Genomic DNA, 72089 nt, shown 5'->3' on the forward strand with positions numbered 1-72089 from the left:
TCAAGAGATTAGGGATTAGCTTCCACTCTCCAACAGTTCATTTTCCACAAGTACTTGGAAAGAAACAGGCTATTGGCTATTTGTATGATGCACATTTCATATGAAAATCAAGTCCATCTACATCAGAGTGGACAATGATTAGATACAAGAGATGCTAATCCAAAAAGACTTTAAACAATGCAGAACAGAAAATATCCTTGTTAGTGTCCTAACAATTTTAGAAGGAGCCACACTCAGAATTCTCAGAATAGGCTTCAGCAGTGTGGAGACATTCGCCCTTCAGGTATGACTCAGGGACAAGCAGCCCTAAAATCTCTTCCCTGGAAATGCATCACCATGTAAGGACACCAGTGGAGTTTTGGGTTGCTATTGCTGATTTTGTTTTGTTCTTTATTTGTTTTCATTGCTGTTGGTGATGGTGGTGGTGGTGTTTGTTTCTTGAAAAGCTGTAAGGAGTGGGAGGGGCAATACGTGTTCATTCTCCTTTTTCACTGCACCCTTTGAGGCAGTTTGATCAGCATGTTTTAAAAAGTGCTTTCCCTGTAAATGGTCCCTTCCTGCTGAGCTTGCCAGAGTGCTTTCCATAAATTATCTCTTATTTGTCCTCACCTAATCCTCAGAGTTTGATAGGTGTCAAGGGATTGTCCTTTTCATTTTTTTTTTTTTTTTTTTTTTATAACTTGAAGGGGAAACTTGGATTACTAGGTTGAAAGCACAAATAAGTTCTATCTTTGGAATAAGTTATATAGAGGTGGAATCCCCTTATAACAAAAAGTGGGTAGGAAAGAAGGAGAGGAAGGGAGGGAGAGAGGAAGGGAGGAAAAGAGGGAGGGAAGGAGGGAGTCAAGGAGAATCAAGGAGAGGGAAAGACTGAGACAGAGACAGAGCCAGAAAGCCAGAAAGATAGCAAGAATCTATAATACCAAAACGTGATTCTTATTTTATGATTTACTTGTTTGGTTGTGAGTTGACTATGTAACTTTTGTGGTTTGTAAAAACAGGGAAGAAGTGATTATTTGAGCACAAAAGCCAGAATTTTTGTATGTGTCACTTTAGCATGCTGTGAACTGAAGGTCCTAGGCAAGAAGTCACTTCTAGCCTGATTGATGAGAACTTCTTGATTGTGGAGAGTTGGGTTGCAGCAGATACAAAGCCAAGTTATCTCTGGCTGCCCTTAGTCCCCTCAATCTTGTGATCCCCCTGTCTCTGCATCTTTAGCATATCCTTCAGGCACATTTCAACACAATTAGCTAGTTGCCTTCATCTCACTCATTGCTCTTCTCAATGCCCGACATAATGGCCTTGCGATTTTCTGGTAAAATCTGTGGAAAATACTAACTTAATAGACTCCTAGCTTCCATTAACCACAGAGATAAAAATGCCATCAGATAGCATCCAAGACCACAAACATTCCCATACTTCGCTGTAAACATCTTACTTGATACTCCCATATTTCATTTGAAAAATGCTCAGTTATATGATTTCAATTTGTTCTGTGAATACAAACCTTGTATAACCCTTTTCTATATTAAAATATTCTAGGTGTTCCAGGGCCATGGACAATCTTATTTGACTCAACAATGAACTCTCTCCTCTCTCCTCACACACACAGTCTCTCCATCTCTGTCTGTCTTACTTTGCATCAACAATGGGAAGTCTTTGGATCTCAATGAAACTGGAGGCCCTCAGAAACAGTCTTCCTGGGTCCTCTTCTCCTTGGCTTGACCTGCATTCCCCACCCAAACTCACAGCCTCTGCTCCTCCAACCCCCCAGCCTGACATGCATCCTCTCTCCTCCAACCCCATCTGTGACCTGTGTTCCCTGCTTGATCTAAGTTATAGAAGGGAAACTAGAATCACCTCTTTCTCCAAGATGTTCCAGATACTAAATCCAAGCTCTCCCCAGACTCAGTTCTAAAAGTAAAAACTTCACCCCTATGTTCTCTGTCTCTGAAGGTATTTGCTAGCATGGCTTATATTTGATCTAATGAAGCCTGAAAATTGTCATTTCAGAAGGGATCCAGCTATGCATTGAGATAAAAAGACTTCCACACAGAGAGTGAGGGCACATGAGCAGGAGGCCTTGTTGGTCTTCCCCACACAGGTCATTATCAGGACATATATGGCCATATTCCCTTCTGCTTGTCGATTTCTTAGTAATCCTAAGCAAACTGAGGGTTTTCCTTCAGTCTTTCAGTCTTCGTGCAGAAGGCTCTAGATAGCATAGATCTTTTACAACATTTTTAATATTTATCGAACATGTTCATGCACACACATGGTGTGAAAGAGGATGTCAGGGGACAATAGTGGAGCAGCTGTCTTTTCTACCAGTCTAACTTGGGCATCAATATGTCTTTACATACCAAGCCAACCATCAGCACTCACATAAAATTGTGATTAAGCAAAAATCTTATGCTTTCTTCTGAACCCCCAAATTGGTTGTTATAGCAGTTTCAGGCATGACCTTTATGACATACAAAGACCATTTCTCATGTTAGAATGAGCCTGAAGTTCACTTTCTTAAGTCTAGTTTCACTCAGTGACTCACTTTCTCTCTTCTTTATCAATGGGTTCACTGCTCCATTCCCACCCTCCACCCCTAGTCATCCCCCTCCACACCTGACAATCTACATGTTGACATTTCTGCCTTTAAAATTTTTAATTTCATGTATCATGAAATTTTATGATATCCTAATGTGCTATTAGTATTAGTCTTTAATTTTCTCTGTGTTGTTTGTCACCATTTTTTCACTATGAGAGTAATTGAGGCCTTTAAAGCTACTTAATTCTCCATTGAATTTGTTAGGTTACATGTAGTGTGTATCTAACTTGTAGCTTTAACGAATTGTACAGGGGATAGATGATCTTCTTCCCTTTCTGAGTACTTAATGATTAAAACTCTGTACGTTAGAGCTCCATACAGATCTTACCAGAAGGAATTGTCCAGGTCTCTTCTCAAGAATCACAAATACAGGAGCTAATAATGTGAGAATTATTTTCACCACAGTTTCTTAAAAGAAATTTGAACCAAGAAAGAGTTAATATTTAAGGAGGATTAATTCTAAATTCAGCATTATTCAATTTGTTTAAAAATTTAAACTTGAATAGTACATTTTGTAATCATTCTTATATTTCTAAATTCCAATATTCTAATACCTTCAAATTAAAAACATTTAAATATAATTGTAATGTATATGAATTTTTCTTTATATTAATTCACTATTAAAGCAACTTAATGTAGATTATAATTCTTAGAAAAATAGTTCTTAAGATAATTGTCTATTTGAATAGCTGGAGAATAAAACCTAAAAAAAAAAGTTTGTTCTTTAAATATTTTTAAAATAATTCAAAAGCTCTGAATGTAATAATAGTTTTTTCAAATAACCCAAGTGAAAAGCTAAAGTCCTAATTAAGAAACGATTTTATATACTTTATTACTGCATTCTAGGTTCTGTAATGACGATTTATTAGTTTTTGAGATTTTTTTCTCTAGTTCTTAAAACAGTTTACTTAACTTTTTTTGGTATTCAGTGCAACTGGATCTTATCATCATTAATCTAAATTGGAATTATTATAAAATTTTTGGAATGATGATTAAAAACATCAGCACCTTGCATGCTGGTTTGATGGATTCTCTGCTGGATTACTTCATTTCCTAATTTCCCAGTTCTCAACATCTGTCAAACTAAATTTGCTACCAAATGGCCAAGACCCAAACAAGAAAATGAGAAACAGCAGCTGCAGCACAAGGACCCAAGAGGAGCCAAGATCTGTTCTGTCCCTTTGCTATTCATAGATAGAAGGATCACTTTGACAATGAGACATTTTATAAATTTTATTTATTCCTTAGCAATTTTATCATTTTGTATAACGTACTGGATCAAATCTCCCTGTCTCTTGTCTCTTATGCTCCTCTACGTCTTACTAAATGTCCCTTTCTTCTAAGTCTTCTTCCTAATTTGATCATGAAAGTGTTCTCTATCCATAGTACCTTGCCTCTTGTCCAACTTTAGAGACTAGATGCTATAATTAGTGAAAAGATTTTGTGTGTGTGTGTAGGTGTAGGTGTGTGTGTGTGTGTCTGTGTGTGTGTGTGTGTGTGTAGGTGTGTGTTCCTTCTATGCAGTTGTGCTCAGTGAGACAGGTGCTCTGAGACTGGAGATGAAGCCAATATAAGGAACATGATAACAAAAAAGAATGCTGTGGAAATTGTCTTCTCCCTCTAAAATCATTGGTGACACATTGTCCCAGCTATAGCAAAGAAGGAATTCTGTTATTTCTGTTCAACAGACCTATCTCCTATCCATCCTGCACAGCAATTACAGACTTTGAGCTCCCTACTCTAACACAAACACACTGGCTGTTGGGTCTCTTCCCAGTGTAGTTAGACATTTCCTTGCCCTTTAGATTGTTTTGGAAGCAACTCTCTGTTATGCTTCAGAAATAAGCTTACCCATGACATTGTATAGAGATCTTCTTCAATATTATCCCTGAAATTAACCCGATTCCTCTCTACTGAGAGGCTATCCTATCTCGTAGTTATTCCCTCGTAACATCTACATGGGCTGAATATCTCCTACCTGAAACACTAGGATCAGACATGTGTAAGATTTGCATCATTTCCCCCTGTTTTCTAAACATCTTCATATGCTGAGAGTAGATCTCAAACCACAATACAAAATGCATTTTAATTTTACAGAAGCTTTATAGACTCATTTGTTTGTGTATCTTTTCATTTATCTCTTTATTCAACAAATATTCCCTGAGCACTTATTGTATTTTGGTGTCAGTGTTTTGTTTTGTTTGGTTTGGTTTGGTTTTTAGTTTTTTGTTTTGTTTTGTTTTTTTTTATTTTTGTTTGTTTGTTTGTTTGTTTGTTTTGTTTTTTTGTAAGACTGGAGAATTTTGGTGCACAAAAGGCCAGAGGTCTGTTCTCATAAATGTTGTGCTCTAACAATGAAGATACATATACATGTACATAAGCTACATAAACACAGATACAGTCCTCAGTGCTGTGGAAGAGTAGAGTCTGGCAGTTGGAACAGGAGACTCTACTGCTCTGTGCATTAAAGGGTATTTGGCATCTGCTCAAAATTCCGAAAGAAGAAACGTTGCATCAATTGAGACTTCAACAGGAAATCATTCCAGATTTAAAAGAGTTATTTAGTAGCAGCATAGGAGCTCTGCATTGAATATATATTCAGTCTTGAGTAGCCCTTATTCTCTCTGCGTTACTGATTGTATGACGTTAAACTTTTGATGCTGTGCCTTCAACTCCCTACTTCTGGGACACCATCCCTGAATTATGAAAGCCTGTGTCTTCTGTATCCAAGAAATATACTATAACAATTAAGTTTCATTTTCATCCAAAGTCTGAGAATACTTTGTGGGGAGGCACAATATAGGAGAAAAGAGAAAACCAAGACATGAAGTAGACAGTTGTATACATCAGAATTGGCACTGGGTAAGAGTGCTAGAGTTGTAAGAACCTAAGTTTAAATGACTAAGCCCCTGTATAAAAATCAGGCCGTTTTTTTCACATAACACGGGCCTTGAGACACAGAAGACAAATGAATCTGTGGGTGAAACTGGTAAGCTTCAAGTCCAGAAAGTCTGTCTCAGAGGAATAAAGCAAATAGCAATAGAAGAAGAAAAGTATTGCTCCAGAACCTGCATGTGTGGACCTAGCCATATGAAGCTGCACACTGAAATGCATGGGTTACACACAGCACATGTACACATCCATAATCAAGTATGTAAAGAAATAAATAGTGAGGATTTCACTGGGACTGGATAATCCGAGTCAGTGTAAGAAGAATTGGGGAGAATTCACATCAGCAAGCTCAATGGAGAGAAAGGGGAGGGAAGGGTGGGGATTTGGGATAGCTCCTGATTTAGGATCTCATGTAGTTGAGGGATAGGCTACTGTGTGGAGTGATGGGAATGTCAGAGTGGTGGTATAAAGAATAACTGGTAATTCAGTTGGGGTAGACTGAATCAAAATGCCTATGAAACATCTGAGCAGAAGTTTCAATTATGTATTTGATAGAAAAATTGAAATTTATTCATATATATATATATGTATATGTATATACCATGTATATAACCGTGTGTGTGCGTCTGTGTGTGTGGGTGTGTGTGTGTATGCTTAACCTACACTTTAATGAGAATGGTTTTCTAAGTAACTGCATTTGTAGTCTGAGCTGTGTGGCATCAGGACTTTGTTTCCTGCTGTAAAGGCTTCCGGATGCCACTGCAGGACCAAATCCTCAGTGCTCGTGAGGCACAGGCTGGACAAGTTCTTTTCTGTGAGAAGTCCCTGTGACAGCTTCAGGGGCTAGATACATATCAAGTTTCAGCTTTGCCTGGACTAATGGATGTCCTTGTGAATTCGCGAGCTGTGTGTCTTCTGTAGTATGAGTATCTTGATTGTTTCTTTCCCCCAGGGGGTACACTTTTTTGTACTTGTTATCCGTGTAGAGGTGTGCACTTTATGAAGATTCTGGAGGTCTCCAACATTTTTTCATGATCTTTAGGTCTAGTGTGTAACACTTTATCTGGGATTCTTGATCTGGTAAATTTGTGAAGAATCTAATCTGTGAGATTCCACACCTTTATTCACAGCCTATACTCTGCCTGGAGGCCACTAAGCGCATAACCCAAGCAATAAGTGTAGTAATTTTTTTCTTTAGAGGTGGCACTCAACTGCTATGTCCAGTCTGAACATACCAGCATCTGGAAGAAGCAGAACTATATGTTGAGTGAAATATTAAAAAAATAAGGCAATTCACCCTACCACCGGCATGGTACCAGCGAACAAGCCAGTCTGTTTGCAGCCTTACAAACTCTGACTCAGAGGTATGAAACCTCTCCTCCTGGGTTGCTAAGTCCTCATGGTGGATTTTTGCCACCTTAGTCCCACTCTTCCAATTCCCAAGGCTGACTGGGGTTCCCTGCCACCATACTTTTCTCTGGAACTCAATTGAGTGACCGACCATGTTAGGAAAACACCACACAATCTTAGTTTAGAATCTTCAGGTAACTCAATCATTGGGCCCAGATACTAGCATCCCAATTCTGTAAGCTATTCTAAGTTATAAATTCTTGGGTGGCGAATCCCTGCAGATCTGCCACCTAAGCCAGAGGGCCTCTCACTACCTACATTGTGTCTCCATGCTCTCTCTCATCCAAAAGGAAGTATGTTTCTCCTGCCTCCCCCTAGAAGTCCTGCCTGCTCGCTGGGTGATTGGTTTCTTGAAATCTTTATTCATTAGGGGAAGGGTCTGTCTTAAGTATATATTGATTACACATATTATTTCGGGAAAATATGGTACACGTTCCAAGTACAAATTAAAAAGAACACAAATCTGTCATTTAGTAATTTTTAATGTAAAGATAAAAAGAGTTGAGGGTGGGTCTGCTGCTTTCTGAACCCCAAGATCTGGTTGCCTCTTGAGAAGTGAAATCTCGTGAATGCTGTTCAGCCGTTGTTGTGTAAACCTTGATCCCCAATTTGAAGCTCTTGTTTAATAAAAGGCTAGATCCTGTGATTGGGCAGTAGAGAAAGGCCAGATCTGAACACTGAGTGCGGATTCTCAAGAGAGACCACAGGGAGAGGTATAAAGAAGACTAAGAGAGGGGTCTCCATTAAGTGGATGAACCAAGAGCATGTGGCTGAGAGACGTACACCCTGAAGACAGACTGATGGAGCAAAAGCAGCCCAGGAGAGACTCAAACAGGAAGTCCCAAGGGGATTATGGCTGGGATGTAGATGAGCATATCATAGAATCTGCCCAATCTAGGTTTATAGTCTATAAATATGATACAAGGCTTTTGTAACTTTAATATAGACTAGCTACAATATAATTCTTTATAAAAAAGAACTTCAAATATTTTCCCCTTAAAACAGCATCATAGGAGAAAAATGTTTTCTTAGTTCTTCCCCTATGACAAAACCATTTTAACAAAGATTAATAAAAAGAAAGTGTACTATTACTTTGTTTATTTATTTATTTTATTCTTCGATATAATTTTAATGTACAGAGATCTTACCTCAACTTCTTGAGTGGCAGCCAGGCCATCTCCATGTTTATTTATTTAAGTATTTTTTTTTACCATAGATTCTTCAGGATTTAAAAACCGTTGTAAGCAAGACAAAACAGACAGAAAATCTGTGTTCACAGAATAGATACACAAAATTTTCTCGTTATTATTCCCTAAAACACATAGCATAAAACGTTTGTTAATAGCACTAGTGTAGTTTGAGTTACAGGTAAATTCAGATTACTTGACATTCCTCCATCAGACAACCTATAAACTCACGTCACTATCATCTTTCTTCTTGAAATAATGTGAAACAAAAGAAAACTGGATGTAATGGGAGTTTCATTTCCAAAGAAAGGACAGACAATCATATATGTCAAGAATAGAAATACATTTATACAAAATTTTGATAGGCCCTTTAGTTTTGTGATTTTCTAAATATATAGCATCACTAAGTTGGACTGTGTGAATGCGGCATTGTGCTCAGATCCTTTATTTTTTTTTTCAGGGTTACTCTTATTTTCCCCAATGCCTAGAATATTTTTCTCACTGATAACTTGTGCTAGAGCTTATCCTTATGTGCTAGTATCTTTGTCCAGACCACTCAAACACACATATGCTTGTTCAACGGTAAAGGACAAAATGTTATCTTTGTTTCAAGTCAGTCCATCTCAGTAGACCCACTTACATTATAGGAGTCTCCAAGATGTTGACAAGGAACCAGCTGTAAGGATTTCACACTCAAGATCTATTTTTAGCCAAGTCAGATTTATTTCAGTAAATGTTTTATGAGTATTTTTCTAGTTTATTTGTTTGTGAATGACTTGTGATAGATATGGTCATTTTTGACACCTTGAGTAGACTTACATAGTAAACAATAAGCTTATTTCCCCTTAAGAAATAAGAATGCCCTGTTTGCTGCTATATTTTAAAATTTGCACTTAAGTCAGTATGAATATCTTTAATCCTTAGGTCATGACAAGCTTCTGCCAAACTCTACTCATGGGTTTATGTCATCATGTCCTTCTTTTGAGTTCATCTCTCTCATGTGCAGCACTGAGTGAATGAATGTCTAACTATGTAAAAGAACAGTGATGGCCAGAAGTATTCGTTGGAAGGCTTGACAAATATTTTCTTTGTTTATCTGTTTTGAATTTATAAAACAGAAAACAGTTTGTATTTCTTCTTTAAGAGAGAACTCCAAGAATTTGATAAAGTTGAAATATTTGGGGGGAGGGTCAAGCAACCAGTCTAACATCCATAAGACATTTATTGAAAGCCAGGACTTATTGAAGACACGGTCAGCATAGGGAAACAGAAGTAGTGTTGGATTTAGGTCTTCTCTTTAGCAATACTGCTGATTCACAATTGTGAAAGAGTGTGCTCCCAGGTCCTAGGAGCAGCAACAGAAAGAAACTGAGGCTGAGTCCAGGATTACTGCTGAAGATCCTCACTAGAAATTGAGGATAAAACTGGGCAACAAGAAACTGCTTTGACTTTGTCATGTTGTAATCCAGGGATGCTTTTGAACTTAAGCTCCTATACACAAGACACAGTAATCCATGACACAAAGAGATAAACACATGATATTCATGATAGATGAATGAGCATGTAGATTTGCATAGTCATAGCCAGAGACTTGGGTGGTGGTGCTCTATCTTGATGAAATTGCCCTGCAACTCTGGTTCATTTACTTTCACTGTCTTAGAATAATAAAATTGATGCATATAAGACAATGTTTTTATCATCTCTCTTTAAAGACAAATGCAGTGCCTCAATGATTATATGTTGCTGTTGTTGATATAAATGCTACTGGTATGAAGATTCTTGAATGCATCCTTATGCGAACTTGGACACATGTGAGGACTTTTTTTGAAATTCATAGGTAAAAATGGCAGGACTGTATCTCAGATATAAAATAAATCACCTCATAGTAAAAAGTATGTAAAATTATTTATCAAGGACTCTGTGATAATAGTCACACTTACTAGGGCTCCACAAACATACAGTTACATACATACATAAGCTGTTGCGGTAAATTTCTCCAACCCAAATATGCCCCAGCAATGAAAACACAACACAATTAATGTGATTACATGCTGCATGCCTAGATTGGACAGATCTACTGCTACACTACCATCTTTCACAGTTTATGAGACCCCTTAGCCAGGCCTTGTGCTTCTGTTCCACTTTTCTTCTTCCTCCTCCTCTGAATCCTCTCCATCTTTCATTTTCTCCTCCCTCTCTCCTCCACCTTCTGCTCCACCTTCCCTTTTATCTGCCCAATCATCAGCTCTCCTTTATTTTACAAATTAAGGTGGGAAGCAGGTTTACAGGAAACCACTTGAGTGCTGACTCATTCCTTGTTCACAACCCCTCACAGCAGAATGGAATTAACATCAAATATAATTAGCCTCAGGACTACCCACAACAATGGGCTTTATTTCAGAAAAAGCCACTATTTTGATTACTATTTGGGTGGCATCTTTTCTTGTTTGCTTATTAAAATTCTCAAATTGGGATTTTTCCCATTTCATATATTCTCATGCATTGGTCCCTTATGGTTTTTGTTTGTGTGTTTCTTTGGTACTTAAGATTGGCTCCTGACCATGTGCATGCTAATAAAACAGTCTTCTACAGGATGGTAGCTTTATCTATTTGGCTGACATTTGTCCAGCTACATTCAGGAGATTAATCTTTATGCCATGGTTCCAAAAGTCTTTTATAACTTTTCTAGATTCTTTTTCTTTTTCCTTTATAATCTTGAAGTGTGAGACTTTAAGCAAATTTAAACAAGGAACAATATGAGGTAGAGATCCAAATAATTTTTGTTTGTTTGTTTGTTTTGGTTTTTTTTCGAGACAGGGTTTCTCTGTGTAGTCCTGGCTTGTCCTGGAACTCACTGTGTAGACCAGGCTGGCCTCAAACTCAGAAATCTGCCTGCCTCTGCCTCCCAAGTGCTGGAATTACTGGCATGCGCCACCATGCCTGGCTCCAAATAAATTTTTATAGCATAAAAAAAGTGAATGCCCTTGCAAATCTCTTACACTATGTCCCACCTCCTCTACCATCCAGAAGCTTTATAGGTCACTAATGTATGCCTCTGGAAAACTGAGACTATGTCTGACTCTTTAAAGTTTCCTCCTTGTATCTGATGGTATTGTGATTTTTTTTCACTTTGAGTTTATTATTTGATATTGAACTTTGGTTTTGATCACATAATTTATTATACAATCATAACACTAAAAAGAAAAAACAAGTTTTGGGATTTTGTTACTGAGCCTGTGAGTGTTTTGTGGAAGTTGCCGATTTTAACATTACCTTCTCATATATATAGGAACTATGAATTCATTTTGTCAAATATATTTCTCACTTATAATTCACACATTTGCCCATAAGATACTTGCAGATTCTATATTTCAAAAGATTAATATTCAACTTTTGGAGCTTTGTGGTATATTAATTTATTTTTTACATTTTCCAATTATACACACTCTAAAGAAATGCAATTTGATGCATATATTCATTTATATCTAGCAATTTGCTAAATTATCATACTATTTTTCAATCCAAATGTCCTTAGGATGGATAATCTGACTATTTAAAAGGAAAGTTCAAAAGTCTTTGAAAAAGGAAAGGCCAAAATGAGACAAGCTGGAAAATCTATAAGCCTTCCAAGCCCACACCATTCCAGTGATGGAAAAATTTACAATAAATGCCTCATGAATGGATTTTCACAAATCCAGCTTTTGTGTTTGTCCTTGGAATGTGTCTACTGCTAAGAAATAGTGTTCTGCTGTGTTCAGATACCAGGTGCCATTCTTGTTGGAATAAGGCTTTGGGGTTTACGATAGATAGAAAAGTAAAATATAACCCCTTTGCCCATACCTCCATCCATACTTCAAAAGAAACAGCTCTGTTTGATCCTCTTCCTGGAGTCCCTATTGACAGGACATCAATCATTTTATTTGTATACCACTTTTCAGAGCCTTAATGTTTTTTCATGGGGCCAGTCACATCCTAGTGCCTAACTCAGGCTAACACAGTCTTTGTTCAAAGGGAAGGCTTATCGAGTTTGCACTGCTTACCTTTCTCATGCAGACTGTACTTACTGAATGGGAAATAAGGTTGAAGCTTGGTACCCATGCCATTCTGCATCAAACAGGCTGCAGGGTGCTGGGAGAATGCCTGCAACAGGTAGGTAGGTGAGCCACATTTTCTAGCACCCTTTTGTAAGGAAATCAGTTGTACAACACACAGATCTTCAGGATGAAAAGTATTATGGAGGACAAACTATCTAAGAGGTAGTACATAGGAAAGAAGACTCACAGAAGTTAGGTGTGTTTACATAAAATTAAATGCAAGTACCACTAACTGCAAAGTACACAAATATTCTGTTAAAAAGTCATGACCCCCACCACCACTAAACACAGGAGCCGTTAAGAAATAAATGGGTCAGGTCTTCTCACTTTCAGTGTAAACAATTAATGGACCCCTTGACACTTCTCTCAAGCTCCCAAGAATGCTTACCCTGTCTAGTCAATAGTATTAGTATCTTTGTCTGCCTCCTTATCCTCAGCTGAATGATGTAGTCACAATTTAAGCTATAATATCTGGGATATCTGTATATATGTATTTATGCCACATGGGATACATATATGTTAAAATATATTCATATATGAGCATCAGATTTTTTGTTCTGAGGCATAGCATCAAGTGGAATTCTGTTTGAGTTCAAATGACCAGCTATGAAACTATGGTGCAGTGGTTAATACACACTTGGAGATATTAAACATTAACATCATTATTCCCATGTTACTTTGAAAAATCCCCTAATTTACATTTTTGCATGTATATAATATTAAAGCATTGTTACAAACTTGAACAGAGTATATACATAACTGTTGTTTTAATTCTGTCTAGAAACATTATAACAGATCTACATATAAATTACAACATACCTAACAGTTAATACCTAACAGTTCCGTGATTTGAAAACTGAGAATTACAATTCTTCTGATCCATAGTAGCAGAATATGGTAGCATAAAGATTGTGTATGCTTTCATACACATTTTGATTATTATTTAAGTAACTGTAAATATAATTACGAATGTGCTCAAAGTAATACCTATCTACCCATAAATATTTTAAAGTATTCAAGAAATTGGGCATTATTACTATAAAACATTTATGTGTTATACATAAGAATTTTGGTTCATAATTATTTAAATGTAATTGAAGGATGAAGTATTTATTTCAATAGCTCCGAAGAAAAAAGTGACTGTCTAATGTCTAATTTTTACTTGATTTCAGTGGCTTAACTCTTTAGGAAAGCAAAATGTAATTGTTTTCATTAAATAAGCCAGTTATGGCCTGGAAAATATAGATATGGAGCATCTAACTTGTGCAAATATTTCCCTCTCAACAAATTCCTCTATTAACAAGTACATGCAGAGACATAAAGCAACCTATAAGCTACATTTTACTAAGCCCTACAGCAGATGAAAGTCAAATGCAGATGTGGAATGGGATCCTAACAGATGCTGAAAACGCCATCAGTACCCTAGAGGAATGCATTCCCTATCAAAAAGAAACTTAATTTCAACTATAAAGAATTTGATTATGTATTGTTATACAAAATGTGATTAATGTTTTGTACTGATTAATCAACTACAAAATATATAATTATGCCATCTGTATTTCCAAGCTTCTTGTCACTTTACACGTTCCGTGTGGGGAAGCTGGGAGGTGGTGTAGGGAACTTGTGGCATTTGAAGAGCTTTTAAACTCTGAGGACTAGTGAGTGGAGCAAGAGCAACTTAAAGACGCATTCTAACGGAAAACAACCAAAGATCATAAACAAAGAGAAGCCCAAAGACCACAGGCTCCTTGTGGACTAGAAGACTAGCAAGAGAGGCTACCAGGCTTCCATCATTGCAAGAAGAGCTCATTAAGATAAATCATCATTTTGCTGTATCCCACACCAGGCTTTTGACTGCTCTTGTCTTTTGAATGCCAGGCAAGAATTACCATTTATTTCAGAATGCTAACACAATGACTGCCCACATTCCAGTTCCACATCAGTCAAAGATGCAAATCTAGGATAAAGGTTTATGTCATGACTAATATTTACATCTTTCTCAAGTGAACATGGTGCTATATTTACATCTGAGTCCCAGCTGGAAAAGTTTCAATATACTTGAAAGTTGCTTATTAAGTTGTATTCTACAGAGTACCTGGGGTTTTAATATATGATTTTGACCTAGATAATGCTGGATAATGTACTTCATTGATTTTTCTTATTGCACCGTTGCTTGGAGGGGCATGGTAGGTAGAAACAACTTCAGATGAGTTCTGCTTAAAGCTCCTCGTCGTTTTCATGAAAGTAATGCTCTTCCCACAGTAGAAAGAGTTGCCCTTGAACTGGATTCTTTTCTCAAAGTGTTCATCTAACCTTGACCATATGTGATGATCACATGGAATCCATTCTTTAAGGGCAATAATTAATCATAACCATTCTAGAAAAGCTTCTAAACACCAGGTTTTAGAAGTTCCAGATAACTTTTCATGTGAGAGTCACCTGCAATGAGTATCAAGGAAACAAAAGCTTGTCAAGTGTGTCTTCAGGTCCCCATCATCAGCATCACTGGGAAGCTTTGCCAGACAGAATTTATGAAATCAGTGAGGCTCTGAGGCAGCTTCCCACCAGTGTTACAGACATAGATCTGAGTTCGAAAAGTACCTGCTTAGATTTCCAGCTTCTTGTGTGTCATAGCAAATAATTAAATCAGGGGCACAAGGAGAGTGGTGGAACTGGAGTTAATTATGAAAAAGAAAGCTATTGTTGAGTGTCTAAAGACTAGTAAGCGCAGAAGGAATACAAACCTTAATTCTGCAGCCATGTCAGAAGTGAGCTTCCTGAGTTGTTTACATAGTGAAATATCTTCCTCCTGAAATAGCTTGTTCTTTCCCTCACACAAGGTCTGGTTTGGTGTGTTTGGCCCTGGTTTGAATTGCTTCTGGTCTCCCTCAGCCACTAGTTTATTTCATGTGGTAAACCCAATGCCTACCTTCCTGACACACTACTAAATATGATACTCCATTGTTGTGCAATGCAATGAGCTGAAAGATGATGTCACTCTGCATGTGATCCTGAAAACTGCATCCTGTACCACCATAATTGATACAGCTGCTATGAGGCACGTAAGCAATTAGCTTAGTAGATGGAACAAAAAGCTCTCATGGGAGTGACTGTGACCTGAGAACATGGATTCTTGTGATTTCAAATAGGAAAGTTTCAATGCAGTAGCAATTTTCTAAACTTCCAATCGTACAAGAACAAAAAAATGCCATAAAGAATTCCAAATGCATTGATGGATACTTGGGGGAGGAATGTAGTTTACAGAAAAATGGAGAAAGGTCTACTACTGGCCTCAGATGCTGTCTGACAGCATTGATATCTATGTACTTGCTTGGAACTAGGGTATTGTTCATACATTTGAAAGTAAATACCTAATGGTCTCATAAACACACACACACACACACACACACACACACACACACACACACACACACACACACACTCACACGCACTCTCACACACACATACATACAAAGTTCATACACAAATAGCTACTACTACAAGATTCAAGTTTTTCTACAGAATTTGGTTCTGGACATGTAACATCCTTGTGTCTACATATCATTGAAGCTATAATCAGTTATTCATTCTTTCAGTCAATGCTTCTTTCTCATAGTTCTCCTTCACAGCTTTATTCTAAACTGAGCTGTGGACTCTGTCTGAGGTTGTGGGTCAGTAATCTTCACAAGCACTGAATCCTAAACTACTCCATTAGAGATGCTGTTGCCTGGCTCCACAGGGCGGCTGCCTAGGCTCAGTGCCCTGACCCCTTGACCAGGACTAGACTTGATCAAGTTGGACTGCTTTTATTTACATTACATTTTCAAGACAGAGACTGTACCATAGGAAAAGGAACGTATTGTGGCTCTTACTGACACTAGTGAACCAGTCTTCTTCATGATATGAGCTACACGACATGAACCTGCACTTATGCACTCAAGAAAGCCACAGTAATTATGCAAGGATTTCATCCAAATGAAGGGTGCCGCTGTGGTGATTTGAATGGGAAATATTTGCCTTAGACTCAAATATTAAACCCTTGTTCTCCAGGCATCCCAGGTGTTAGTGCTTTTCTGAAAGGCCCTGGAATGTTTAGGTGGTACAGTGTTGCTGGAAGAAATATGTGATTGAGGCTGGACTTGGGAGTTTATAGCCTTGTCCCATTTTTTTATTCAGTCTCTCTGCTTCTGGTGTGTGGATGAGATGTGCTCATCTAGCTCCTGGCTCCTGGGGATTCTCCCTGGTGCCATGCCTTCTCCACCATTATAAGTTTTAACTTCCTGGACCCTTAGCCAAAACCAAGTCTTTCTACCATAATCTGCCTTGCTTATGGTAGCTTGTCACTGCAATCTAAAAGTAACTAAATCAGCCCCTGCAGCTGGTTTGCCCTCTGCTCTCCTTAATGCTCTAGTTACTGCCCTGACTGCTGTTCTCCTGAGTGTACTCAATAAGGCATTTCTGTTCTGGTCTAAAGGACAGAATAATTTCCTACTTTGACAGCACTTTCCTGCTGCCACAGTGGTGGCAGGCATCCAGAATTACACAACTCTTTTCTCATTCCTTACCCATATTCTGATAGCCATGGAATATGAATGGACATACATATGTAAGAAGCTCCATTGCACCTGAATTAGGTTGGGGGAAGGCAATCTTAAAATTTTGGAGACAATGTGTAGATTGCAATAGGAAAGCAGAAAATGGTAAGGAACACTTAGGGGGCACATGGCTTTTAGAAGGGCAATGACTTTTCTACCCCTTTAGTAGGAGAAAAGAAAGAGGTGATTTGATCAGTTAACCTTATAGGACAAAAAGAAAGTCAGGCATAGGAAGAAGTGACATGGATAGTGTTGGGATTTCAGCTAGGCTCTGCTCCACAGTTACCTGGCAATAGCCAGATGTGCCTGACTAGATATAAAATGGGTTTGCTTGCCCCCTCTTCACTTTCTTGATTTCTTACCTTGCTTCCTTACCATCTTCCTCCTCTTTCCCCATTCCCCTCCCACTTCTCTCTCCAAGTATCATGGCTAGACTCTCCTCCTCCTCCCCCTCCCCCTCCTGCTCCCCTTCCCCCCCCCAGCCTTTTTCTGCTGGTAAATCAGGGGGGAGAAATGCCTCAGCATGGGCCTGCGGAAGCAACCCTTCCCCCCCACAACAAAGCAAGCCTCTACCAAACATATCCCTGGCCTTCTTTTCTTTTTATAAAACACAACAGAGAGTCGTACATTTTTTTATGATGAACAGAATTTTGACACTTTTATCTTGTTTTAACTGAAATTTGGGTGCAAGCCTTAACACTTCTATGTCAGACAGCGAGTTGAAGCTTGGGAGCAGATTTTCTATTACGTGTGCGTCAAAACATTATATTTAACATATTTATCTGTATCACAAATTATACTGCAATTTAATTAAGCATATTTGATGAAAAATTCAAAGAAGGCATTTATAACTTGGTTGATTCATTTAAGTAAGGGTATGTGACTTGAACCACACTTCTCAGTTGGCCATTCACCCCCTAAAAAACAAAATAAATCACAGAGTCTGCAAAGATGCCAACAGCTCAAGCAGCTTTGCTATTCATTGCTATAGTAAAGCATGCTGAGATGCTTGGTGACTTGGAATGTGGAGTTGGTCATCATAAAGAGGGGGGATTCGCATGTGCAGGAGAAAGAGAAAAGAAAATCATAACTCAGTGACCCAAGAAATTATACTTTGTTAGAGGAATAGTGAAACAGAAGCACTTCTATGTAACCTAAATGCATGGTAACATATGCCAATAGTCTTACGATAAATACAATAAAATAGATTGCAAGTTTTATTTGTTTAAGAGAATTTTCTTACGTACTTCCCAAATACATGACTTTCTGGCCTCACTTTCCAGGTGGATTGTGCTGGGGTTAAAGACAGTCTACCATCACATCTAGCTAAAAATTCAAAAGACTTGTCTAGATAGAAAAAAGTGAATCAATATGGAATATATGATGGCATCTAGTACAACATGAAGACAGGAACATAATTCACAATTTAAACAGAACTTGAAAACAAGCTATAAGAGTCACAAATTGTGATCAACCTGAGTCCAAGGCTAAATCTATCCCTTGACACTCAAAAGAATAAGGCTACCTACAAAAATCAGCAGCTGTCACACACTCTTGGTGTTGAATTTCCTCTTTTTGAAGATTAAATCCCTTTTAATGTCTCAAGTTTGCGAATATCCAGTAAAATTAGAACTCATCATTTGTATATCATTATAACAATATTATGTTTGAATAATAAAGTTAATTCAATTAAGGAATAAATGGAATAATCTATATAAATGTGACATATAGTTAAAAGTTTACTGTTGAGTGAAAAAGAAATTTGAAATGCAATGAGAATCAAGCTACAGGACAAGACACAAAGCTGTGCAAGATTATGCACAGTCTCTGAGAATGGTTTCCCCAAGACAGGGCAAAGATTGCCTAGGCAGGAGAATATTCGATCAACACCTGCAGTGTGATTAGACAAGAAAATACAGAGAATTGAATGTGTTTTTCAGATCTCTTTCTTTTTCTTTTAGGAAGTGCAAAAAATACACATAAAGGATACCATGTAATTCAGCCACTGTGAGAAGCAAAACAAGTAGTAGGGCTGAGAAGTAGCTCAGAGGCAAAGGTTTGCCCAGCATATGCCAGGCCCTGGGCTCAGTCATTAGCACTGAGGAAGGGAAGGAAGGAGGAAGGCAAGGGAGAAAAGAAGGAATGAGAGGGAAGGGCTGAGTGAAGTGTGATGAGGAAAGGGAGAGGAGGAGGAGAGTGCTAGTGGGAGCCTGTGTTGCTTATTTCCCTAGGTTAACAGTTCAGGACTGAATAGACATTGTAATTAAAAAGATGTGTCCCTATGTGTGAACATAGAAGGTGTTTGAAAGATCTGCTTTCCCTTCCCTCCTTTTCTATCTCCTTCTTTCTTTTTTCTTAATCCTGTCACTTCCCCTCTTGCCTCTCCCCCTCTCCTTCTCCATATTTCTCCATTTTCTCTCTGTTTCCTCTTTCAGGCTCTCCCTCCCTCCCTCCCTCCCTCCTTTCCTCCCTCCCTCCCTCCTTTCCTCCCTCCCTCCCTTCCTTCCTTTCTTTCTTCCTTCCTTCCTTCCTTCCTTCCTTCCTTCCTTCCTTCCTTCCTTCCTTCCTTCCTTCCTTCCTCCCTTTCTTCATCCCTTCCTTCCTTTCTTCCATCCTTTTTCTCTCTGTAAGTTTGTTGTGGACAGTTTTTGTTCTATGTAGCACAGGCTGGGAGCTCACCATTCAGCCAAGGACGCCACAATTTACTGCATTTCTCCTGTTTCACACCCCCAAGCACTGGCACAACAGGTATAAGCCAGAACACCAGGATTTTGTGATTTTAAAGCCCCTCTGCCAATGAGAGCAAATGAAAGGAAGTTGAAATTTTAAGAAACAGTTCCTGTTTGTTGTGAAGTTTTATGTAAATTGATCTTGCTTGTCAGTAATATTCTCTGTGTTAAACCTTCATATGGTTGAATAAATGAGCTCAACTCAAAGGAAATTGAACTATAACTGTTTTCATTAAATCGCCTAATATTGAAAAAACATTATTTCCACATGTTTGTACCATTACAAGCTTTTAGAGAAAAGCAAGCACTAATGCCTTATTTCAGCCCTTCAAAGATATCATATCAGACTAACCAATTAACAGAACCATTAAGGAAATGCATTGCAATTAAGTTTACGTTCACCAGAAAAGGCTTGTTGGTAGATAAGAGGAATCATTACTTGCAGGACATTTATTTATTTTTCCATTCTATAATCTTGGTTGCCACTGTCTTTTTAGATTGACAACATTATAAAAAAATTTAAAAGCCAATATGAACAGTTAAAGGCATCGTTTTTCACCTCTACTCATGATAGAAAATAAACAGGTAAGACAAGAGCACACATATACTGGGTTCTGTGTTCTTGTTTCTGCAGCAGCTCCAGTGACATGTAACCTTAGGTTGCTGGGAAGAATTTGCCATAGCTCTCCAAGAAGGGAGTAGAGTTCGGCTGGAATGTGCATTTCCCATCTTGAAGGAGATGTTTCTTGTTAACAGGTAGGGTATGTGTTTTTTAATAAACAGCACCCGATTCAACAGCATCTGTGTATCCTCTCTCTCAAAATAAGTCTTTCATGTCAGTCAGCATCTTGTAAGTTCTTAACATGAGGCAACACACACACACACACACACACACACGAACCTATACATGATGATGACAGAAAAGCCTGAGAACATGAAGCAGTATTTAAGGGTTTCTGTCACCTTGTTTAAAACAAACAAGCAAACCAAAAGAAACAACAACAGGAAAAAAAGCACATGTATTTTCATAGACCAAGAAATAGAATAGAGAATAGAGCTACAGGGAAGGGTGAGGCCAGTCCTGGTGTTTGCTTGGCCACTCTCCTGAGTCCATAAGGTTGCATGCAGTTTGGTGAGCTCAGCTGAGTTGATGGAAGCATTCTTCTTTGAAACTGGCTTTAAATTGAGAGATTTATTTTTTTTAATATTTTTTTATTACATATTTTCCTCAATTACATTTCCAATGCTGTCCCAAAAGAACCCCATAACACACACCCCCAATTCCCTACCCACCCATTCCCATTTTTTGCCCCTGGCATTCCCCTGTACTGGGGCATATAAAGTTTGCATGTCCAATGGGCCTCTCTTTCCAGTGATGGCCGACTAGGCCATCTTTTGATACATATGCAGCTAGAGTCAAGGGCTCCGGGGTACTGGTTAGTTCATAATGTTGTTCTACCTACAGGGTTGCAGATCTCCCTAGCTCCTTGGATATTTTCTCTAGCTCCTCCATTGGGGGCCCTGTGATCCATCCAATAGCTGACTGTGAGCATCCACTTATGTGTTTGCTAGGCCCCGGCCTAGTCTCACAAGAGACAGCTATATCAGGGTCCTTTCAGCAAACTCTTGCTAGTGTATGCAATGGTGTCATCGTTTGGAGGCTAATTATGGGATGGATCCCTGGATATGGCAGTCTCTAGATGGTCCATCCTTTTGTCACAGCTCCAAACTTTGTCTCTGTAACTCCTTCCATGGGTGATTGTTTCCAATTCTAAGAAGGGGCAAAGTATCCACACTTTGGTCTTTGTTCTTCTTCAGTTTCATGTGTTTTGCAAATTGTATCTTATATCTTAGGTATACTAAGTTTCTGGGCTAATATCCACTTATCAGTGAGTACATATCATTTGAGTTCTTTTGTGATTGTGTTACCTCACTCAGGATGATGCCCTCCAGGTCCAACCATTTGCCTAGGAATTTCATAAATTCATTCTTTTTAATAGCTGAGTAGTACTCCATTGTGTAAATGTACCACATTTTCTGTATCCATTCCTCTGTTGAGAGGCATCTGGGTTCTTTCCAGCTACTGGCTATTATAAATAAGGCTGCTATGACCATAGTGGAGCATGTGTCCTTCTTACCGGTTGGAACATCTTCTGGATATATGCCCAGGAGAGGTATTGCTGGATCCTCTGGTAGTACTATGTCCAATTTTCTGAGGAACCGCCAGACTGATTTCCAGAGAGATTTAACGTAAGGAATCTATACATGAGGACAAGGTGATGTGAACAGAAGACTCACGGAAGTCACATGGCTACATAAGGTTAGTCCTGGAGTCCTTGAAAAGATGGAAGGACGCTCAGGGTGGCAGATGAGGGAACACACAGAAATCAGAAGTGAGAAGGAGCTGAAGGAACCGGACAGCAGGAAACTGTATAGAGACATGCAACTGTTCATGCAGACTAACATGTGAAAAAAAAAATTACAAAACAGATGATGACACTCAGAAAAAATACATATTATACATTATGCACAAATTTTGTGATACATTTTTTAATATAAATTGACCTACCACAGACAAAATTAATTTTATGTTAATATCTTAGAATAGTTTTAAATATATTGAATTAGAATAAAATGAAATCTAACCTTCCCTTGAGAAAGGCACAATAAACAAAGTTAATGAATAACAAATAGCAAAAACATACTTAAATTATCCTAAATGACAAGACTATACTCTGGAACACATGAAGAACTTAACAAATTAGTGGAAAGAGGACTACTCAAAAATTTATGGACCAAAGACATAAAAGGCCAAACATTCATTAATGATATGAAGAGACATTTAATAAAAATTATCAGACATTAGAAATTCAGATATTTCTCCTGCAGCTGACATATTGACATATTGACACTGGGCAAATGATTCAATTTATTATATTAATAAAAATTAAGGACAGTAGTAGTTTTTAAACATATAAGTTAAAAATCCAACAGTATAATATAATACTGTTGTAATTTGTATTATCAATTAAAATAGGAAAGGATGAAGAAATATTAGTATACTTTAATGCATTAATACTTATACCTAATGGCTAATGTCAGGGTTTTGTATGTCTGTCACTAAGGAAAAACAGCTAGGATGCAAACCACAAGTAACCTTTATAGCTGAGAGGGAATTAAGGAAGTAACTATTAATGATATGAATGATGTGATTATTTATAGTAATGACTGATATATAATGTAAAAATATAGCAATATATAATATGTATGTTATATTTATATAAAACACTATTTATTTTTTAATTATTTTTATTTTTTATTAATTAGGTATTTTCTTCATTTACATTTCCAATGCTACCCCATAAGTCCCCCAAACCCTTCCCCCCACTTCCACTTCTTGGCCCTGACGTTCCCCTGTACTGAGGCATATAAAGTTTGCAAGACCAATGGGCCTCTCTTTCCACTGATGGCCGACTAGGTCATCTTCTGATACATATGCAGCTAGAGACACAAGCTCTGGGGGGGTGGGGGTAGTGGTTAGTTAATATTGTTGTTCCACCTATAGGGTTGCAGACCCCTTTAACTCCCTGGGTATTTTCTCTAGCTCCTCCATTGGGGACCCTGTGATCCATCCAATAGCTGACTGTGAGCCTCCACTTATGTGTTTGCTATGCCCCAGCATAGCCTCGCAAGAGACAGCTATATCAGGATCCTTTCAGCAACATCTCGTATATATATATTTATATACTTCTGTAAAAATAACAACAATGCCTGCATATATCTTCCTACACATTTTGTGATGGTCTCAACCACTGAAGATTTGGCTCAGGTTGAACGTGAGTTTTTATGACTGCTCACTTTCTTTTTTTTTTTTTCATTTTTTTATTAGGTATTTAGCTCATTTACATTTCCAATGCTATACCAAAAGTCCCCCATACGCACCCCCCTCCCCCACTCCCCTACCCACCCACTCCCCCTTTTTGGCCCTGGCGTTCCCCTGTACTGGGGCATATAAAGTTTGCAAGTCCAATGGGCCTCTCTTTCAAGTGATGGCCTATTAGGCCATCTTTTGATACATATGCAGCTAGAGACAAGAGCTCCGGGGTACTGGTTAGTTCATATTGTTGTTCCACCTATAGGGTTGCAGTTCCTTTTAGTTCCTTGGGTGCTTTCTCTAGCTCCTCCATTGGGGGCCCTGTCATCCATTCAATAGCTGACTGTGGACTGCTCACTTTCACACAAGCTTTGTTTTTAACAGTCATGGGCATTCTCCTTTACATTTAATTTGCTGGTGTACAAAGGATTTCTTCCTTGAGTACAGTTTGTCATAGATTTCTGATCTTACCAATCTTTTGGTATAAATTATAATTTGAAATGATCATAACAAATCACAACAAAATCATAAAGGTCCAGCCAGTTACTGCTGGATGAGATTCTGTCCTGTGCACAGCATTGACTTGTGCAGAGCAATATCAGGACATTGACTCTGTGAGACATAAGTCACTGGCTCTGGGAGGACAGTGTGCTAACTAATGACTTAAAGCCATCATTGTCTAGTAGCCTGAGATTCTAGTCACTAACAAAAACACTAGGAAAAAAAAAACAGAGTTCAGGCCTGAGCAAGAAGATGTTTGATTATTGCATTAGCAAGAATTGAACCCATCAAGCATCTATATACAATAGGAAAAAATAACATATCATTACAAAGACAACAGTACTCAGAAAATGCATTGACATAATGTATGTCAGAATCGATTAATTTCAGGCAATATACTATTCAGAGAAAGTTGAAAATTCTGATTACTGTTGTAGACTTTTTAAACCATGTGAAGTCCATGCCTTATTGAAAATCCATTCATAACTAGTGGACAGATAATGGTTCACACAAAGTGTTGATAATCTTCTGCCCTTTAAAGGGTAGTGGTATTTATTTACTTAACAAAATGTTCAAAGTAGAGATGTTAAAATGTTTATATTTTTAGCTCTTCATGTAATTAATTTTTATATTATTTTTTAAAATATATTTAAAATTTGTTTACATTTATATTTATGGCAAATGAAAGTTGCCATCTTTCCTAGGACATCAGATTAATTAATTAATCATAGAGCAAAAGTTTTCTTGTGCATTTATCTCACAATTGAAATGCAACCTCAACAACAAATTTATTAAAATAAAGGGTTTTTCATTGCTCAATGTCCAAAATATAATTACAATTCTTTTGCATAATAAATCAGAGGTGTTCTGGTAGTGCTCACCTGTGTGAATCAGTCAACTTCCCTATAGCCTTGGGTCTGAGTACAAGATATATACACTTCTCTGTTGTAGCACACAATACCAATGTATACTCCATAATATCTCTGTTGAGATTCAAGATTATCCTGCTATAAATATTGATGTTTTTATGAAACATATAACTTTGTTTCTTATAAAATCATAATGGCTTTATCATAGAAAGCAATGACTCAATGAATCTTCTTAGTACAATTGTATAGCACATATGCATCTAATTAGTGTAATTGGGATCTTTCTGCAGCAGAACATGTTATTGTAGAGATCCTGTTGGGATTTCTGACCTCATTTCCATTAAAAGTAACTGATAAATTTTTGCTTGGGATTTATACAAAATCATTGGTCATTTCTGAAATGGCCCTAAATATATTTCTATCATTTTGCAATATATTTTCATGAAGTGATACTCTCAGTATTGGCAAGTATTAAAAAAAAGACAGAGATCAACGTTGATGAGCACAGAAGATGCTCCAAACCAAACACAGAACAAAGACTTAATTTGTTATAAATATAAGCAGATAAATCATTTGATAGTCACATTAGCTTTTATGTTCAATTAATTGTAATGTATATATTTATATATTATATATGTATTATATATAGAATGTATATCCTTATGATTTGTTCTCAGTGGTTGATTTGTATGATACATTTTACATATTAAAGATAGTAAAAAAAAGTTCTTGAACAAAAAGAAGTCATTAGTGGAAAGAGTATAACAAATCATGATTTGGATAACTTGAATACCTCTTCTGTTATATGGAAAAACTGCTGTATTTTACTAAATAAAGAATGTGTAATTTACAATTTTCCTTTTATTTTCTAAAATAAATATAGTGTGTTTATTCCTTGTGGGAGATACTTAAATATCTTGAGTGTGGGAGCAGATAATGTGTGAAAATAAAGACAGATGGAAAGAGTGCCCTATACCAGGTAGCATATACTCACACTGAAGAGATGGTTCATGAAGTCTCACTAGTTATAAAATGTCAAAATTATTTCATAGACTAGATTTATGTAGTGAAAACACCATGCACCATATTGGAAGAATATAACCTACTTTTATTTATGTTTATTTCCTTCCTCCTTTTCTAAGTCCAGAAATATGTACACAAAAATTACCATCAGTGTAGTACATAAAGCTATGCTATATAAGAGGTAGAAGCTCATGTCTCCATAGAGATTTCTTTTATTTGATGGTGTTCAATGCTTTTTAGTGGTGTAACTGTCAAATAAAAAGGACAAGTATTTACACGCTAGGGAGATGGATCAGTCTTAGTGATGTGCATCTGTAGCTCTATAGCTAGAGCAACAAAGACAGATGGAAGCCCAGACAGAGATTATGACTAGCAACTGGTGGTCTTAGGTTCAGTAGGAGACCCTATGTCAGGAAATAATGTGAATATTAATGGAGGAAAATACCTAAGTTAGACTTTTACCAATCAGAATGTAGGCAAAATTATGAGCAAATGAATAAATAAATATTGATGAATAACAGCCTCTGTGTCTAGCATATGTATATATTCATAATATGTGTGTATATGTATATGATGATGTATATGATGATGTATATGTGTATGTGTATGTATATGTATGTATGTGTCTGTGTGTGTGATATAACTTATACTTTACATGTTGATTTTCAGTGAGTGTTAATATGCCTAGACTACTTTGAATAATGTACAAGTAGGTCAGTTTATTCTTTTTGGATATACATCAAGAAGTAAGATTAGTGGATTAATTTCCTATGTATATATACCTAAAATAAAGATTACAAGATTAAATTTGTTCAGATGTATACTTAGAAGAAAGATGCCTGAGGCATGTTTTTAATTTTTTGAGGGTCCCTCATATTGATTTCCAATATGATTTAAACAAATCACATCATCATCAGAAGTGTTCAAGGCTTCTGTACTAACAAACAAATACGTTATCTTCACTGAGAGTTTTTTTTTTCTTTTCATTTCTTTGCATATAACATAGGTGATTCTATTACTTGAATATAATTTTATAATTATCCTTTATGACTGTGTGATATTGAGCATTGTTTTCCTAACATTTGAGATTTTCATACATGAATATATCATTATAATTGCCTCATTTAGAACTCATCTTCTCTGTCTTGTACTCATACCATATCCTGTTTCCCAAATTCATAACCTATCATATAATTATTGTTGTTTTTATATGTATGTTTATATCCTACTGAGTTCAATGTGTTCTTCATGTGTGCATGTATTGAGGGCTGACAACTTCGGATTGGAAGTTTATTCTTAAGGGAAACTTGATCTTTTTCCACTAGTAGCCATTGACTGATATATCAAAACTCTCTCCCAGACCCTCTCTTTCTTCCTGTCTCATTCAGAGTCTCACCAGGTACCTCTGGATAGGCTGGAACACACTAAGTAGAGCAGGCTAAGCTCAAGTTTTACTTGCTTCTGACTCCCAAATGATGGGATTAAAGGTATAGTCTCTCACTAAGGAAAAAAAAAAAAAAAAAAAAAAAACAGGGCACAAAATTAACTTTTAACACATCACCTAAATCTTTGAAAATATATACTTCTTGTCTGCTATGCAAATTATTTCTACAAATAATCTCTAATTATTGTGAACTTGTCTCTCAGCAAGCAAATATATATTATGAATATGTTTCTTGATGAAAGAGCCCTTTTGCAATAGAAGAGAGGCTTTTAATTTGCTTTATGCTGAACAAACTATAGAATCTCCAAAACTAATTCTGAGATTGTATCTGGACACTGTTATTTGCAAGATGCTCATGTTCATTCAATTATTTATGAAAATTCTTCTTTTACATCATTCATATTGTATTCAAACATTAAGAGTTACTGGGAATGTGCAGTCTTTCATCGTATATGAGCTGCTTTCTCTACAACTTTGTTTGGCACTGTGTATTCTAGTCAGTTTTAAAATACCTATGTTTAATACTTAAGTATATTATGCTTATCTTTATAATTAATTTTTATATTTCAGTGAGTGTTCCCTCTGGTAGCTGCAAGCACCCTGAAGATAGAAAATGTTTGCTGCACCCAAAAAAAAATCTTCAATACACATCTCAGTCAATCATCACTCACCTCTTACCCCAGGCAACTTCTCTCTGTCCTCTATCACTGCAGATTGAATCTGTCTTTTCTGTGTTTCACACTGATGGGATGAAACAAAGCTAGTCCGTTTTCCCCAAGTTCTTTCAATCCACATGCTGTTTTTAGATTGATTGTATGACCATGTCTGCCAATGAGGGGCAAATCACTGTCAGTTTGTTCTTTCATTCATCCAATGGAGGTCATTAACAAGACTATTTCCTATTTGAGATGTTTGTGAAGTGTTTCTAAACAAGCCATATATATATATATATATACACATATATATACATACATATATACATATAATATACATATATAATACATGTATATATACATGTATTATATACATAGAATATATATTGTGTATATTATTGTATGACCATATCAAAATAGTAAAATATAAATACCTTCATATTAAAATTTTGTAATATAAGATTAAAATTCCTGTACCTTTCATAATGAGATTGTGTCTTATATGCCACAGCAAAATAACTACTGATTTGCAAAGCATATGATGGGACAGTGAGCCGTGTTCCAAATGGAACATGAAGCTGCTTCATACCTTCAACGTTCGTATGCCGCCATCTTCTTTCATGTAAGCAACTTGTCAGAAGAGATAACAGGAAAGCAAAGTACAGAAAGCCATAAAAACATCTCTGTACTTAAACAGAATTTTTCAGTGCTTTCCATTTTCACACCGACTACAGTACTATAAGAGTAAATATGCTACAATACAGCACAGATGAATATTTTCTGGAATTGTTCACAGATTGTTAAAATATATTTATATTTTGCAACATATTTGTTGTCGTAAGAAAGCTGATCATTTAGGTGGTTGACTGTTTTATTTAAATAGAAACTCCTCCTCTTCATGTTTGTACATAATCACAATTAGGTAAAGATATTGACACGAATGCAGATGGCATCACCCTGAGTATATGTATAGGATCATTGTGGCTGACAACATATGCACAACATATATATGCACACACTCTTGACAAAGGATCTTATTTCTTAAAGCTAGCCAAAAATCAAATTCTTCCTAGAAAGGATTGTAAGATTATGCAAGAGCACCTGGGAGGTCAAGTCAGTTAGGCAAATGAGGCGTCACAAGGCACACTGCTTGCAGCCTCACCCTTGTCATCTTTCTCCACAGTCTCTGCCACAGAGGTGACTGAACCTATGACTCTGTCCAGGGACTCTGTTCAGTAGTTTGCTGTTTTGAGAAAGTAACATATATGTTGAACGCACATCATAATTCACTCCACCATTTCTATGAGTTTCAGAGATTATGAACTGCGGGTAAATATGTTCATGAAGCATGAATGTAGTTGGGAGTTTTAGTATAAATTTGCAATTCAAAAATATTATTCTTTAAATAAAGATCTTTATTGTAATAGTGTTAGATGTCGATTTGTGAAAATTTAGAATCACCTGAGACATGGGTTTCTGGCATGTTGGTGAGAATCATCCTGAGTAAATTGAATAAGGTGAACAGACCCACCTACTCTGGGTGGCACCTTTCCTTAGAGACCAGTTCCTGGACTGAATAGAGTAAAGAGAGTGAGTTGGACACTATCTGGTATGAACTTGTAGAGCCCACCTCCAGCATAAAGACAGGGCATCAAGTGAGGAATAGGGTAGCCATCCCACATTCAAAAACTCTGACTCATACCTGCTCTTCTCTGAAAGAACTACAGGGACAACAATGGAGAATAACCTGAAGAAAAGGAGGTCCATTGATAAGCCTAATTGGGATACAGCTCAAGGGGAGGCCCCAAAGCCTGACACTATTACTGAGGCTATGGTGTTCATACAAACAGAGACCTACCATGACTGCCTCCAGAAAGGTCCAGCAAGCAGCTGAAAGTGTCCAATGAAGATACTTACACCCAACCAATGGACAGAAGCTGCTTAACTCTGTGGTTGAATTAGGGAAAAGCTGCAAAAAGCTGAGGAAGAGGGAGACCTTATAGGAGGATCAGAAGTCTCAACTAACCTGGATCCCCGAGATCTCTCAGATACTGGGACACCAACCAGGCATACGCTAGCTGACATGAGACTCCCAACACATATACAGAAGAGGACTGCCAGGTCTGAACTCAGTCAGAGAAGATGCACTGAACCCTCAAGGGACTGGAGGACCCAGGGAGTGGGGAGGTCTGATGGGGTGGAGGGTGGGGTTGGAGCATCCCTGTGGAGACAGGGGGTGGGGTAGGAGGTATGAGATGAAGAACATAACTTCCTGGTATGGACCAGGAGGGAGATAAAATATTGACTGTAAAAAAATTAAATGAAATTAATAGATAGATAGATAGATAGATAGATAGATAGATAGATTCTAAAGGACCATTTTAAATTTAGTTTTTCATGTAAACACCACTTTGTCATTTTCATAGGTAAAATTAAAATAAAGTTATATATCAAAAATAATAAAGATAATAAAAAATGTAGTTCATTTACAACCAAAATTCTTATTTCTTGCTTGGCACCCTATGCATTTTTTTCTTTCTTTCCGTCATCTCCAATCTAATATTTCATGATATATCTTCTTCTTGTGATTTCTGCTTCCCCTAAAGGAATGTTAAGTAATTCCATGGAGGTTTTATTGCCTTAGCATCCTTCATGGAATTTAGCACACAGCTATGTAACTGTTCTGTAATCTATTGGTCCCCTGATATTTCTTGAGAAAATTGGTTACCTCTGGATGTTATCTCACAGGAGATCCTGTCTCTTAGTCCTTCTCCTACACATGCAGACACAATAATAGATATTTGGCCCATTTCTCACCTACAAAGCACTGTTCAGACTGTATCTACCACCTTCACCTAGTAAAATCTCATGACATTGTGACTTCTGCTTCACCGCTTTCTGACAAGAGCTCTGGAGGTTTAGTTCAGCTGCACTATAATGTCTGATCAACTAGCATGCTTGACATTTGATTTTTTTTTTTTTTTGCACTAAACAACCAGGAATACTTTTATTACAAACCTTATGGGTTTTATATGTTTCCTTATAATGTGGATCCACAGAAATTTGAGGATTAGGAAGCAATATCATTAGTTATATCTTCAGGGGATAACTCTGGTCACCAAAAACATCATTGTAAATTTACCACAAAATGGTATGTGCGACATATTAAAAGACTTCTGAAAAAGGAATGCTATTGGGAAGCAAGCTCTCCTCTAGAGAAGAATACAATAATCATTGTGCTGGAGAAGACCGGAAGTATCCCACACAAAAAGCACAGGGCTCATGAGTATTTGGAGGCACCATTCAAACCTGCAATATAAAGGACAGTGTAGTCTTATGCTAAGCATAGAGACAGGCAGAACACAATTTTCTGAAATGGGTTTATTTCCCTCCATGTACAAAGTATGAATGAAGCAGAATTCTATCTTGTTAGTTTCTACAACAAAGCTTGTCCTGGAGGTCCAGTTAACTTTTCAATGGTAGGTCAGAATTACTGTCTTATAAACCCTTTGCTTGTCACCTTGGTAAAATTGTTCTTCCAACATATGCATCCATAAAGCCATCTCACATTCAGGTGATTTCAGTGACCTCATTGCTGATATCAAGACTCTGCCATTGTTCAGTGGAAAAAGTAGCATTTTAACACTGTTCTTCATTGGTTTGGCATTCTTTTTTTTTTTTTTTTTTTTTTTTTTTGGTTTTTTCAAGACCGGGTTTCTCTGTGTAGCCCTGGCTGTCCTGGCACTCACTTTGTAGACCAGGCTGGCCTCGAACTCAGAAATCCACCTGCCTCTGCCTCCCGAGTGCTGGGACTAAAGGCGTGCGCCACCACGCCCGGCTGGTTTGGCATTCTTCCATTCCAAAGCCCGCTAATACAGAGTATAACATTCTTCACTCATCCTACAGTATCCCTGCCTCCCCTTTACTACAACATTCCAGCTTGCTCACCCTTCCCTTGCCTGTCAGGCACAAGCCCTTCTTTCCCTGCCTATTTGAATCACTAATTTTTCTTCTTAAAGCATTACTAGCCATGTTAAGTTGGTTAAATGAATTTGACAACCAAAAATCTATGTGAAGTATTAATATTCAATGTTTAATATTGTATTAGTCAGTTTTTCCAGATGGCCAGAACTAAGAAGGACCTATATAAACAAACATAGATGTTTTTATATGAGATCTGGTTTTAGCAGAGTTTGATTCATATAAGTAGACGCCATGAAGTCCCCTGGTAATCTGGAGGATATAAGATAACAATAGTGTGCTTTAGACCAAGTTCCTAATCCAGGACCCAGGGAATCCAATAATGTGACTCTCCATGACAGACAACTAAGAAACTGTTACATATGAGAGGGGTTTCCAAGGCTAGAGAACCCGTAGTTCCTTCCCATTTCCAATAACAAGAACGAAAATCATCCTTTCTAATTTTGATATGTCTGTTCAATCCAGTAACCATTCAGTAGATTCTGCCTTTTAACAAGGCAGAGGATTTCTCTCCTCAGATCACTGGCTTATATCTCAGGTTTCTTAAACAGCACTCAGATATGACTTTCCCACCTTTCTAGAGATAATTTAACACATCAAGTTCAACCCTATTGCTATCACACACAAAGTTCTAACAGTTTCATGACATTTGTAGAAGACAAGTTAAATATCATAGAAAATAGGAATGTATCTAAAATTTACTTCTAACTCATAGAATAGAGAAGTAGAGGGAATGATCCATGTATGTATTATGTTTCTGTTACTTTGACAAACACTGAGACAAAGTCCACAGTCTCTACATGTTCACTACACTTACTAGGTGGTTTTTACACCCCAGCACCACATAAATCCAGAGATCCTTCCCATTGGACACCCACACAAATAACAGGAGACATCTGTTGCACCTAGTCTAGTATGACTAAATACTTTCTATAGCTCTCTAATAAGGGGTTAACAATTCAAGATACTTGAACTTTATTCTGTCCAATAAGGCCTACTGTGTTTTATACTATAGTTCAGGTAATAATAGAAATGCCAGTGCACTTAGATAAAATGATGAGAATAAGAAAGATTAGTATTTGGACACACACTCACACACACATACACACACACACACACACATACATATGTATATTATATGTATATGTTAGAGGTATTATGTCATATATACATATGACATATGTATATATACATATAACATGTGTATAGATGACATTATATTTTTATACATATTTCTTTTCTTTCCTCAGATCCTGACCCATATGCCAGTATACCAGGCTCCTCAGGTATGACTTTATCACCTGTCTAGATAATATCTGTATGTGTGTGTGTGTGTGTGTGTTCCTTTGGTACTGCCTTTTAATTTTACCTAGAAACAATCAGAAAAGGGTGCAAAATGAAAGCTAAATCACCTTTTAGTTTTCAAAAGTAGGTAAAAATAACTCTCCTCTTACATGTGTTCTATAATAAATTACTAAATAACATACTTGAGGATTCTTTGAAAAACCTAGATTATTCAATATTTTATTGAATTGCTTACGGGTGACATTTTGAGTAACTATAATTGTTAGGAAGAGAGTAGATTGAAGTTTTAACTGCCTCTATGAAAGAAATTTGCTATTTTTTAGTATGAAACTAGACACTGTGAGTTGAAGAGTACCTTTCTGTTATGATCCTCCCATTTTTGTTTTTTGTTTTGCTTTTTTAATATACAAGCAAAATAGTAGTTATACAAGTTTATCAGCATTCAAAATGTGCGTGCTTGGTGCTTAATGGTTTTGCAATGTAACATCAGTGTTCGTTCAACTTAAATAGCTTCCCAAAGTTTTGTACTGAAAGGAAGAAGACTATTGAAAATCCCAATAGGGATAAGATTGGGACAAGAGCAGCTGGTTTTGATGTTCTGACATCAGGGTGGAACTTGGGATGGAAAATGTATTCGGATTTCTTTTATTTTCAGTGTTTCGGCATTTGACATCAGATACACCAACTGACACTGGCATTCTCACTCCCCCTAGGCTTAGCTCAGAGTTCCTAGGAACATGGCTTGTGGCATGGCTTTTAAATGTAAAGCAACCAATCCCATGGGGCATCCATGTTGACTTCTCCCTCTCTACAGCTATTATGCACTGATAGTTTTTCCTGTTCACCACTTCTGGGCTGAGGACAAGACCAGTATATCACTGTGCCACACAGTCAGCTCACATTTTTTTAAATTATCTACTTCTAAACTATCATTTCTTCCCTTATTTCTTCCTATAGAGATTGCAACGGAGTCTCTTGTCCATATTTCCTGTTGGTACCTCAACTCTGTTTCCAAGCAAGGCAAGCTACTAAGATACGTACTACAGTTCCACAATCACGGGAAGGAGAAATAAATGACTTTATCCAAGCTGGAACTTCTCATATCTGTGTGTTTTGCAAGATTTGATAAAAATGATTCCTTTGTGGCCATAGTTGGAGATATAAAGTGAGGTTGTTTTGAGCCATGCCTTTTGAGATTCCTAAACATATTTTCACACAGTGAGCAAGTTATTAAATCAAGGAGTTAGTTTCCTTGGCTATGTATAATCAACATAATAATTTTAATAACAAAAGGATTAAGTATTAAACACACTTATATGCTTCTTATAACAATACTTGTAAATAGAATGTTGCCTACATATGAGTCATTATATTATATAACAGGTCTGATCTGATAGTATTATTTATTAGTTTCTAAATTTCTTTTTTTATATTTATTTTTTATTAGATATTTTCTTCATTTACATTTCAAATGCTATTCAGAAAGTCTCCTATACCCTCCCCCAGTCCTGCTCCCGAACCCATCCACTTCTGCTTCCTGGCCCTGGCATTCTGCTGTACTGGGGCATATAATCTTTACAAGACCAAGGGCATCTCCTCCCAATGATGGCCAGCTAGGCCATCTTCTGCTACATAAGCTGCTAGAGACATGAGCTCTGGGGGTACTGGTTAGTTCATATTGGTGTTCCTCCTATAGGGTTGCAGACACTTTCAGCTCCTTGGGTACTTTCTCTAGCTCCTGCATTGGGTGCCCTGTGTTCCATCCAATAGATGACTGTGAGCATCAACTTCTGTATTTGCCAGACACTAGCATAGCCTCAAAAGAGACAGCTATATCAGGGTCCTGTCAGCAAAATCTTGCTGGCATATGCAATAGTGTCTGAATTTGGTGGCTGTTTATGGGATAGATCTCCACATGGGGCAGGATCTGGATGGTCCTTCCTTCTGTCTCAGCTCCAAACTTTGTCTCTGCAACTCCCTCCATGGGTATTTTGTTCCCCATTCTAAGGAGAAAGAAGTATCTACACTTTGGTCTTCCTTCTTCTTGAGTTTCCTGTGTTTTGCAGATTATATCTTGGGTATTCTAAGTTTCTGGGCTAATATCCACTTATCAGTGAATGCATATCATGTGTGTTCTGTTGTGATTGGGTTACCTCACTCAGGATGATATCCTACAGAGCCTTCCATTTGCCTAAGAAATTCATAAATTTATTGTTTTTAATAGCTGAGTAGTACTCCATTGTGCAAATATACCAAAATTCTGTATCTATTTCTCTCTTGAGGGACATCAGGTTTCTTTCCAACTTCTGGCTATTAAAAATAAGGCTGCTATAAACATAGTGGAGCATTGTCCTTATTACAAGTTGGAACATCTTCTGGGTATTTGCCCAGGACAGGTATTGCGGGATCTGCCAGTAGTACTATGTCTAATTTTCTGAGGAACCGTCAGACTTACTTCCAGAGTTCAGGCTTGCAATCCCACCAGCAATGAAGGAGTATTCTTCTTTCACCACATCCTTGACAGCATCTGATGTCACTTAAATTTTATCTTAGCCATTCTGACTGGTGTGAGGTGGGATCTCAGGGTTGTTTTGATTTGCATTTTCCTGATGATTAAGGATGTTGAACATTTTTTCAGGTGCTTCTCAGCCATTCGTTATTCCTCATTTGAGAGTTCTTTGTTTAGCTCTGTACCCCATTTTTAATGGGGTTATTTGGTTTTCTGGATCCAGCTTCTTGATAGTAAAAATGGCTATCTTGCCAAACGCAATCTACAGAGTCAATGCAATCCGCATCAAAATTCCAACTCAATTCTTCACTGAGTTAGAAAGAGCAATTTCAAATTCATCTGGAATAACAAAAAAACCTAGGACAGCAGAAACTATTCTTAACAATAAAAGAACCTCTGGTGGAATCACCATGCCTAACCTCAAGCTGTACTACAGAACAATTGTGATAAAAACTGCATGGTACTGCAGTGACAGACAGGTAGATCAATGGAATAGAATTGAAGACCCAGAAATGATCCCACACACCTATGGCCACATGATCTTAGACAAGGGTGCTAAAACCATCCAGTGCAGAAAAGACAATATTTTCAAAAAATGGTCCTGACTCAACTGCAGGGTATCATGTAGAAGAATGTGAATTGATCCATTCTTATCTCCTTGTACAAAGCTCAAGTCTAAGTGGATCAAGGAGCTCTACATAAAACCAGAGACACTGAAACTTATAGTGGAGAAAGTGGAGAAAAGCCTCAAAGATATGGGCAAAGGGGAAAAATTCTGGAACAGAACAGCAATGGCTTGTGCTGTAAGATCGAGAATCGACAAATGGGACCTCATAAAATTTCAAAGCTTCTGTAAGGCAAAAGACACTGTCAATAAGACAAAAAGGCCCCCAACAGATTGGGAAAGGATCTTTACCAACTCTAAATCAGATAGGGGACTAATATCCAATATATACAAAGTTTCTGAATTTCTAAAACAATTTTATCTATATGATTCAGTACCTGACCTGTAAGTTTTTATTTAACAGCTCATTAGCCCATGTGTCCCTCTTCTATATATCTATTTAATATATAATTTCTCAACTTGCAAATGTTATTTTTTTTATGTTTCAAGGTCTAAGAAGTAGAGGCTTATCTTATGACTGTGCTCAACTTATCAGTCTTCTGAACTGTCTATGGACTGTTGAAAAATAAGTAGTTTGTTCAAATAATCCAAAGCACTAGGAAAGTTGTAAACATCTCTCATTCCTTAAAGGTAGGCAAATGTGATCATTTGCATATTCTTGGACCAAGGAGTGGCACCATTTGGAGGTGTGGCCTTGTTGGAATAGGTGTGCCCTGGTTGGAATAGGTGTCTCACTGTGGATATGGGCTTAATACTCTCACCCTAGGTCAGTCTTCCACTAGCTGCCTTTGGATGAAGATGTAGAACTCTCAGCTCTGCTTGCACCATGACTGCCTGTATGCTGCCATGCTCCCACCTTGATGACAATAGACTGAACCTCTGAACCTGTCAGCCCCAATTAAATGTTGCTTTTATAAGACTTGCCTTGGTCATGGTGTCTGTTCACAACAGTAAACTCCAACTAATACAGAAGTTGATACCAGGACTCTGTAGATTTGATCACTAAAACTCTTTTCACAGCTTTTGCATTAAGTGCCTGATGGATGAGGGGTGGCAGTGACTTGATGGTCTACAGTGGGCACAGCCCCTCACATGGACTTCACATTGCATTTTGGTTATGTAATTTGTACAAAGATAACAACCTTAACAAAGAGAGCAACAAAGTTTGACCAGATCAAGACATCACCACACAGAGGAAGCCCAGCAATGGAGATCCAAGTGTCTCCAGAATCACAAATGCCATCTTCATGGGGTAGCTTTCCTCACAAATGCTGGAGAAAACTTGCTCTTGAGTGGCTTTCTCTCTCAAATATTAAGGAAAAAAAGCAATAATAACTATAGCTGAAAATTCTGACAATGAATATCAATCAAATGCAATGATAAGCCCTGAGGAATGCTGAGGTAAGGTGCTTCAGGTGTGCTCTCTTCAGGTTTGTCATTTCTCTACTGTTTTCACAGGAACTGTTCCTTATATGTTTTACATGTTAGATTACGTTCTCTTGTTGAAATAAAATTTCAGTATATAGAAAAACCTATTACTATCATTATTATAGTAGAAACGATAAAGATAAAATGAGCTCCAAAAGGTGATTGAAAATAATCCACATGTCAATCTTTGTAAGATGACATGTACCTTGGCAAACTGAAAAAGTGAAAGTGTCATTTAAAATTAGAAATGTAGAAAGTCAATAGTTATGGTAAAATAAAAATTAGAGATTGAGAACCTAGTTAAAAAGTAGTAAGTGAAAATAATGATTATACAACACAAAATGAAAGAAAACACAGACTATTTTACTTTTGGAAATTGCCAGAGATTAGTTTCTTATAACAAATGGGTAAAGAAAATTCAGAAGCCTGGAATTTAACAACTATGGAGAATTTTATCTCTGAGACATTTTAGAGTCAATGACCTACTTGCTTGCTGTGTGTTTTCATCTACACCAGGGAAACAGGTGGCTCTATTCCAAGTAGAGCAAAAACTGAAGTGGAAACTGATCAAGGCAAACATTATGAAGCATGATGATGTAATCATTTTACATGCATGATAAACTGAACAGAGGTAATTCAGGAGCAAAAGAAATGCATGCTGATGAATATAGTTTGAAATTTCAGTGCTTCATGAGAATTCCAGATCATAATGGGTTTGGAAAATATAATTCTGTGTTCTAGGATTATAATCTGACATCCTTCTACATGGAGATTACAAATAATATAAAATTTATATGGTCAAAATTTAAATTTGATAGTGTCAAAGTCATGAGGTCTTATAGGTATGTATGTAATCTACATGTTTGGTGGTATTCTGCTTCATTTTTCATTTTACATTAATTATATTTTTAAACTATGAGCAGGTTCCAGGTTGTAGATTAGATTTTTGTTTTGTTTTGTTTTGTTTGTTGTCTTTTTGTATACTAACACTATTCTTTCCAGTGCCATTTTTTGATAGAAAACATCCTTTTTACCCATTAAAACATATGGGGATACTATTAATTGAAAGTCAATATATCCAGGCATAATGGTGAATGCTTGTAATCCCAGTACCTGGGAAGAAGAGACAAGAGGATCCCACAGGTCCCAGGTGATATACAGAGCAAGTCAAGTCTGACACAAAATGTCATTAAAAAAACACAATATGAGATGGTTTATTATTCACAAGCCACTATACCTACACTGGGCCTGCACATGAATGATTTGATTAATGAGCATTGATGAATGGTAGAAGAACACAATGAACTCTCTCCCTCTGGCTGATCCATTGGCTTCTGATAGATCCTCTTGCTTCTGATAGATCCTGACAGAGAGAAAGACATTTTCCTTGGTGAACCCACTGGTGAGCCTACCAGGCTACCACTTTCAGTTCCAAACCTATGGACATTTAGATTGCTGTGGTTAAACTCACAGAGTAACACACACACACACACACACACACACACACACACACACACACACACACAATCACACATCCAAAGAGGCATCAATGTGGAAAATGGCCTTGTGAATACCAGCAGTGATAGACAACTGATGGGACAAGGAGAGGGAGTACTAGGGGGAGGGGAGGGTTGAGGAAACAGGATGGTTGTATTATATGAATGTAGGAATTTGTCAAAGAACAAATTTAACTAATAAAATATTAAAACTTAAAAAGCAATACAGGTACATAAAACATTCAGATAGCCAGAGGGTGTAGACCTTTGGCTACAACGTTATCAGAGTCCACAAGGCAATGACTTGGTCCATGTGAAGTTTTGGGAGGGTAGTCTGGCTAGATAAATACTTTGGGATTATAGAAGTTCAGATCTACAGAGTGAGTTCCAGGACAGCCAGGGCTACACAGAGAAACCTTGTCTCGAAAAACAAGAAACAACAATAACAAAAAACTGTTTCATATGCATAATACACCCAAATTTGGCTATTGTTGAATTATTATTGAAATGAATAAAGGAAATATTGATAGAAACTGTTTTTCCACAGATGATCCCAAAACATGTTTAAGAGACAACACCAGTGCTGTATACTATGTTCTTTCCCTTGTACAAAAGTTCTGAATGAAAATAAGTATTGATGCAAAAATCCAAGAGCTGCTTCTCAGATCAGGAAGGAGTGAAATATAAAGAAGCTATTAAAATGTTAAAGATTTAGGTATGGGATTTGGAATTTTGCTAAAAAAAATGACAGTGGTCACTGTGCAGTTCATTCTACCAAAGTAAATGAATCCAATTCATACCTCAAAATGATAAAATTTATTTTATGTGAATGATAATTTGATAAAAAGATGAAAATAGATAGCATTAGATTCGAGATAAGTGAAATAACTGTGTACATGTACAACTCAAATAGATTTCATGAAAGCTTTTAAATCTCCTTCTTTATGTCACAAGATTACTGGCAAACCGTGGGTACAAGGATAAATTTAAAATTAGAATCAGGTGGAAGGAGAGCAAAATTAGAAGGGATCACAGAACAGAGAAAGAGAACACTTTTGAGAAGGGGGAGGGGCTAAAGGTTGATAGCTCCTGAGAGAAGAAGGTGTACTGAGGAATATGTGAAATGTGCAAAAGAGCTAAGCGGGACAAGCTGTAATTAAACCTGCATGCTAGGCTAGCACCAGCCCTGCACTAAGAGGCGAGAAGATGCTTTGCAGGGGTGTGGTGGAACCCCTTAGAGAAAGAAAGTTCTTATGGAACGTAAAAGATTTTACCATATCTTATGTGTTTTGTGTTTGCTCAGAATGGGATCATTTTTCATTTTTATTAGAGAGTTGAGGGAATTCTCAGACTCTAAAGATGCATAAAAGACATTCATAGAGAAAAGAAGATGGCTTTCTTGAAAATTGCTGCTTTAGCACTAAGCAGGCTGTCCGAAGAACACTTGCATACAGAGGGAACAGTTTGGTTTAGGAGCAAGCTCCATCCAGGTAGTGAACTCTGCTCTAGCCCACTTATTGTTTTTAGTGTCTGATGCTCAGGTCCTTCAGGAATGACATACAAAAATTTATACATACATAAATAAATCATTGAAGCCAAAATAATAGCAACATGACCTTTGTCTTTAATAAAGTCAGTGCTGGGGATCAGTTAGTAGATTGGCTATCCCGCACAAGACCTTAGCTTTGTTGTACACTGCCCTATAAACCCTACATGGTGAGACACTCCTATAATTCCAGAACTGGGGAAGTGGAGACAGGATGATCAGAAATTCAAAGTCATCCTCATCCCCATACAATGCTTGAGGCCAGCATAGACTGCATGAAGATCCTATTTCAAAACTTAATTAAAAAAAATAGCTTCAAACAGTTTAATTAGGAGGACAGAAAAGTACAATATAAAAGGAAAGAACTATTACTGAAGTCAACATATAGCAGGGATTCTGAGTTAGTCTACAGGAACTGAAGAAGGAGGTCCCAGTGGAGGAGCTAGAGAAAGTATCCAAGGAGCTAAAGAGATCTGCAACCCTATAGGTGGAACAACATTCTGAACTAACCAGTACCCCGGAGCTTGTGTCTCTAGCTGCATATGTATCAGAAGATGGCCTAGTCGGCCATCACTGTAAAGAGAGGCCCATTGGTCGTGCAAACTTTATATGCCCCAGTACAGGGGAACGCCGGGGCCAAGAAGTGGGAGTGGGTGGGTGGGGGAGTGGGTGGGGGAGGGACTTTTACAATAGCATTGGAAATGTAAATGAAATAAATACCTAATTAAAACTAAAAAAAGAATTTTAATAAAGCAGAGAAGGATTGACAGTCACCTTGCTGGTCCCAGCAGGTCCGAGCAGTCAAACTGTAATATACTAACTATACCAGCTTCTGGTTTAACTGTAAAAAAAAAAAAAAAAAAAAAAAAAAAAAAAAAAAAAAAAAAAAAAGACAGAAAGAAAGAAAGAGAGAAAGAAAGAAAGAAAGAAAGAAAGAAAGAAAGAAAGAAAGAAAGAAAGAAAGAAAAAGTGACATGGCATACTGCTAGAGAAATGGCTCAGTGGCAGGGGATAAAGTGTTTGCTGTCCAAGTATGTAGTACTTAGTGTTGATTCCCAGGACTCACGAAAGCCATGAACATACAAATTTATACATGATAACTCTGTACATAATTGAAGTGTCTGCAATTCCATCCCTAGTTGGAAAAGAATGGCAGATCACTGGGACTGACTATTTGCCAGTATATTCTCAAAAAAGATTTAAGTTTCAGGTTCAATGAAATACTGGGTCTCAAAACACACAGAGAAAAGGTGAAAAAGAACATCCTGAGGCCAGTCTTTGGTGCTCCAACACAGTGTTCACACACACCACATACACACACCACACACACACACACACACACACACACACAGGGAGGGAGGGAAGGAGGGAGAGAGGGAGGGATGGAGGGAGGGAGGTAGGGAGGGAGGAAGAGAGAGAAAGAGAGAGAGAGAGAGAGAGAGAGAGAGGGAGAGAGAGAGAGAGAGAGAGAGAGAGATTGGAAAAGGAAAACTTAAAGTGTTAGATGTGCATGTGTCTAAGATCTGACACAGATATGTGAAGCAGAGTATGCTGGACCCATGGGTTAGCAGCAGTGAAACTTTCCAGCAGCAGCTGCTCGCTTGAACATTGTACTTCTAAAATACACATCTGGAGGAAATGAAGGAAACATATCAGAAGTGCAAAAGTGTAAGCAAGGAAAAGGTCTCTGGAGGTGTGTGAAGGAGCAGAGAGCTCCAATTGCACAGGTGTCCGAGTAAGGTCTTGTGCTCTCTCCTTAGAATACAACCAAACAGACAAATAAAAACACAAAACCATCAAATCAGAGAAGAAAAGAAAAGAAAAAGAAAAAATGAGGAAGCACACATACATATACAAACACAGACATACACAGAGAGAGTAAGAAAAATGGAAACAATTTATAAGCAAAACACAAGTAAGAAAAAAGTACTCACGTAAAGCAATGAGACAAAACTCTGTAGAATATCATTGAGTTTATTTTGTATTGGCCAGGTACTGCTGAGCATAGGGTGTATCCTAAAGGCTGGTTAATACATCTAGTGAAAATCCATTGGAGAAAACTTTTTTTTTCTTTACAAGCAGATGTGAAATGTAGATAGTTTCTTGTTTAGAGTAGAAGCTTGTGTGCACCTATCCCTCTCAACATTGAGACCCCATCTTATTTGAAATTTTACAGAGCCTGTACATGCTTCCACAGTATCTGGGTGTTCATACATGCCAGAACTATTGAGTATGGAAGAGAGCGGTTTACTTAGGGTAGCCTTCTGCTCTTACCATTTTTCTGCCTTCTCCTCCTCATAGAGCCCTGGGCAGAGATTCAGAAAACTGGTCACTGCCATCTATGAATAATAGTAAGTCGACCCAAGGATATTGCTTGTAATTCTCCAGAAGAGGACGAGAGTGTGCCATAGCCATTAGTTTCAGTAGAATAAAAATTGCTCATTCATAATTTTCTGTGTGTGGTCTATGAGCTGTAAAGACCACTTAAGGTCACTGCTTCATACAGTATTAGGTAAACATTTAAGAGGTAAATACTTTTATCCATCTTTGCTTCCAGCAAAGAAGTAGACCATGAAAACTCCAGAGGGCTGGCTTGATAGATGCTTTTGCTTCTATTATTTTCCCTGAGCTGAGTGTTCACTAATGCTTTGTGTAAATGCAGGTAACTGGACCATGTTTACTGAGAAGGAAGAAAAGTAGAAGCATTTGTTAAGCATACATCATATATATGTGACTATATGCACACAATATGATAAATGCAAGCTGGAGACTGAAGGCAAACCCTGTCTCTCTCCCTGCCCATGAGAAATGCTTTAATTCACTGCAAATAAACACATCTATGAATCTGTGAAGTGACCAGAAGGATGTATTAAGAGGGAAGAAGAATTGTTACTGCATTAATATGTGGCTGTTAATGCTGATTGCTACCTAATACCTATGGTACTTGTGTTTATTTGCTGATAACAGATAACTATCAAGTTTTTCTCATGTTCATTCCTATGTTAATTTTGTCCTGTGACTGCTGTCACCTCTGAGCTATGTTAGCTGATGGCCAATGTAAGTACACAAATTAAAATGATACTTTATTGGTGGTAAGGATGTTGTTTTATGCTTTTTTTTTAAGAAACAATTCTTCATGCTATATTTGTTGATGTCACAGTTGTGTTAATAAGTCATGTGAGTCCATATGTTAAGAGGGTCAAGTTGTGTCTTCCTTGATGTCATTATCTCTCTAGCTTTCCATTATTTTTTATTTTGATACACAATTCTTATATGAATATTTTGTCAATATAAAGCATGGTAATTGTCATGTGTCTTCATTTCTGTTTCTTCCTTCACTTTTATAATTGGTGAAATTCTACTTGCCTCCAAACTGGGACAATAAAGATGCAGTAACACTGGCCACTAAGAAAGAAAAAAGGTCGCTGAGTCACTGGACTTTCAAAAGAGTCATTTTAATGGAAGGAGATATGCCTCAGTTAACATCATTTCTCTCTGTGTGTCCTTGGCCACTTAGGAAGCAGAGAACACAAATTGTAATAGGGCTTTGGGATTGGTTTTTGGTAAAGACACAGACAAACAAAACACAAAGCAGGTTAGTGGAGATGTCTCTCCACCCACCTCAAATATTGACAGTAGCCTGGCACTATCCAAAATAAATAAATAAATAAATAACTATTAAGTAAGGAATCTTATTGCAGAAATGACACCAGAAACTTCAGCCTGTTTCCTTGCTTGCATGGGCATACACATCTTCACATACACACATAAACACTATATCTTCCCACTGCCAGGGAAGTGTTGAAGGTGAAAAAGGAAGAAAGCCAGGACACGTCTGTGCCCATTAAGGGAATTAAAGGCTTTGCTGTCCCTGGGCGAGTGTGATTTAAGGGCTAATCAGCACCATGGTCCTTGCACATTATCTAAGAAAGTGAAAATCACAGGCAACTGTGTCTGTGCTTGGCAGCTCCAGGGGAATCTCTGCAGGCCCTCTGATAACTTTTCATGCAGCGCTTGAATATTCCTCCCCGTGTAATTGGGTTTGTTTGCAATATATAAAAAGCAGCCCGTGGCTAATGGTCTGATGCATTCTGTACGTGTTTGATTAGGAGAGTTTACTTGGGCAGAGGGAGCATTGTGTGCCCCTTTTGCAGTGAGGACATGAACTGCTCTGCTTGCTCGGCACATTCCCATTAGATCACTCAATGGCACGCAATTCACATGTCTTTAGAACATTGGCTCCAAATGAGTCATATTCAAAAAAGGCTTTATTTTTCGGCCATTGAAATCAGAGACAGTATTATCGAGGAGATGATTTTAAAAGTAGATTTAGTTCATTCATGTGGGTCTCATAGACTCTTCTAGAAATTTGTATGTTGATTGCTCTTCAAGGCAAGGCAATGATTTCTGTTAGAAAAAATATATCTGTGAATTAGTTTAGAAGAGTTCAGGCAAGAGATGAGAAGAAGAAAGACGTAGAAAGCCCAGATAATTCCTTTCTTTTGAAATAGCTATATATGAACTTGGAGTAATATTTCTGTCCCTCCTGAGGTTGGCACCAAGCATTCAGAACAAGAACCTCGCAAAATATCATTCATTCAAAAGTGTTATACTTGCAAGAGTCATAGTGGAATGCTACACAAAGGAAATGGGTATTCACACTGTGTAGGAATGGGGATGAAAAATTTAATTAGGGCACATCAAATGCCTCCTCCCCCACTGCACTCCACCACTCCACTGACTAGAATATTATGGTAGTTGTGGGAAACTGAATCATCTTCTGGTCTTTCTCCTGGTGCTGTTGTGCCATGGTCTTGATTATGACAGCATTATCATTCTACTTGAGTGGTATGAAAATATTAAAAGGAAGTTTTCAGTCAATTCTCAAGAGTGTAGTTACATTTTTGACACAAGTAATTAGGATTTGCTGTCTACCTGTGCTATTCCTTTATTCCTTCTTGGCAAATGACTTCCCTTAGCCATACATCTTTTCTGCTCTACAAAAGATATCAAATCATATCCAGGGAATAGTCAGATAATACACACACAAACACACACAAAGAGAGAGAGAGACAGAGAGTCAGAGACAGATACACACACACACACACACACACACACACACACACACACACGCATACGCACATAATGTTCTTAATTTTGGGAGGGAATCTTAGATTACATTTCCATAGACATATCCTTCTTTACTCTCTCTTGGGGAATTTTGTCTTCTTACACTTTCTTCCAGGTGGATTCACTATCTATTACTTTCCTCTTTTCAATTAGGCAATTATGAGACTTTACAAAGTACTAAGAAATTGTGTGTCAGCGTTTGGTCACTTTCACAGGATCAGTGACAGGAAATCAATTGTGTTTGCCCTTTAACCTGATGTTATTGTCACCTGCCAGTCATAATGACACCAACAATGTAAAGAATGGTTGCTTAGAAGCGGGGAAGCTGGAGTGTGATAAAAACCCAAGTATATTTGGATTCAAAGATATATCTCTTTATATATTCAAAGATATATCTCTCTTACAGCAGAGCTATAAGGGGGTTAATTAGCTATCTAAATATCCTTTTATCTTTGTAGTAAATGATCTGCTGCTACTTTAGTTAAATGGTGTTTGATAAATGAGCACCATCGGGTAATTTTTTTTTTTAAAAAAAAAGGCCACCATGTAACTCCTCAATAGGATGACAATCCTATTGAGTTGAGTGAGAAGTTAAACCTAGCTCTGACATTCATGTGATAATCACTATTAGATAGCAGGCCACTCCAAGGCCTTCATGATGGGTAGAACAGAGAGAGATTGATGGGAAGCAGTGTTGGTCACTGATGACAAAAATGGAACTTGAGTTGCTCATCAGACACTTGCATTTATTCCTTCCAAAAGATTAACATCACACTAAAAATAAGTAGGTGAGTAGGTGAGTCCACTAGCCATTAGTGTTTCTCATTGGAACTGTCCTGATATGCTTTTTATCTTACACAACACACATGCATTTAGTACCAGTGGGGAAATATGAATTATTTTAATAAATTATTTGAAATTTTCATTTGAGAAATTTCCAAAATAATAGCCCAAAACTTACATAAAAAACATCAAAAATTCAATAGGCTCTACAACTTTTAGATGAGAAAGACATTTAAAAAGGTGTAATAGTTAGTCCAGTTCAACTAAATAGAGTGGGCTTAATTGAATGATGTGAATCATTTTCTTTTCTTTTTTTTTTTTTGAATATTTTTTATTCTATATTTTCCTCAATTACATTTCCAATGCTATCCCAAAAGTCCCCCATACCCTCCCCCCCCCACTTCCCTATCCACCCATTCTCATTTTTTTGGCCTTGGCTTTCCCCTGTACTGGGGCATATAAAGTTTGTGTGTTCAATGGACCTCTCTTTCCAGTGATGGCTGACTAGGCCATCTTTTGATACATATGCGGCTAGAGTCAAGAGCTCCGGGATACTGGTTAGTTCATAATGTTGCACCTACAGGGTTGCAGATCTCTTTAGTTCCTTGGATACTTTCTCTAGCTCCTCTATTGGGGGCCCTGTGATCCATCCAATAGCTGACTGTGAGCATCCACTTATGTCCATCCTTTTCTCTCAGCTCCAAACTTTGTCTCTGTAGGTGATTGTTTCCAATTATAAGAAGGGGCAAAGTGTCCACACTATGGTCTTCGTTCTTGTTCAGTTTCATGTGTTTTGCAAATTGTATCTTATATCTTGGGTATCCTAAGTTTCTGGGCTAATATCCACTTATCAGTGAGTACATATCATTTGAGTTCTTTTGTGATTGTGTTACCTCACTCAGGATGATGCCCTCCAGGTCCAACCATTTGCCTAGGAATTTCATAAATTCATTTTTTTAAATAGCTGAGTATTACTCCATTATGTAAATATACCACATTTTTTGTATCCATTCCTCTGTTGAGGGGCATCTGGGTTCTTTCCAGCTTCTGGCTATATAAATAAGGCTGCTATGAACATAGTGGAGCATGTGTCCTTCTTACCAGTTGGAACATCTTCTGGATATATGCCCAGGAGAGGTATTGCGGGATCCTCTGGTAGTACTATGTCCAGTTTTCTGAGGAACCGCCAGATTGATTCCCAGAGTGGTTGTACAAGCTTGTAATCCCACCAACAATGGAGGAGCGTTGCTCTTTCTCCACATCCCTGCCAGCATCTGCTGTCACCTGAATTTTTTATCTTACCAATTCTGAGTGGTGTGAGATGGAATCTCAGGGTTGTTTTGATTTGCATTTCTCTGATGATTAGGGATGTTGAACATTTTTTCAGGTGCTTCTCAGCCATTTGGTATTCCTCAGGTAAGAATTCTTTGTTTAGCTCTGAGCCCCATTTTTTAATGGGGTTATTTGATTTTATGGAGTCCACCCTCTTGAGTTCTTTATATATATTGAATATTAGTCCCCTATCTGATTTAAGATAGGTAATGATCCTTTCCCAATCTGTTGGTGGCCTTTTTGTCTTATTGACAGTGTCTTTTGTCTTGCAGAAGCTTTGCAGTTTCATGAGGTCCCATTTGTCAATCCTCAATCTTACAGCACAAGCCATTGCTGTTATAATCAGGAATTTTTCCCCTGTGCCCATATCTTTGAGGCTTTTCCCCACTTTCTCCTCTATAAGTTTCAGTGTCTATGGTTTATTTTTTCTATTTTTTATTAGGTATTTAGCTCATTTACATTTCCAATGCTATACCAAAAGTCCCCCATATCCACCCACCCCTACTCTCCTACCCACCCACTCCCCCTTTTTGGCCCAGGTGTTCCCCTGTACTGGGGCATATAAAGATGCAAGTCCAATGGGCCTCTTTTTCAAGTGATGGCCTATTAGGCCATCTTTTGATACATATGCAGGCAGAGACAAGAGATCCGGGGTACTGGTTAGTTCATATTGTTGTTCTACCTATAGGTTTGCAGATCCCTTTAGCTCCTTGGGTACTTTCTCTAGCTCCTCCATTGGGGGCCCTGTGATCCATTCAATAGCTGACTGTGAGCATCCACTTCTGTGTTTGCTTGGCACTGGCATAGTCTCACAAGAGACAGCTATATCTGGGTCCTTTCAGCAAAATCTTGCTAGTGTATGCAATGGTGTCAGCGTTTGGAAGATGATCATGGGAAAGATCTCTGGATATGGCAATCACTAGATGGTCCATCCTTTAGTCACACTTTCAAATTTTGTCTCTGTAACTCCTTCCATGGGTGTTTTGTTCCCTATTCTAAGAAGGGGCAAAGTGTCCACACTTTGGTCTTCCTTCTCTTGAGTTTAATGCGTTTAGCAAATTGTATCTTATATCTTGGGTATCCTAAGTTTCTGAGCTAATATCCACTTATCAGTGAGTACATATTGTGAGAGTTCCTTTGTGATTGGGTTACCTCACTCAGTATGATGCCCTCCAGGTCCATCCATTTGCCTAGGAATTTCATAAATTCATTCTTTTTAATAGCTGAGTAGTACTCCATTGTGTAAATGTACCACAATTTCTGTATCCATTCCTCTGTTGAGGGGCATCTGGGTTCTTTCCAGCTTCTGACTATTATAAATAAGGCTGCTATGAACATAGTGGAGCATGTGTCCTTCTTACCGGTTGAGACATCTGGATATATCCCCAGGAGAGGTATTGCTGGATTCTCCGGTAGTACTATGTCCAATTTTCTAAGGAACAGCAAGACTGATTTCCAGAGTGGTTGTACAAGCTTGCAGTCCCACCAACAATGGAGGAGCGTTCCTCTTTCTAGACATCCTTCCCAGCATCTGCTGTCACCAGAATTTTTCATCTTAACCATTCTGACTGGTGTGAGGTGGAATCTGAGGGTTGTTTTGATTTGCAATTCCCTGATGATTAAGGATGTTGAACAGTTTTTCAGGTGCTTCTCTGCCATTTGGTATTCCTCGGGTAAGAATTCCTTGTTCAGTTCTGAGCCCCATTTTTAATGGGGTTATTTGATTTTATGGAGTCCACCTTCTTGGATTCTTTATATATATTGGATATTAGTCCCCTATCCGATTTGGGATAGGTAAAGATCCTTTCTCAATCTGTTGGTGGCCTTTTTGTCTTATTGATGGTGTCTTTTGCCTTGCAGAAGCTTCACAATTTTATGAGGTCCCACTTGTCAATTCTCGATCTTACAGCACAAGCCATTGCTGTTCTATTCAGGAATTTTCCCCCTGTACCCATATCTTCAAGGCTTTTCCCTACTTTCTCCTCTATAAGTTTTAGTGTCTCTGGTTTTATGTGGAGTTCCTTAATCCACTTAGATTTGACCTTAGTACAAGGAGATAGGAATGGATCAATTTGCAATCTTCTACATGATAACAGCCAGTTGTGCCAGCACCATTTGTTGAAAATTCTGTCTTTTTTCCACTGGATGGTTTTAGCTCCCTTGTCAAAGATCAAGTGACCATAGGTATGTGGGTTCATCTCTGGGTCTTCAATTCTGTTCCATTGATGTACTTGTCTGTCACTATACCAGTACCATGCAGTTTTTATCAGAATTGCTCTGTAGTAAAGCTTTAGGTCAGGCATGGTGATTCCACCAGAGGTTCTTTTATCCTTGAGAAGAGTTTTTGCTATCCTAGGTTTTTTGTTATTCCAGATGAATTTGCAGATTGCTCTTTCTAATTCGATGAAGAATTGAGTTGGAATTTTGATGGGGATTGCATTGAATCTGTAGATTGCTTTTGGCAAGATAGCCACTTCTACAATGCTGATCCTGCCAATCCATGAGCATGGGAGATCTTTCCATCTTCTGAGATCTTCTTTAATTTCTTTCTTCAGAGAATTGAAGTTTTTATTAAACAGATCTTTCACTTCCTTAGTTAGAGTCATGTCAAGATATTTTATATTATTTGTGACTATTGAGAAGGGTGTTGTTTCCAAATTTTTTTCTCAGCCTGTTTATTCTTTCTGTAGAGAAAGGCCATTGACCTGTTTGAGTTAATTTTATATCCAGCTACTTCCCCGAAGCTGTTTATCAGGTTTAGGAGTTCTCTGGTGGAATTTTTAGGGTCACTTATATATACTATCATATCATCTGCAAAAAGTGATATTTTGACTTCATCTTTTCCAATTTGTATCCTCTTGATCTCCTTTTGTTGTCAAATTGCTCTGGCTAGGACTTCAAGTACAATGTTGAATAGGTATGGAGAGAGTGGACAGCCTTGTCTATTCCCTGATTTTAGTGGGATTGCTTCAAGCTTCTCACCATTTACGTTGATGTTGGCTACTGGTTTGCTGTAGATTGCTTTTATCATGTTTAGGTATGGGCCTTGAATTCCTGATCTTTCCAAGACTTTTATCATGAATGGGTGTTGGATTGTTTCAAATGCTTTCTCAGTATCTAAGGAGATGATCATGTGTTTTTTTTGTCTTTGAGTTTGTTTATATAATGGATTACGTTGATGGATTTCTGTATATTAAACCATCCCTGCATCACTGGAATAAAACCTACTTGGTCAGGATGAATGATTGCTTTAATGTGTACTTGGATTCGGTTAGCAAGAATTTTAATGAGGATTTTTGCATTGATATTCATAAGGGAATTTGGTCTGAAGTTCTCTATCTTTGTTGGATCTTTCTGTGGTTTAGGTATCAGAGTAATTGTGGCTTCATAGAATGAGCTGGGTAGAGTTCCTTCTACTTCTATTTTGTGGAATAGTTTGTGCAGAACTGGAATTAGATCTTCTTTGAAGGTCTGGTAGAACTCAGCACTAAACCCATCTGGTCCTGGGCATTTTTGGTTGGGAGACTATTAATGACTGCTTCTATTTCTTTAGGGGATATGGGACTGTTTAGATCGTTAACTTGATCCTGATTTAACTTTGGTACCTGGTATCTGTCTAGAAGTTTGTCCATTTCATCCAGGTTTTCCAGTTTTGGTGAGTATAGCCTTTTGTAGAAGGATCTGATGGTGTTTTGGATTTCTTCAGGATCTGTTGTTATGTCTCCCTTTTCATTTTTGATTTTGTTAATTAGGATGTTATCCCTGTGCCCTCTAGTGAGTCTAGCTAAGGGATTATCTATCTTGTTGATTTTCTCAAAGAATCAACTCCGACTTCGGTTAATTCTTTGAATTGTTCTTCTTGTTTCCACTTGGTTGATTTCACCCCTGAGTTTGATTATTTCTTGCCATCTACTCTTCTTGGGTGAATTTTCTTCCTTTTTTTCTAGCGCTTTTAGATGTGTTGTCAAGCTGCTAGTGTGTGCTCTCTCCAGTTTCTTTTTGGAGGCACTCAGAGCTATGAGTTTCCCTCTTAGAAATGCTTTCATTGTGCCCCATAGGTTTGGGTATGTTGTGGCTTCATTTTCATTAAACTTTAAGAAGTCTTTAATTTCTTTCTTTATTCCTTCCTTGACCAAGGTATCTTTGAGCAGAGTGTTGTTCAGTTTCCACATGAATGTTGGCTTTCAATTATTTATGTTGTTATTAAAGATCAGCCTTAGTCCATGGTGGTCTGATAGGATGCATGGGACAATTTCAATATTTTTGTATCTGTTGAGGCCTGTTTTGTGACCAATTATATGGTCAGTTTTGGAGAAGGAACCATGAGGTGCTGAGAAGAAGTTGCATCCTTTTGTTTTAGTATAAAATGTTCTGTAGATATCTGTTAAGTCCATTTGTTTCATAACTTCTGTTAGTTTCACTGTGTCACTGTTTAATTTCTCTTTCCACGATCTGTCCATTAATGAAAGTGGTGATTTGAAGTCACTCACTATTATTGTGTGAGGTGCAATGTGTGCTTTGAGCTTTACTAAAGTGTCTTTAATGAATGTGTCTGCCCTTGCATTTGGAGCATAGATATTCAGAATTGAGAGTTCCCCTTGAAGGATTTTACCTTTGATGAGTATGAAGCGTCCTTCCTTGTCTTTTTTGATAACTTTGGGTTGGAAGTCGATTTTATTCAATATTAGAATGGGTACTCCAGCTTGTTTCTTCAGACCATTTGCTTGGAAAATTGTTTTCCAGCCTTTCATTCTGAGGTAGTGTCTGTCTTTTTCCCTGAGATGGGTTTCCTGTAAGCAGCAGAATGTTGGGTCCTCTTTGTGTAGCCAGTCTGTTAGTCTATGTCTTTTTATTGGGGAATTGAGTCCATTGATATTAAGAGATATTAAGGAAAAGGAATTGTTGCTTCCTTTTATTTTTGTTGTTAGAGTTTTCATTCTGTTCTTTTGGCTGTGTTCTTTTTGGTTTGTTGAGGGATTACTTTCTTGCTTTTTCTAGGGTGTGATTTTTGTCCTTGTATTGGTTGTTTTCTGTTATTATCCTTTGAAGGGCTGGATTTGTGGAAAGATAATGTGTGAATTTGGTTTTGTCGTGCAATACTTTGGTTTCTCCCTCTGTGGTAATTGAGAGTTTGGTCAGGTATAGTAGCCTGGGTTGGCATTTGTGTTCCCTTAGTGTCTGTATAACATCTGTCCAGGCTCTTCTGGCTTTCATAGTCTCTGGTGAAAAGTCTGGTATAATTCTGACAGGCCTGCCTTTATATGCTACTTGATCTTTCTCCCTTACTGCTTTTAATATTCTATCTTTATTGAGTGCATTTGTTCTTCTGATTATTATGTGTCGGGAGGAATTTCTTTTCTATTCCAGTCTATTTGGAGTTCTGTAGGCTTCTTGTATGTTTATGGGCATCTCTTTCTTTAGGTTTGGGAAGTTTTCTTCTATAATTTTGTTGAAGATATTTGCTGGCCCTTTAAGTTGAAAATCTTCATTCTCATCAACTCCTATTATCCGTAGGTTTGGTCTTCTCATTGTGTCCTGTATTTCCTGGATGTTTTGAGTTAGGATCCTTTTGCGTTTTGTATTTTCTTTGATTGTTGTGCCTATGTTCTCTATGGAATCTTCTGCACCTGAGATTCTCTCTCCCATCTCTTGTATTCTGTTGCTGATGCTTGCATCTATGGTTCCAGATTACTTTTCTAGGGTTTCTATCTCCAGCGTTGCCTCACTTTGGGTTTTCTTTATTGTGTCTACTTCCCTTTTTAGGTCTAGTATCGTTTTGTTCATTTCCATTACCTGTTTGTATCTGTTTTCCTGTTTTTCCTTAAGAACTTCTACCTGTTTGGTTGTGTTTTCCTGTTTTTCTTTAAGGACTTGTAACTCTTTAGCAGTGTTCTCATGTATTTCTTTAAGTGAGTTATTAAAGTCCTTCTTGATGTCCTCTACCATCATCATGAGATATGCTTTTAAATCCGGATCTAGCTTTTCGGTTGTGTTGGGGTGCCCAGGACTAGGTGGGGTGTGAGTGCTGTGTTCTGATGATGGTGAGTGGTCTTGATTTCTGTTAGCAGGATTTTTATGTTTGCCGTTCGCAATCTGGTAATCTCTGGAGCTAGTTGTTATAGTTGTCTCTAGTTAGAGCTTGTGCCTCAGGTGATTATGTTAGCCTCTATCAGCAGACCTGGGTGACTAGATCTCTCCTTAATTTCAGTGGTCAGAGTACTCTCTGCAGGCAAGCTCTCCTCTTGCAGGGAAGGTGCCCAGATATCTGGTGTTCCAACCTGCCTCCTGGCACAAGTTGTGTTCCACTCACCAGAGATCTTAAGATCCCATGGAGGGTCCTGTGAGGATCTTGGGGGTCTCCGGAGACCCCCCCCCCGGACCAGGAACCCCAGTGCTGCAGTGGACCGGAAGTGACTTGAGCCCTTGATCAGGTCAGGTTATCTGCTTCCTTAATTAATGCAGTCTCAGGTCCCGTACGATTGGATTGGAGCAGATGCTGTGTTCCACTCACCAGAGGTCTTAGGATCCTGTGGGGGATTCTGTGTGGGTCCTTTTGGGTCCTGGACCAGGAACCAGGGTTCTGCAGTCGTGAATCATTTTCTTAATTCTGAGTTCTGACCAGCTAAATACAGTGGGCTTAGATTATCTAAATTGTTTTCTTAATTCTGAGTTTGAAAGTAAGAGGCATGAAGGAAAATCCATGTATCTTTTCCATGAATTTCTTTTTGATTATATTGAGTTATAGACATTAACCTTTATTTAAATTACATTTTTAAACAGATAGAAAGTTAATGAGTTAATATTCTAGAAGGTCATTAAAACTCAAGAGGCTCTGAAGACATCCAGACATTACCAATAGAGGAGTTTCTGTAAAACTATTCTAGGAGGGTGTTTATGGGGGCCAAGTAGACAGATGAGGCAAAGAGTTACTCTAGTCTATGAGAAAAGAGAAATAAAAAATGATATTTCCCTTTTTGATATGTTTATAGTAATTCTCTTCCATTTTAACACCAAGGATATTGAAATAGAGATGACATGTGCCTTTAAAATAGTCTTTATTTGCAGAGTAGATTCCACAATTTATGGCACTGATATATATATATATATATATATATATATATATATATATATATACTGATATATATATATATATATATTGTAATGTTAATGTAAAATGATTAAGTAGGAATGTTTTTTATAGGCACATGTGCATTTGTGAGCATATATGTGTACAGATATTTGTGTCTATGTATACATGTGTATGTATACGTATGTCTCTTCTGTATGTCTGTGTATGTATGTGAATTGGTTGTATGTGTGTGTGTCATTATGTATATGTATGTACATTCATGAACGCATGTGTGTATGTGTATGTATGTGTATACATGTTATGATATAACATACATTTACTGGGTGAATTCTTTATACCTTCTACTTTATTTTGAATTTCCTCATAGCCACACATCAACATCACTGATATTGATGTTTTTAGAAGTCAATTAACACTCTGCTATCACTTGAAGCTCAGAAGCATTTTGGCAGTTTTAAAGCTTCTGAGTGATGAAGATTGTAATTTCTAATATAGACACTTTACCTGTAGTCAATGACTCTATTCTTGAATTTGCTCTTAGCTTTTCTTAAAGCTGTTATTACATTCAGTGCCATGGTGGACATGCCTTTCCATAATGGAGAAAAGGTGAAGTGGCTTATATATTCAAAGAACAGACTCTGCCTAGATTTTAGAAGAAAACATTACAAAGTTGCATTGTGGAGTTAATATATAAGTTCATGACTCAAGTGAATTGCCAAGTTTCTAGGATACTAAGGGTAGCTGACGTTAAGGGAGAAAACAACTTAAGGTTGGGCACTGTGAATTTGTTCTCCTATACCCCTTTTAAAGTTATTTTGGTATACTTGATTTCTTTGCTGGAAATACATAAATAGGTCACTTCTTATGGAACATTAAATTACCTGTGACATACTCCTGGGATCTCTTCTCTATTACAGAATCAAACAGTGAGGCAATCAAGTCTCTATCACATGTTCAAACATTGAAAAATCGTTAGATTCTTGGACTTTCTGATGAAAAAAAGATAGCCATTGTTGGACTAGCCTGACCACAGGACAAGCCCTCTAAGTCATTCGCTTTTAATACATGTTCCTATTCATCCAATTTTTATATAATTATATTCTGTTGTATTATGTGCCTAGATGCACCATTTCTAAGAGAAGCATTTTAAATTAGAAGGATAAAATAGACTAAGAGAGATTGACAGAAAGTTGTTCTTTATAAACAGAAAGGATAACATAATGTCAATGTCTATGTTACTTTAAGACACAATGGTCTCTGGGTCACATGATATAAAATCTAGGTGTATTGTGGTATGTGGAATAAAGTACTTGCTTAACACACATCAGACCCAGCATAGGGAAAACAAAATAAAACAAACAAAAAAGCAGAGAGTGTGGAGAGCCGTGCCATGAGCAATCGCCATTATAAGATGGCGCTGGCCTCCGCTGTGCCTAACTAGTAAACAAGCCTTGTACGCAGGTGCAAGAGTGAACTCACTCTTAGTCATTGTCCATTCTTGGCGCTTAGTAATGGGGTGATGGGCGAGCAATGAATCAGGAGCTGTCACGCCACATCAGGTGCCAAAACGTCATGCTGAGGGCTATATAAGCGACTCCATTTTCTGGGGTCAGGGTCTTCCTGAGAAGTAAGCAATAAAGCTTTGCCGCAGAAGATTCACACCAGCACAAGGGAAATCCCCTGTTCGCAGGGCAGAACCAGAACTGCGGGACATTACAGCTCCGTAAGGTACGTGCAGTCTTGAAATTTCTCCAGAGTTAGACGCCTTTTTGATTGTTTGCACAGCAATTGCACTTTCCCTTTCGGTTTCGTTTTGCTTCCACCACTGGAACTGTTGACTGGTTCCCAGTCACCGTCAGGCCTGGACAGCGCCTGGACAGTGACCAGTTTCAGTCGCAGTCAGGACTGGATTGCGGCAGTATGGGAATTTCTCACTCTGTAGTAGTGGCATTAAGGTCGATCCTGAAGCAGTGTGGCCTAAAAATTGCCACTAAGACTATAGAGGGATTTGTCGAGGAGGTAGGCCGTGTGGCACCATGGAATGCTTGCTCAGGTTCGTTAACTGTCGCCTCTTGGGACAAATTGAAAGGAGATCTAGTTAGGGAACAGCAGAACAGCAAACTTAAAACAGGGATCATGCCATTGTGGAAATTGGTGAGATTGTGCTTAACAGATGAGGATTGTCAGCAAATGGTAGAAGTGGGGCAGAAAATTTTGGACAAAATTTAAGACAGTCTATCAGAGGCAGAGTGGGGAGAGAGATTGAAAGTTGGAATGAAACAAGGTGCACTGAAGAATTTAGGCCTTTCCACGGGCCTTGAGCCCGAGGAAAAGAGATATAAAGGAAAGAATGCCTTGGGTGAGGTTAGAAAAAGGGATGGAAAGGGAGAGAAGAAGAGAGAAAGAACCGGAGTGGCACATAAGGAAAGGAGCCTCTACCCGCCATTAGATGAGTTCAAGGCACTAGCTGTCAGTAGCTCAGAATTGGATAAGGAACTTAGCTCCTCTGAGGAGACAGACTTAGAGGAAGAAAGATGCCAGCCAGATGAAAGATGAGCTAATCAGTCACAGAATAACATAAAGAAAGCAAAAGTAGCTAGAGACAAATGTCAAATCACTATGCGGTCTTCAGATCTGCAACCTCTGGGTCCTAGTACACCTCCGCCCTATGTGCAGAGGTATCAGTCAGACTCATTCGTTTCAAAAGAGGAACAGAGAAAAGTGCAGCAAGCTTTCCCAGTCTTTGAAGGCGCAGAGGGCGGACGCAATCACATCCCGGTGGAGTATATACAGATTAAAGAACTAGCGGAGTTAGTCCGTAAGTATGGAGTCAATGCCAACTTTACTGTAGCCCAAGTCGAAAGGCTTGCGACTCTGGCAATGACCCACAGCGATTGGATGACTGTAGTAAAAGCCGCATCTCCTAACATGGGAATGTATTTAGAATGGAAAGCTTTGTGGCAAGACTCCTGCCAAGCACAGGCAAGGGCCAATGCCAATGTTGAAGGGGACCAAGGAACATGGACTTTTGAGTTGCTTACAGGTCAGGGACAACACGCTAATAACCAGACAAATTACCATTGGGGAGCTTACGCTCAGATCTCAGCTGCTGCAGTTAAGGCATGGAAGGCACTCTCTAAGAAGGGAGAGGCAAGTGGGCATTTGACCAAGATTACCCAGGGCGCCCAGGAGTTGTTCTCAGATTTTGTGGCTAGAATGACAGAAACAGCAGGGAGAATTTTTGGGGACCCAGAGACAGCTATGTCTTTAATTGAGTTGATCTATGAACAGGCTACCCAGGAATGCAGGGCGGCTATTACACCTAGAAAGAGCAAGGGACTGCAGGACTGGTTGAAGGTTTGCCATGAGCTTGGAGGGTCACTCACTAATGCCAGTGGTTTAGCAGCTGCCATTCTACAAGGGCAAAAACGCCCTGACATGGCTGAGCTCAAACTCTGCTATAATTGTGGCAAACTGGGACACTTCAAAAAGGACTGTAGAGCCCTTGTCAAAAGGAGAGTGCCAGGACTCTGTCCTAAGTGTGGGAAAGGATATCTCCTTAGGCTAGAGATTGTCGTTCAGTCAGGACATTCGAGGCAGGCCCCTGCAGCCAGGATTCCCTCAAGCAGTAGATAATGAGACCATTCCAAAAAAACAGTACAGGGCCCCCAGGTCTCAGGGCCTGAAAACATATGGGACCTTGACAGGCAAAAGGTGGACCCCACAGTCCGCAGGGCAACAGAAGGATCAGCTGGGTTGGACCTCCATACCATCACCCGATTCATGCTGCTGCCCCAAATGGGGGTGCAGCCTATTCCTACTGACTGTAAAGGACCTCTGCCATCCGGGAGTGTCAGCCTAATATTGGGCCGGGCCTCCCTTACCTTACAAGGTCTTATTGTTCACCCTGGAGTCGTAGATCAAGACTATGAAGGGGAACTTCAAGTTCTCTGTTCCTGTCCTCAGAGTGTCTTTTCTATTTCACAAGGGGATAGAATAGCTCAGTTAATAATTTTGCCAAGCCTACATGGCTGTTTTCCTTCCTCTGGTGTCCCTCGAGCTACCAGAGGGATTGGTTCTACTGGAAATGATTCTGCTTACTTAGTAATGCCTCTTGACTCCAGGCCATTCTTAGAATTAGTTATAAAAGGAAAACAATTTAAATGGATTTTAGACACAGGAGCAGATAAAAGTGTCCTTTCTTCCCAATGGTGGCCAAAAACTTGGCCCATTACTCAGTCATCACGTTCTTTGCAAGGTTTAGGTTATCAGTCCTGTCCCACTATTAGCTCCCGCTCTTTGAGCTGGACAGCGCCTGAAGGTCAAACAGGACGATTCACTCCCTATGTTTTACCACTCCCAGTAAATCTCTGGGGGAGAGACATCTTACAGGCACTAGGACTGACCTTGACTAATGAATACTCGCCACAAGCTGTTCAAATAATGAAGAAAATGGGCTATAAAGAAGGAAGGGGATTAGGGAAAGGAGAGCAGGGTAGACTTGAACCTATCCCTCAAAAAGGTAATAATGGGAGACAAGGTTTGGGTTTTTTCTAGGGGCTGTTGAGGGCACCATGCCCATACCATGGCTTACAGAGGAAGTTGTATGGGTTCCTCAATGGCCTCTCTCCTCTGAAAAGTTAGAAGCAGCCACAAAACTAATTTCTGAACAGCTACGCTTGGGTCATTTAGAGCCCTCTACCTCACCCTGGAATACACCTATTTTCGTAATTAAGAAAAAATCTGGCAAATGGTGCTTATTACATGATCTTAGAGCTATTAATGCATAAATGCGTCTGTTTGGACCAGTTCAGCGAGGGCTACCATTGCTTTCTACCTTACCCAAAAATTGGGAAATTATAATTATAGATATTAAAGATTGCTTTTTCTCTATACCTTTATGCCCTCAAGATAGGCAAAGATTTGCATTTACCATCCCAGCCATTAATCATTTAGAGCCGGATCAAAGATATCAATGGAAGATCCTACCTCAGGGGATGGCAAATAGTCCCACCATGTGTCAACTGTATGTGCAATTGGCACTTAAGTCAGTTAGAGAGCATTTTCCATCATTACAGGTGATAATTTATATGGATGACATTCTGATTTGCCATAAAAATTCACAGTTATTGCAAGATGCATACCCTATATTAATAAAAACGTTAGGGCAATGGGGATTGCAGGTGGCCACTGAAAAGGTGCAAATTGCTCGAATGGGAGCCTTCCTAGGGTCACTCATTTATCCTGGCAAAATTGTTCCTCAAAAATTAGAGATTCGCAAAGATCAACTACATACCTTAAATGATTTCCAAATATTGCTAGGAGATATTAATTGGCTAAGACCATTTTTGAAAATTCCATCAGCAGAATTAAAGCCCTTATTTGACATATTAGAGGGAGATACCCACATCTTCTCCCACAGAGTACTTACCCCAGCTGCATGTCAAGCTTTACAGACGATAGAAAAAGCCTTACAAGATGCTCAATTACAACACATTGACAAGTCAAAGTCATTTGAATTGTGCATATTAAAAACTGCACAGTTACCAACAGCAGTGTTATGGTAAAATGGACCCTTATTGTGGGTCAATCCTAATGCTTCCCATGCAAAAATCATTGAGTGGTATCCTAATGCAGTTGCTCAACTCGCACTTCGGGGGATAAAAGCAGCCATTACTCATTTTGGGAGAGAACCTCATATGCTAATTGTGCCTTATACTTCTGCTCAAGTTCAAACCCTGGCAGCAACAACTAACGATTGGGCAGTCTTGGTTGCCTCTTATTCAGGACAAATTGATAATCATTATCCAAAACATTCAATTTTACAATTTGCCTTAAGCCAAGCTGTAGTGTTTCCAGTAATAACAGCCAAACACCCACTTCCGGATGGGGTAGTAGTGTAAACAGATGGATCCAAATCTGGTATAGGTGCATATGTAGTAAATGGCCAAGTAACATCTAAACAATATAATGAGACATCACCCCAGGTTGTAGAGTGTTTGGTAGTTCTAGAAGTCCTTGAAACTTTTCCGGGACCACTCAATATTGTATCTGATTCCTTATATGTGGTCAATGCAGTTAATATGCTTGAAGTTGCTGGCTTAATTAGACCCTCTACCAAGCTTGCTCACAGTTTTCAGCAAATTCAGTCAGCCCTGTTACATAGAAGACATCTTGTGTATATTACTCATGTCAGGGCTCATTCTGGCCTTCCTGGCCCCATGTCTCATGGAAATGATTTGGCAGACAAAGCCACTAGAATCGTGGCTGCTGCTCTGTCCTCGCAGGCAGAGGCTGCAAGGGAGTTTCATAAACGCTTCCATATGATGGCTGAAACATTACACCGCCATTTCACCTTAACCAGGAAAGAAGCTCGTGACATTGTCACCCAATGTCAAAACTGTTGTCAATTTCTGCCTACTCCTCATGTAGGGGTAAACCCCCGAGGCATCAGACCATTACAGGTCTGGCAAATGGATGTCACTCATATTTCCTCTTTTGGAAGAAATCAATATTTACATGTTTCCATTGACACCTGCTCTGGTGTTATGTTTGCTACACCTTTAACAGGTGAGAAAGCCTCTCATGTTATACAGCACTGTTTAGAAGCGTGGAGTGCTTGGGGCAAGCCCACAATTCTTAAAACTGATAATGGGCCAGCATATACCTCTACTAAATTTCAGCAATTTTGTCATCAAATGGATGTCACTCACTTGACTGGCCTTCCTTATAATCCTCAAGGACAAGGCAGTGTGGAACGTGCCCATCGTACACTCAAGTCTTATAAAACAAAAAGGGGGAGTTGATGAGACTCTGCCCTCAGTGCCAAGAGTAGCTGTATCTATGGCACTCTTTACACTTAATTTTTTGAATCTTGACGAGCACGGTCACTCTGCAACCGATCGACATAGCTCAGACCCTGATAGACAAAAAGAAATGGTCAAATGGAAGGATGTCTTAACTGGTCTGTGGAAAGGTCCGGATCCTATTTTGATAAGATCCAGGGGAGCTGTTTGTGTTTTTCTACAGATTGAAAACAACCCATTTTGGTTGCCGGAACGACTCACCCGCAAGATAGTAATCAAGGATGGTGTGGAAGATGCTGACCTTCTGAGGACTGCTCCTGATCCTGACAATGCTGAACTTGTCTCAGGTTCCTAGTATGAGGGGTGAACAGAGATGGGACATTCTCTCGACTTTCCCTAAACCAATGCCAGTTCGCCATGAGGCTATAGTTTTTCCAAAATTCTTTACTACTAATAAAACATTAGATAATGTTTTATTATCTAATTTCAAGATTTACCATATCTACCCTATGATCCCACCCGAGCACCATTAGGAGAAAATCGCTCTTTATTAGAACAGGGTTCTTTATGGTTTCAAATTAATGGACCAGGAAAATGTATCAACCTCACAGCCCGAGCTTTGGGGAGGTTTAATGAAAACCGAGGAGGTTGGGTAAGCACAACCCAAGATACTTCCAACGCAGATATAACCTTTATAAATCGGGCCTTCTGGCAGGAGGCAATTTTGGTTAATGGTACATTTCTACCACCTAACTTTTCAGACAAAGAACATCCCCACCAACCAAAAATAGCCCCTCATTGTAGCCTGGAAGATGAAGAGTTGATCCTGCCTTGGTCTGATTGTCAATCCTCCATCACTCATTGGGCAGATCAGAGTAAAACATTTTCTTTTTCTCCCAACATGATAGATGACCCAGAGAAAGAATTTGTCATGAAAAAGGGACTTTTCATACAGGACTTTAGAATGCATCCCTTTCACAAGTGGGTGCTTTGTGGAGTCAATGGCAGTTGTACAGAACTCAATCCTTTGATCTTTATCCAGGGAGGAGCAGTTGGAAAGGCTTCTTTTACTGGCATCTCAAGATTTGCTCAATATTGGGGAATACATGCTGCCTCCCAGGACTCTTATTGATATACTAATAACAGTGTAGAGATCACTGGGTTCAATAAAACTTTGATAAACCAGATTAATTATCCATCTACCCTAGTCTGTGTTTATGCCCCTTTCTTGTTTATTCTTTCAAATGATTCATTTGAAGTCTATTCCAATGATTCTTGTTGGATTTCTCAATGTTGGGATGTAACAAAGAACACACGTGCCATGGTGGCATGGATCCCACGTTGGATCCCTATTCCAGTGGAAACACCCTCCACCTTATCCCTATTTTGACAAGAGAGATTTTGGCATTACTGCTGCCGTGATCATAGCAATTTCAGCCAGTGCAGCTGCTGCTACAGCTGCAGGGTATGCTATGACTAGTACAGTTCAATCAGGCACAAAATTAAATCAGCTTTCAGCAGATCTGGCTGATGCCATCACTGTCCAAAATTCTGCTAGTACCAAGTTAAAGGGAGGGCTGATAATTTTGAATCAGCGCCTTGACCTGGCAGAGGAACAGATAGGCGTTCTATACCAGATGGCCCAGTTGGGTTGTGAAAGAAAACTGGAAGCTCTGTGTATTACCAGTGTCCAATATGAAAATTTTACTTATGCAGCTAATCTGTCTAGACAGCTTTCCTTGTATCTTGCAGGAAATTGGTCCGAGGGATTCGATGAGACTCTTGAGGCCCTGAGGGTGGCAGTTTTAAAGATCAACTCCGCGAGTGGACCTGTCATTGACAGAGGGCCTCTCCTCCTGGATTTCATCTGCATTTTCTTATTTTAAGGAATGGGTGGGGGTAGGTTTATTTGGTGTTGCCACCTGCTGTGGACTTGTGTTCATGCTCTGGTTGGTTTGCAAGCTCAGAACCCAACAAACACGTGACAAGGTTTTGATAGCTCAAGCACTTGCTGCCATTGAGCAAGGGGCCTCCCCTGAAATCTGGATATCTATGCTCAAAAATTAGTTGACATTGGTGACTGGCCTCTTTTGTAGAGTTCGCCCTAGGTCATTTAGTAGTTACTGTCACATAGCACTGCGGTATCCAGGGATGGGCAACTTTCCTCATGCACAGATCAACCTAAGACACAGGGCCCGGTGGCGATAGGGTTACCCTATGACAGGAAAGGCTGTAACATTGGAGGAACGACCTAAGACAGGAGCCACAGCAGATGGGCATAATTACACAGACCTAGTCCAGCCTCAATTTAATAAAATAAAAAGGGGGAGATGTGTAGAGCCGTGCAGCGAGCAATCGCCATTATAAGATGGCGCTGGCCTCTGCTGTGCCTAACTAGTAAACAAGCCTTGTAAGCAGGTGTGAGAGTGAACTCACTCCTAGTCACTGCCCATTCTCGGGGCATAGTAATGGGGTGATGGGTGAGCAACAAATCAGGAGCTGTCACACCACATCAGGTGCTGAAACGTCAGGCTGAGGGCTATATAAGCGACTCCATTTTCTGGGGTCGGGGTCTTCCTGAGAAGTAAGCAATAAAGCTTTGCCACAGAAGATTCCGGTTGTCCTGAGTGTGTTTCTGCCGGCGGGAACAAAAGCTCGGGATAGAGAGAGAAAATATGTTAATAGCAAGTGTAGTAAGGAAACAGAGTGATATACAAGAAATACATGAAATTTTATGTTCTGTCTCCACTGAACCTGAGTGAATTAATCAAGATTAATAAAAAGATACTTGGATCTTTACACATTTATCTTTTAAATATACTTAGTCCTGATCAATAAAATACAGTTGTCTGATATTGCCCTCTCCACACCTGAGCATGGGTGGTTCACATGCACTAATGGAATACACTTGAAATTTGAGACCAGACCTTACCCCAGTTGAGGCTCAGCAAAAAAAGAGAATCATCACAATCATACAATAACAAAGCATTAAATTAAAGTATTTATAAAGAAGAGATCTGGAGAAATCCTAAATATTTTGATTTTAAAGAAAAAATACAAAATTAAAAAAAAAAAAGTCGTAGTCAGTGTTTCTATTCCTGCACAAAAAAATCATAACCAAGAAGAAAGTTGGAGAGTAAAGGTTCTATCCAGCTTAAACTTCCACATTGCAGTTCATAATCAAAGGAAGTCAGGACTGGAACTCAAGCAGGTCAGCAAGCAGGAGCAATTGCAGAGACCATGGAGGGATGTTACTTACTAACTTGCTATGCTTGTTCAAAATGCTATTCATGAGACTTATCCAGAGAACAAAGTCTCTACTGGGTTTTTTTGAGACTTCCTTTGTCAATGCAATCAATACAAATCTTTTTCCCTTAAACTCAGGTAGACGCTTTAGACAAGGACAAAAAGCTGTCAAATTCTTCACCAAAATACCACAAAAACAGTCTCTAGGCCACATTCTGTAATTCTTCTCCACTGAATCCTCTGGGTCCAGGTCTGCACAGTTCAAATCATATTCAGCAATAAAGTCTTCCATATTCCTATAAGAATAGCCCACTAAGCCCAACTTAAAGCATTCCAGTGCTATCCAATGTCCCCAAACCCACATTCCTTCAAATAAAACATGGTCAAGCCTATTACATCAAAACCCCACTCCTGGTAAAAACTTCTGTCTTGGAGTTTTACTGCTGTAAACAGATCCCAAGACCAAGGCAACTCTTTTTGTTTGTTTGTTTTTTTCTCTTCCAACAATTTATTTAATTTACTTATAGCTTGAGCTCAGCAAAAATCAATTCTATAATAGCAGAAGTTACATAAAGTACAATCAGATTCGGCATTAGGTAAGAAGTAAAGGGAGTATTTGCTCTCTCTGTCTCTGTCTCTGTCTCTGTCTCTGTCTCTCTCTCTCTCTCTCTCACACACACACACACAGGCTTCAGTCTCTTATTATCTGGCTGCTCACATGTAGGTTTACTTTTTTTCTCCAAATTTTTATTAGGTATCTACTTCATTTACATTTCAAATGTTATCCCAAAAGTTCCCTATAACCTCCCTCCACACCCACCTCTTGCTCCCCTACCTACCCACTCCCACTTCTTGGCCCTGGGGTTTCCCCGGTACTAGGGCATATAAAGTTTGCAAGACCAAGGGGACTCTCTTCCCAATGATGGCCTACTAGGCCATTTTCTGCTAAAAATGCAGCTAGAGACACAAGCTCTGGGGGTACTGGTTAGTTCATATTGTTTTTCCACCTATAGGGTTGCAAACCCCTTCAGCTCCTTGGGTACTTTCTCTAGCTCCTCCATTGGGGGCCCTGTGTTCCATCCAATAGCTGACTGTGAGCATCCACTTCTGTGTTTGCCAATCACTGGCTTAGCCTCACAAGAGACAGCTATATCAGGGTCCTTTCAGCAAAATCTTGCTGGTTTATGAAATAGTGTCTGAGTTTGGTGGCAGATTATGGGATGAACCCCTGGGTGGGGCAGTGTCTGGATGGTCCATCCTTTCGTCTCAGCTCCAAACTTTGACTCTGTAATTCCTTCCATGGGTGTTTTGTTCCCAATTCTAAGAAGGGGAGAATAGTCCACACTTTGCTCTTCCTTATTCTTGAGTTTCATGTGTTTTGCAGGTTGTATCTTGGGTATTCTAAGTTTCTGGGCTAAATTTCACTTCTCAGTAAGTGCATATCTTGTGAGTTATTTTGTGATTGGGTTACCTCACTCAGTATGATACCCTCCAGATCCATCCATTTGCTAGGAATTTCATAAATTCATTGTTTTAATAGTTGAGTAGAACTTCATTGTGTAAATGTACCACAGTTTCTGTATCCATTCCTCGGTTGAGGGACATCTGGGTTCTTTCCAGTTTCTGGCTATTATAAATAAGGCCACTATGAACATGGTGGAGCATGTGTTCTTATAACCAGTTGGAACATCTTCTGGATATATGACCAGGAGAGGTATTCCTGGATCCTCCAGTAGTACTATTTCTAATTTTCAGAGTAACTGCCAGACTAATTTCCAATTGGTTGTACCAACTTGCAATCCCACCAGGAATGGAGGAGTGTTCCTCTTTCTCCATATCCTCGCCAGCATCTGTTGTCACATGAATTTTTGATCTTAGCCATTCTGACTGGTGTGAGGCAGATTCTCACAGTTGTTTTGATATGCATTTCCCTGATGATTAAGGATGTTGACCATTTTTTCAGATGTTTCTCTGTCGTTCAATATTCCTCAGGTGAGAATTCTTTGTTTAGCTCTGTGCCCCATTTTTTAATGGGGTTATATGTTTTTCTGGAGTCCATCTTCTTGAGTTATTTATATATATTAAATATTAGTCCCCTAACTGATTTAGGATTGGTAAAGATCCTTTCCCAATCTGTTCGTGACTTTTTTGTCTTATTGACAGTGTCTTTTGCCTTACAGAAGCTTTGCAGTTTTATGAGGTTCCATTTGTCAATTCTCGATCTTACAGCACTATTCAGGATTTTTTTCCCCTGTGCCCATATCTTCAAAGCTTTTCTCCACTTTCTCCTCTAAAAGTTTCAGTGTCTCTGGTTTTATGTGGAGTTCCTTGATCCACTTGGACTTGACCTTAGTACAAGGAGATGAGAAAGGATCAATTTGCTTTCTTCTACATGATAACCACCAGTTGTGCCTACCCCATTTGTTGAAAATGCTGTCTTTTTTTCCACATGATGGTTTTAGCTCCCTTGTTAAAGATCAAGTGACAATAGGTGTGTGGGTTCGTTTCTGGGTCTTCAATTCTATTTCACTGGTCTACTTGTTTGTCGCTATACCAGTACCATGCAGTTTTTGTATCACAATTGTTTAGACCAGGCATGGTGATGCCACCAGAGATTCTTTTATCATTGAAAAGAGTTTTTGCTATCCTAGGTTTTTTGTTATTCCAGATGAATTTGCAAATTGCCCTTTCTACCTCAGTGAAGAATTAAGTTGGAATTTTGATGGGGATTGCATTGAATCTGTAGATTGCTTTCGGCAAGATAGCTATTTTCACTATATTATTTGTGCCAATCCATGAGCATGGGAGATCTTTCCATCTTGTGAGATCTTCTTTAATTTATTTCTTCAGAGACTTGAAGTTCTTATCATACAGATCTTTCACTTCCTTAGAGTCACAGCAAGGTATTTTATATTATTTGTGACTATTGTGAAAGGTGTTGTTTCCCTAATTTCTTTCTCAGCCTGTTTATCGTTTGTGTAGAGAAAGGCCACTGATTTGTTTGAGTTAATTTTATATCTAGCTAATTCACAGAAGCTGTTGATCAGGTTTAGGAGTTCTCTGGTGGAATTTTTAGGGTCACTTATATATACTATCATATCACCAGCAAATAGTGATATTTTGATTTCTTCCTTTCCAATTTGTATCACCTTGACCTCCCATTTGTTGTTGAATTGCTCTGGCTAGGACTTCAAGTACTATATTGAATAGGTAGGGAGAAAGTGGGCAGCCTTGTCTAGTCTCTGATTTTAGTGGGATTGCTTCCAGTTTCTCTCCATTTACTTTGATGTTGGCTACTGGTTTCCTTTATATTGCTTTTATCATGTTTAGGTATGGGCCTTGAATTCCTGATCTTTCCAAGACTTTTATCATGAATGGTTGTTGGATTTTTTTCAAATGCTTTCTCAGTATCTAAGGAGATGATCATGTGGTTTTTGTCTTTGAGTTTGTATATATATAGTAGATTAAATTGATGGATTTCTATATATTAAATCATCCCTGCATCCCTGGGATGAAGCATACTTGGTCGTGATGGATGATCATTTTGATGTGTTCTTGGATTCTGTTTGGGAGCATCTATTGAGTATTTTTGCATCAATATTCATAAGGGAAATTGGTGTGAAGTTCTCTATCTTTGTTGGGTCTTTATGTGGTTTAGGTATCAGAGTAATTGTAGCTTCATAGAATGAATTAGGTAGAATACCTTCTTTTTCTATTTTGTGGAATAGTTAGAGAAGAACTTGAATTAGGTTTTCTTTGAAGGTCTGATAGAACTCTGCACTAAATCCATCTGGTCCTGTTTTTTTTTTTTTTTTTTTTTTTTTTTTTTTTTGGTTGGGAGACTATTAATGAATTAATGACTGCTTTTTTTTTTTTTTTTTTTTTTTTTTTAGGAGATATAGGACTGTTTAGATCATTAATCTGATCCTGATTTAACTTTGGTATCTGTCTAGAAATTTGTCCATTTCATCCATGTTTTCCAGTTTTGTTGAGGATAGCCTTTTGTAGAAGGATCTGATGGTGTTATGGATTTCCTCCAGATCTGTTGTTATGTCTCCCTTTTCATTTCTAATTTTGTTAATTAGGATGATGTCCCTGTGCCCTCTAGTGAGTCTGGCTAAGGGTTTATCTATCTTGTTCATTTTCTCAAAGAACCAGCTCCTGTTTTGGTTGATTCTTTGAATAGTTGTTTTTGTTTCTGCTTTGTTGATTTCAGCCCTGAGTTTGATTATTTCTTGCAATCTACTCCTTTGGGTGAATTTGTTTCCTTTTGTTCTAGAGCTTTTAGGTGTGCTGTCAAGCTGCTAGTGTATGCTCTCTCTAGTTTCGTTTTGGAGACACTCAGAGATATGAGTTTTCCTCTCAGAAAAGCTTTCATTGTGTCCCATAAGTTTGTTTATGTTGTGGCTTCATTTTCATGAAACTCTAAAATTTCTTTCTTTATTTCTTCCTTGACCAAGGTATCATTGAGGAGAATGTTCTTCAGTTTCCCCATGAATGTTGGCTTTGTATTATTTATGTTGTTATTGAAGATCAGCCTTAGTCTGTGGTGATCTGATAGGATGCATGGGACAATTTCAATATTTTTGTATCTGTTAAGGCCTGTTTTGTGACCAATTATATGGTCCATTTTGGAGAAGGTACCATGAGGTGCTGAGAAGAAGGTATATATCCTTTTGTTTTAGTATAAAATGTTCTGTAGATATCTGTTAAATCCATTTGTTTTATAGCTTCTGTTAGTTTCACTGTGTCCCTGTTTAGTTTGTGTTTTCAGGATCTTTCTATTGATGAAAGTGGGGTCTTGAAGTTTCCCACTATTATTGTGTGAGGTGCAATGTGTGCTTTGAGCTTTACTAAAGTGTCTGTAATGAATGTGGCTGCCCTTGCATTTGGAGAATTGATATTCAGAACTAAGAGTTCCTCTTGGAAGATTTTATCTTTGATGAGCATGAAGTGCCCCTCCTTGTCTTTTTTGATAACTTTGGAAACTTGGAAGTTGATTTTATTCGATATTAGAATGCCTACTCCAGCTTATTTCTTCAGACCGTTTGCTTGGAAAACTGTTTTCCAGCCTTTCATACTGAGGTAGTGTCTGTCCTTTTTCCTGAGTTGGGTTCCCTGTAAGCAGCAAAATGTTGGGGCCTGTTTGTGTAGCCAATCTGTTAGTCTATGTCTTTTTATTGAGTAATTGAGTCCAATGATATTAAGAGATATTAAGGAAATGTAATTGTTGCTTCCTGCCATTTTTGTTGTTAGAGTTAGGATTCTGTTTTTGTGGCTATCTTCTTTCAGGTTTGTTGAAGGATTACTTTCTTCCTTTTTCTAGGGTGCAGTTTCTGTCCTTGTATTGGAGTTTTCTCGTTATTATCCTTTGAAAGGTTGGATATGTGGAAAGATATTGTGTGAATTTCCTTTTGTCATGGAATACTTTGGTTTCTCCATCTCTGGTAATTGAGAGTTTTGCTGAGTATAGTAGCCTGGGCTGGCATTTGTGTTCTGTTAGTGTCTGTATAACATCTGTCCAGGATCTTCTGGCTTTCATAGTCTCTGGTGTTAAGTCTGAAGTAATTCTAATAGGCCTGCCTTTATATGTTACTTGACCTTTTTCCCTTACTGCTTTTAATATTCTCTTTATTTAGTGCATCTGTTGTTCTGATTATGGGCTCCTGTGAAACTTAGATTCTGGTTGTGTCAAAGTTTTTGGCAGTCAAGCTTCCTCTGATACCCTGAAATACTGGTGTGGCCCAGCTCCTGTTATCCTGGGATCCTGTTGTCCTAAGATCCTGGGCATGTTACAGTGCCTGGGAGTGGTGTCACCTTTGAGGACCATAAAGCTATCTGGTCAGTGATCCTAAGATTGCATGGAGAGTTCTCTGGGGACTGTGGGGGTGTCTGCTGTTTCTGTGCCCAAGGTGACCCAGTGCTGGTGCCAACCGGAAGGGACTTGTGCCCCTGGTCAAGCTGGTTTTCTGCTTCCCTTCTGTTGTCTCAGGTCCCATGTGATTGGATTGGAACAGATGTTGTGTTCCACTTACCAGTGATCCTAAGATCGTGTGGAGATTCCTCTAGGGGCTGTGAGGATGTCTGCCTCTGCGCTCTAGGTGACTGGGTGCTGGTGCCAACCGGAAGGGTTAGCTCTTATAAGGACAACATTTAACTGGGACTGCCTTACAGGTTCAGAGTTTCAGTCCATTATCATCAAGGTGGGAACATTGCAGCCTGCAGGCAAACATGGAACAGGAGAAGCTGAGAGTTCTACATCTTCATCTGAAGACTGCTAGCATTATATTGGCTTCCAGACAACTAGTATAAGGGTCTTAAAGCCCACACCCACATTGACACACCTACCCCAACAAGGCTACATCTAATTCAACAGGTCATAATCTTCTAAAAGTGCCATTTCCTGGGCCAAGCATATGTAAACCATAACAAAAAGAGTATTGAAAGAACACCACATTTACTGCTTTAAACAAATATAAAGCAGTCCATTGAAGTTTGAGCTTAATAAAGACACATGGATGTAATTTTATCACCAGCAAACCACTCATACAGTGAAAACTGCAAGCCTCACCAAGAGGAGTGAAACAGAACATAATTATCTTTCATGGAGTGGAAGACACAATATTGTGAGAATGGTTATTCTCTTCAAATTAATCAGTTTTATTCATCACAAGTTGAACAAAGTTTTTCTTATAAAAATTTTAAGTGTGATATTGAAGTTAGTGTGTAAAAACAAATAACACAGTCTATGCAGAAGTATTTTGGGGTTTACATGGCAGTCTACTCAAGCGTTCCTAGCACTTGTGTGAATGCAGGAGGATTTCCCAAAGTTGATGTAGTTAAGACCAGCTCACAATGCACATGCAAAGGTACGAGTGTTTGAGTGCATTTTCATGTGAGTGTGCATACGTGCATGGGCGTACACACACACCACACTAC

General features: G+C 38.5%; 1 long non-coding RNA gene and 1 pseudogene across 1 annotated transcript; one reads left to right on the forward strand and one right to left on the reverse strand.

Annotated features, from left to right (window-relative positions):
• Positions 1-6213: 6213 nt before the first annotated feature.
• On the reverse strand, positions 6214-6998 carry LOC147000235 (large ribosomal subunit protein uL30m pseudogene; annotated as a pseudogene).
• Positions 6999-20163: 13165 nt separating this feature from the next.
• LOC115029855 (uncharacterized) lies at positions 20164-34225 on the forward strand. The gene is made up of 3 exons (XR_003835411.1): positions 20164-20265; positions 33105-33140; positions 34117-34225. It is a non-coding gene; the product is annotated as an uncharacterized LOC115029855 (long non-coding RNA).
• The last annotated feature ends 37864 nt before the right edge of the window (positions 34226-72089 follow it).

Source organism: Mus caroli, unplaced genomic scaffold (genome assembly GCF_978045245.1).
Source record: "Mus caroli unplaced genomic scaffold, Mus_caroli_1 scaffold_19, whole genome shotgun sequence".
In the NCBI taxonomy this organism is placed as follows: Eukaryota; Metazoa; Chordata; class Mammalia; order Rodentia; family Muridae; genus Mus; species Mus caroli.